This window comes from Pristiophorus japonicus, chromosome 2 (genome assembly GCF_044704955.1).
Source record: "Pristiophorus japonicus isolate sPriJap1 chromosome 2, sPriJap1.hap1, whole genome shotgun sequence".
NCBI classification, from domain to species: domain Eukaryota; kingdom Metazoa; phylum Chordata; class Chondrichthyes; family Pristiophoridae; genus Pristiophorus; species Pristiophorus japonicus.
The window spans coordinates 90,229,281-90,284,179 of NC_091978.1; the positions used below are offsets into that span (position 1 = coordinate 90,229,281).

The window sequence follows — 54,899 nt, forward strand, 5'->3', positions numbered from 1 at the left end:
CCTGGGCCAAGACCACCCTAAGTGGAGGAAGTGCATCCGGGAGGGCGCTGAGCACCTCAAGTCTCGTCGCCGAGAGTGTGCAGAAATCAAGCGCAGGCAGCGGAAGGAGCGTGCAGCAAACTAGACTCCCCAGCCACCCTTTCCTTCACGACTATCTGATCCACCTGTGACAGAGACTATGGTTCTCGTATTGGACTGTACAGCCACCTAAGAACACATGCGAAGTCTTCCTCGATTCCGAGGGACTGCCCATGGTGATGATAAAGGCAAGTTCTTTTTACCATCCTATTGATGAGAGCCGCCAAAACAATAAAATCAGCGATGGAGTCATGGAGCAGCAGCAGCATGGTGGAAATCGCCTCGGTCTCCTTGGTAACCCTGCTATCCCCGCCCTTACCAACATGGAGGACACAAACGGCCATGTATGATCACGTGCTTGCCTCCGCAGCGGGCGGTTCTACTCGGTGAGGCGTGTGATTGGGCTAAATCTGGTGCCAGCGTCCCGCCCCTCGCTCTGTTCATCCGAAGGCTTTTTGATTGGTTAAGAGGGTCGTCAATCGCGGAGGGGCTGCGCGTTGCGGCGCGGGCTCAGTCGGCTGCTGCTGCTCACATGGAGAGCGCTTTTCCTTATTCGCTGTTTCCCAGCTTCTACAATCCCGGCCCCTCCGCTAGTAACCCTCGCGACCTCGGGGGCTGGGGCAAGTATGAACATGTCCAGCCGTTCTGTGTGGAGGCCCGGGAGCAGCAGGTGAGGGCGGAAGAGAATGATTTACATTGGTAACAACAGGAAAGGCTGAGGGAACGCTCGGCAGGGCGGGCAGCATCTGTGGAGAGGGGAAAGTAGGGCGAACGGTTGGTTTGAAATCCACCGCAAGTTCGGCATTACCGCTTGAGCCTGCGTGAAATCCGGAATTTGTGAGTTGACAGGCCATCTCATAGAATCATAGAAGTTTACAGCACGGATAGAGGCCATTTCGGCCCACCGTGTCCGTGCCGGCCAACAAGAGGCTATCCAGGCGAATCCCACTTTCCAACTCTAGGTCTGTAGCCCTGCAGGTTACGGCACTTCAGGTGCACACCCAAGTACTTTTTAAATATGATGAGAGTTTCTGCCTCTACCACCCTTTCAGGCAGTGAGTTCCAGACCCCCCCCCCCCCCCCCCCAACCCTCTGCATGAAGAAATTTCCCCTCAAATCCCTTCTGAACCTTCTACCAATTTATTTCAATTTATGCCCCCTCATTGTTGACCCTCTGCTATGGGAAATAGCACTATATCCACTATATCTCTAGGCCCCTCATAATTTTATACACCTCAATAAGGTCTTCCCTCAGCCTCCTCTGTTCCAATGAAAACCAACCCAGCCTATTCAATCTGTCCTCCATAGCTTAGATTCTCCACTCACCCCCGGCAACATCCTCGTAAATCTCCAGTGCAATCACGTCCTTCCTGTAATGCGGTGACCAGAACTGCACACAGTACTTCAGCTGTGGCCTAACCAGTGTTTTACACATTTCAAGCATAATCCCCTTACTCTTGTATTGTATGCCTTGGCTAATAAAGGCAAACATTCCGTATGCCTTCTTAACCACTTTATCTACCTGGCCTACTTTCAGGGATCTGTGGACATGCACTCCAAGGTCCCTTTGTTCCTCTACACTTCAGTATCCTACCATTTAATGTGTATTCCTTTTCCTTGTGAGCCCTTCCAAAATGCATTACCACTCACTTCTCTGGTTTGAATTCCATTTGCTCCTGACCAGTTGATTGATATCTTCCTGCAGTCCGCAGTTTTCTTCATTATCAACCATACAGCCGCTGAGCACGCAGAAGCAATTGCCGGTGAGACTGGCCAGCAATTGCGCACGGAAATGTTAGTTGTTGCAAACCAGCGCAGGGCCTGTTTGCATCAGTGTAAGAGGGTATCTAAGACATTCATTAAACATTTTCAGATTGTAAATTATATACATTCACTGTATTAAATGAGTTTCTGGAAATATTGCAAAAGCAAAATATTTTGGATGCTGGAATCTGAAATAATGTGAGTTTCTGCACATATTGGCCTGGGTTACAGTTTTAATGCCTAAAATTATCAAAAAATTAAATTGTTAGAGGTTGCTGGAATTAAGGTAATTACGAATAAAAATCTGTAAATTGTAATTTAGTTTAGATTTTGGGATTCCATTAAATCTGATTATGGGATTCCTTTTGGAAATGATTAAAATCTAATTCTGTTTTGTGATTGGAGGACCAGACCCACCTGATCCCAGGTATGCTTCCATATCGCCTGCATCCCTGGGATCTGAAGGCCATTATATTGCCTCGCAACTGCAGACCACAGGTTTTTGTAGCCTCGCCACCAGCAGGTAGGTTTGTAATTCATTCGTGAGTTGGAGGCGTTCTCCGGAGGTCCTGAATAGTCATATCGGAGGAGGTGAAGGGGCAAATGTTTCATCTCCTGTGCTTACATGGGAAGGTGCCAGGAAAGGAGAGCAAAAAGTGAACCAGGGTGTTGCAAACCAAAGATATATTTTTTTGGAATGCTCTGCAGAGAGAGGAAAAGGTGCTTTGTGGAGGGGATTGTGTTAAGAGATGGCGGAAGATGTCAAATGTGGGTGAGGTGGAAGGTGAGGATTGGGGGGAGTGCTATTATGATTCTGAGAGGGTAGATAGGGGTGAAGGCAAAAGTACTTGACATAGTACAGATACATAAGATATTTGTTTTGGATTAATTTAAAAAAAAAAATAACTAGCATCTCTCAAAATTAAGACCATATGCAGGCTAGGAGTTAACTGTTATGATAATGAGCTAGAACTTTGCTGTATCAATAACATTGCTGGTCAATCCTAAAGGATGCAACACAATTAATACTGATTTATCTTTAAATGTTTTTCTTAATTGTTACATTTCCTTGAGTCATGATGTCTGAATGGCTTGTTTACAAATGCACACAACTATTGTTGCAGGAAACAGAATTGAAATGGTCAGCCCTGAAAAGCCTGAAACAAGAGAATTGGGAACCATTGGAACCTGTTGCCGTTCCGTTACTTCCAGCCAAAACATGTAATGCAAAATTATTTTTTATAATAGCTAAGTTGTTAACATTGTGTGTGGATAGAAAATAAATGATACATCATGGGTGAAATATGTTACAGGTTGAGCATCCGAAATCCGGAGTTCCAAAATTCGGAATGATCCGGACACCGGGCCGATCCGTGGCGGGGTTGTCCGGAAACTGGAAAATGTTCTGAAATCCGGACCCCGCCCCAGTCCTCGGCGACCGTGACCTCCCCGCCTCGGCCCTGGCTCTTCCCCGCCCCCCCCCATCACCCCTCTCCCCCTTACCTTGATGGGCCAACCTCACCCCCTTACCTCGGCTGCCCGGCAAGGTCGGGCTGCTGAGGGCCGGACTGGGTGAGGTCGGGCCAAAGACGTTCCAAAATTCGGAAATATCCAGAACGGCCTTGGTCCTGAGGTTTCTGGATTTCGGACCGCTCAACCTGTGCTATGGAAAGCACTTTGCCATTTAGCTTGTCTTTTCATTGCCATTACCATTATTACTGCAGAAGTTAGCTTTGCAGTTTTCCACCTTTTGACATGTTATATTGGGAACTAAAGGGAAATAATGCAAATGCTGAAAATCTGAAATAAAAACGGAATGTTGGAAACACTCAGCAGGTCAGGCAGCATCTGTGGAGCAAGAAACAGAGTTAGGTCATCAACTGAAATGTTTTCATCAGAACTGGAAGATCAAAGGTCATTGATCTGAATTGTTAACCTTTATAAAAGAGGGATAGCTGTGTGCATGTGTGGATGTTGCATGAGAACAAGATCAGGTGTAGCTGTGAATAACATGGAATCATTGGTGCAAACATGTATGAAAAATGACCATTTAGCCATGATACTGGGGAATGCTGGATCCAATGAAACTGACATGACATGAATCATCATTTTGAGAAAGGGGAGAAAAATATGTGGCAAGAATTTATCAACCAAACTGTCCTTATGAGAAGCCCATGGTGATATCTATTGAGCCATTTGAAGCCAATGTTAGCACATTGGTAATTGATACCGAAGTTATTCATAATATGTGCACCATTAGTTAAAGAAAAAGTATTTAAGCTTGTTACTACTTCATTCCATTTTCTATTTAAAGCATTTTATAGATATATCTTTGTTTAGGCCTTTATTGGAGAGTCTAGTGCGTATGTGTATATTATAATTTTTCCTGCAATATCATTTGTTCCTAAACTTCAATAATTTTTTTCTCTTTCTGTTTAAGTCTGCAAGTTTCAACCAGTAAGCCTGGAAGAACTTACTTACAGTGGGAGGATAATGAGAACTGGAGAAAGGGGCGGAATGACAATGGGTGCACTTAACTTCACGGAGCAGGTATGTTATATGAAATATTTTAGTTTTAGCCTAAAACAAGAACTTACTACATGATTGCACATGATTTGAAGAGCATAATGATGTATAAATTCATTAGAAAGATTGTGATTCTCTAACCCTCCTCCAAATATGAGTCTTTCCACATAGTTAACAAGCAGTGCTAGCCTAGATTAAATGTTTGTGTTTTTTAGTAAAGGGTGTAAGGGTCCTTCTGAGCACGCTGGCTTTATTATTTTGATTATGATTTATGACTATTTTATAACCAAGCTTGATGTAATTTTGTTACTCGATTTTTATTAAAATCTTTTTGAACAGGAGCGCACAGAAATCAGTTTACTTGTATTTACTGGAATGTGGTCTGCTAGTTGAAATAAATGCTAAATTATGGAATTAGTGACGTGCAGGTCAGCATGTTGCTAATGTGATTGCCACATGTAGGCTGAGCTCTAGCCTGCAACCTGCACTTCCAGCTGTGATATTTTACTTCTTAAATTGTTCTGTTGGAAACTGCATATGATATTGTAAAAATAATCTGATAAACTAGTTGATGACCATAAGGGGTATGACAATTTGCTGTGCTTCTATTTTCACCATTGCCTTTTTTATAATTTTGAAGATGGCTAACTTCTTTCTTGATCACCGTAATGATGCTTTCAGTTCAATGGGCAAACTTCTTGAGGAGAACTTTTATTTTGGAGAACCTGTTCTCAGGGTAAGGATTGTTTTTATTTTATAATTATAAAATTGTAACAACTAAATGACATGATGAGCTGTATGATCTGTTCTTGTTCCTACATTGTGTTCTTATAGGTGGCTGTACTTGAACATTATATAGATAGGCTGAGAAAAGGCAGTTGGATTTTAACGTAGATAAATGTAATAATATATTGCACAAAAGGTTTATCCACAAGGCTGTCTTATAAGTGGCATTCAGATTTTTTGCATTTCTGGAAACTTCCTCCAATTGGTTCTGTGGTTGTAACATTTAAAGTACAGCAATGTTTAAGTTGTGAATAATCAGACAAATAGACTAAAACCAAACTAACTTGCCCTGCAATTTAACCTGAAGCAAAATGATGCGCAAGTTTAATTTACAACCAGTTGGATTAGAGAGGAAAAACTTCAGGGTTCCTGTGCTTAATTGCCTTTCAGTGACCCTCTCTGAAAATGTGTGTTTGGATGTTGGGTGAGGACAGAATTAGGCTCACCTGTACTACCCTCTGCATGAAATGCTGTTACTGTCTAGACTTGACGTGAAGAAAGATTACTTGGGCGGTGTACCATAGCGGGCAACCAGTGCCTGTTGTGAGAAATGGTGGGGGAGGGAGAAGGAATAACATTGACAGACATTGTAGGAAGAACTTTTTTTTTGTCCCTGGGGGAAAAAGATTACCTTGCATCTGGCCTACCAGCCACACGTACATTGATGCCTCTGTTGTCCTGCTCAGCACATGCCTGGTCTTTATTTTCAACACCATTGATCTCACCAAATCTTTACTGTCCCCGTCCCCACTGTTCCCCATTACAACCTATGTCAGTGCTTACACATCAGAACCCATATTGTACATGACCAGCCTGACTTAGCCAGCTCTAGCATTTCTGTCTCTCCACAGCCAAATTCTCCTACTCTTCTAGGGTTAATCCGAGGTCCAAGACCACTCCAAATTCACACTAACTCAGTTTGTTAGTCCTTTGATGTTTAATATTGTAAATGTATAAACCTTTTAGGACCCAAAGGTTTCATCGCTGCGCCTGTGCCAGTATGGAAGAATAGTTTAAAATAAATTTTAATCTGTTAAAATATTCTTTCTTCAAGGGAAAAGCAAGACAGACAGCAATAAATGTAAGCCATCTGAGAGCATTCACAGAGCGAGTAAAACAGAGAGAGTAAGTGACACCAGAATTTACATCTTGTGAAGGATGCATATTGTAATGTTGCTCCAAAAAGAGAGCCCTCACAGATGTTTTGAATGATTTCTCCAGGTCACATTTCCCTGATGTCATCACTATTTATTTAAACAAAAATATTCATTAATTGTACATTAGCTCTAAGTGACAACCATTGCGTTTTACAATATTTTCCACATTAAGTACTACAATCTGAATTGCATTCACTGGGTTGCAAGGTTGTATTTAGTAAGTATTAAACACCATCTTCAGAGTTGCCTTTGATCCATGTGCTGTGGAGAATTTTCCAAGGTTACTGTCTGAAGAACGTGTTTATTAGCCAGTATTGTTATGCCAAGAAATTTGTGATACTGCATTACATGGCCTACCATCCTGCATGTAATTTTGTTAAGACTGACAGAAGTATGCAAATGAATGTCCACTTAGCATTTTTTCTGATGTATGCTCTTCATTAATTTTATAGATGCCCACTTTCTAGTGGGAGTAAGCGAGCAAGACTTTTAAATCTGTTATTGAGGGAGTCTGTTTTTGACATTCCACCAAATTTGCTGGCGGAAAATATTCATGAAGAAATGAAGATTCAAAGAAACAAACTTCTGTTTGATCACTCTGCCACGGGAGGTGCTCTGGTGTACTGTCCTTTTTCCAAAAGAGCCCGTTGTGAAAAAGGATGTCTGATCTATCCTGGCAGCGAGTCCATGAACTCACTCAGTATCCTTTGGGTAGACATTCCTCATTTATAAAAAATCGATTGTTAATGATTGCATCAAATCTATTCCACAAAATGAAGCCGCTTGGTTGTAAAGTACCCTGTCTTCTCTTTCCCCACCCCCTCTCTTCCCTCCTAAAACTAGGTAATGAAAGAATGTTGGTAACATTTTTGTAATGGAGGAGATGAATTTTAATTGTTCACTTCCTCACGTGTGAGGCCTGCCATTTTTAGTCTCCACACTTAACTAGAAACTGTCCACTTAACATTGGAAAACAGTTGTTGGAAATGCTGTAGATTGGAATCTGGGCAGTCTTTAATGCTCACCAGGAGGGCTTCTTAATAATGTAATTCCTTGTGCCAGTACTCCTCCTTTTTAAGAGAGAACTTTCTTTTATGTAGCACTGTTACATTGCAGATTTTTTTGGACATATTCTACAGAAAGGATTTACAAAAAAGCATCACATCTTAAAACATTGTGTGATTGTGCTTTGTTTTAATACCTAAGTTTATAACTTTTAAGTCAGTGACTGAGATGACAGGCAGTTAAAATGCGAATAAAATAAGCATTGATGTTTCCCCATAGGGTAAATAATAAGCATTTTATTAGTCCATCTCAGTTGATAAACACCCATGGTGTTGGGAAGTCTCTGGTCCCTTCTGATTGTGAGCACAGGATGATTTAAAAAAAGAGATGCAGGTAGTCCATCAGATCCTGCAAAGACAGTCAGACAACAATAACTTGTATTTGTATAGCACCTTTAACATAGTAAAACATACCAAGGTGCTTCACAGTAGCGTTATCAAACAAAATTTCACTCCGTGCTACATGAGATGTTAGGATAGATGAGGCAGGTTTTAAGGAGCATCTTGAAGGAGGAAAGAGGTAGAGAGGCAGAAAAGTTTAGGGAGGGAATTCCAGAGCTTACGGTCGTTAATGGTGGAGCGATTAAAATTGGGGATTCTTAGGAGGCCAGAATTGGTGGAACGGAGATATCTCTGAGAATTGGGCTGGAGGAAATTAGAGATTTTTTTGTTTAAAATAAACTAAACTAAACCTTTTATTCAGAGTTTTCACTCCTTTATTGTGAAGCTTTAATGGCTTAAATTTGCAATGGAGGTTTGTACTTGTCCAGAACTAGGGGGCATAGTCTCATGATAAGGCGTCGGCCATTTAAGATAACGATGAGGAATTTCTTCACTCGGTTGTGAATCTTTGGAATTCTCCGCCCAAAAGGGGTGTGGATGCTTGGTCATTGTGTATATTCAAGGCTTAAATCGATAGATTTTTGTACTTGGTGAATCGAGGGATATGTGGATCGGGTGGAAAGTGGAGTTTAGGTCGAAGATCAGCCACAATCTTATTGAATGGCCTACTCCTGCTCCTACTTCTTGTGTTCTCATGTACTAAGTAATTTATAATATATTAATGGAACATGGATGTTATTCCTCAGTTGAAATAATTTTGTATCTATTTACTGGGAATGTAAATAATTTCAGGACTGAGATACTAAACTCATCACTGCTGAAGTTTTAATTTTTAATAAAATTGAAGTGAGGACCTAAGTTCATTAGTGCAAGACACCACCAAAGTTGCAAAGAGTAACTCTTGAGTTTTGAGGAAATATAGTTCAGGGAGAAAAAAAACCTAAGTTTGCCATCTCTATTCCAATATGCTGTGTCTTTAGTGATCAATAATACACAAATGCAAAGTATGGAACTTTTAAAAACCCTACATTTTATCAATATTTTTGTAAAAGTTCCTTAATACATCGATATCAGACTTTCGCAAAATCACATTAGGTCATGATGATGAAAAAATGCCACAATTAAGTGTGAAGTTTAAACCAGTGAAGTTTAAATTGAATGGTAGAATCCATCAAATCGATTCCAGTACTGTGGAAGAAGAAGGTAACTGCTGATGTAAACTACTGAAATCTGCAGCATTGCTTATCATTTAAAATTTGTTTTAAATGGAAAGAAACAAACTTGCATTTATGCAGCAGCTTTCACAACTTCAGGACATCCCAAAGTATTTCACATTGAAGTAGTCACTGTCATAATGTAGGGATCGCGGCAGCCAATTTGAACACCGCAAAGTCCCACAAACAGCAATGAAATTAATAACTAGATAATCTGTCTTTTTTTAGGGATGTTGGTTGAGGGATAAATATTGGCCAAAACACTGGGAGAGCAGCCCTGCTTTTCTTTGGTGCTATGGAATCATTTAGGTCCATCTGTGAGGGCAGGTGTGGCCTGGGTAAAAATCTCATTTGAAAGATGACACCCTGGGCAATGCAACACTACTTTGGTACTACATTTGAAGTATCACCCTTTATTATATGTTCAAGTCTCTGGGTGGGGCCTGCCATAGTAAGTAGGCAATGAAAGGTAATTTAACAGGATTCCACTTTTATTGGTTTATTTCCACCCTTTTGGGTGTTCTGGTTCTGTGCAATCTGCTTCTGGGCCATGCCACTGAAAGTAGCCCGTGTCTGTGTGCAAGCTCATCTTTAATTTTTGTTCATATGCAAATTTTGAAGTGATTTTTTTTTTAGCCATTTCATTGTTGCTCACACAGTTATAACTGGGTAAAGCCGCTCTGCCTCCGTTCTGTAGGCTCGAGTGGCTGAATGGCCTACTTCTGTTCCTCTATTCCGGTGTTATTAAATATAGTGGATGATGAAGGATATTTGTGCACACCAGTGACAGTTGCTTTCCTTTTTCACTTTTTAAACTTTGTTGTTTAATTCCTTTTCATGGTCTGCTAATAACACATACTTGCCTGTTCTCCAATCTTTTCCGAATGACAGTTTTTGTAGGGGTTCGGTCTGACTATCATTGTGGTGTATGGAAACTCTCCCAGGAAGTGAATCCATCTGCTCTACAGGTAGTTCAAGTGGAGAAAATGGCTACCTGCATTAACGTGAGGTAAGGATTGAGTTCTGAATGCTCTATTTACTCGTCTCAGTATCCCAGACTTTCAAAATATATATATACTGTGGTTATCCAGGTTTTTGCTATGACATCGTAATGTAAATTCAGAAATCCTACACTCAGAAGGGAGTTTGGGTTAAAACTCAGGTTACAGCATTGTAACCCAAATTCTTTGACCTCTATCCTTTTTGAGTGTTGCTTTCTGATGGGAGAGTGGGAGTGCTAAATTTATGCCTGTCTTCACCCAGCTAGTCCCACTCTTTGGAATTTCTTCAAACCACTCTGCCTCTCCTTAAAATTTGCTTCTGACCAAACTTTTAGTCTCTCATTCTAATCTCCATTTTTGATTTGGTGTCTGTTTTATATACCCCAGTGAATTACCTTGGGATCTTTTTCTATGTTAAAGGTATGTACAAGTTGTGTATTTCTTAACTACATTATTACATTTTTTGATCAACATTGCTCCTGTTACTTAGAATGGTAGCACTTGAATTTATATCTCAAACATAGAACTTGTAATTTAGAGCTGTTGTGTAAAACAAAGCAGTTTTCCTGTTCTCGGGTGATATTGCAGTACATGTGATTAGAACTATTTGCTTGCGTGCAGGACAAATACTAACATGGGTTGGTTGGGCTAAATGGCTTATTTTGTAACTTCTATATGTATTTTCTGTGCATTTTTATGTACATGAATTTTGCCTTCATGAAAAATCTCCAGTGCTGATTCAAAGAACCAAGAGACTAATCACTAGTATTTAAGGTCTGAATTGTGAGATAAGGCCTGGGGTTGATCAGCCTTGAAAAGAGGGAAATAAGTTGTGGTGTTGTAGGAAAAGGTAAATCCAGAATATTATTTCCCACTAACTGATAGTAGCTTGAACGTATCCTTGTCCTACTAACAGGCAAATAATAATCAGCACATGGAATGGTCTTCCAGGTAGGGTACTGGAGGTGAACAGCCTGGAATCATTTAAGATACAGTTGGATACTATAATTGGGTTGCTTCAGGGTCTTCCTGGATAGATGACTAAGTTAGGCTAAATTGCTTCACTCATCTGTATCTATTTTGTGAAGTTAGAGAAAATTTCCCCATGTTATAATTTTGATTCAGGTCTTTAAATGTTGAGATGTAGATTTAAGCAGCCTATTTTACTTGCATTGTGAGCACAGAACTAGAGGAAAACCTAGAGCCTCAAGTATAATTAGAGGTTGCAATTTTCCCCTCACAACTTGTGCTTGGCCCTGTAATTCATTATGATGTTTTGGGAAAATCATAATCATGTCTCCAATGCGAGGAGCATTCGTAATAAGGTGGATGAATTAACTGTGCAGATAGCTGTTAACAGATATGATGTAATTGGAATTACGGAGACGTGCTCCAGGGTGACCAAGGCTGGGAACTAATCCAGGGGTATTCAATATTCAGGAAGGATAGACAGAAAGGAAAGTAGCTGGGATAGCATTGCTGATTAAAGAGGAGATTAACGCAATAGTAAGGAAGGACTTTAGCTTGGATGATGTCGAATCTGTATGGCTAGAGCTGCGGAACACCAAAGGGCAGAAAACGCTAGTGGGAGTTGTGTACAGACCAGCAAACAGTGGTAGTGAGGTTGGGGATGGCATCAAACAGGAAATTAGGGATGCGTGTAATAAAGGTACAGCAGTTATTATGGGGACTATAATCTACATATAGATTGGGCTAACCAAACTAGTAGAAACACAGTGGAGGAGGATTTCCTGGAGTGTATAAGGGATGGTTTTCTAGACCAAGATGTTGAGGAACCAACTAGAGAGCAGGCCATCCAAACCTGGGTCTTGCGTAATGAGAGAGGACTAATTAGCAATCTTGCGAGGCCCCTTGGGGAAGAGTGACCATAATATCGTAGAATTCTTCATTTAAGATGGAGAGTGACACAGTTAATTCAGAGACGAGGGTCCTGAACTTAAAGAAAAGTAACTTGGATGGTATGAGACGTGAATTGGCTAGGATAGACTGGCGAATGATACTTAAAGGGTTGACGGTGGATAGGCAATGGCAGACATTTAAAGATCACATGGATGAACTTCAACAATTGGTACATCCCTGTCTGGCGTAAAAATAAAACTGGGAAGGTGGCTCAACCGTGGCTAACAAGGGAAATTAGGGATACTGTTAAATCCAAGGAAGAGGCATATAAATTGGCCAGAAAAAGCAGCAAACATAGTAACATAGAAAATAGTTGCAGGAGCAGGCTATTTGGCCCTTCAAGCCTATACCACCATTCAACAAGATCATGGCTGATAATTCACCTCAGTACCCCTTTCCTGCTTTCTCTCCATACCCCTTGATCCCTTTAGCCGTAAGGGCCACATCTAACTACTTCTTGAATATATCCAACGCACTGGCATCAACAACACTCTGCGGTAGAGAATTCCACAAGTTAACAACTGAGTGAAGAAGTTTCTCATCTCAGTCTAAGGATAAGGGGTAAGCCATTTAGGACTATGTCCCCTGGTTCTGCACCTCCCCAACACCGGGAACATTATTCCTGCATCTAACCTGTCCAGTCCTGTCAGAATTTTATGTTTCTATGAGATCCCCTCTCATCCTTCTAAACTCCAGTGAATATAGGCCCAGTCGATCCATTCTCTTCTCATATGTCAGTCCTGCCATCCCGGGAATCAGTCTGGTGAATCTTCGCTGCACTCCCTCAATAGCAAAAACGTCCTTCCTCAGATTAGGAGACCAAAACTGAACACAATATTCCAGGTGAGGCCTCACACAAGGCCCTGTACAACTGCTGTAAGACCTCCCTGCTCCTATACTCAAATCCCGTAGCTTTGAAGGCCAACATACCATTTGCTGCCTTCACCGCCTGCTGTACCTGCATGCCAGCTTTCAATGACTAATGTACCATGACATCCAGGTCTCGTTGCACCTCCCCTTTTCCTAATCTGTCACCATTCAGCTAATATTCTGCCTTCGTGTTTTTGCCACCAAAGTGGATAACCTGACATTTATCCACATTATACTGCACCTGCCATGCGTTTGCCCACTCACCTAACCTGTCCAGGTCACCCTGCAGCCTCTTGGCGTCGTCCTCACAGTTCACACCGCCACCCAGCTTAGTGTCGTCTGCAAACTTGGAGATATTACACTCAATTCCTTCATCCAAACCATTAATGTATATTGTAAATAGCTGGGGTCCCAGCACTGAGCCCTGCGGCACCCCACTAGTTATTGCCTGCTTGCCATTCTGAAAGGGACCCGTTCATCCCGACTCTCTGTTTCCTGTCTGCCAACCAGTTCTCTATCCACATCAGTACATTACCCCCCAAACCTGAGGACTGGGAGAAATTTAGAATTCAGCAGAGGAGGACAAAGGGTTAATTAGGAGGGGGAAAATAGAGTATGAGAGTAAGCTTGCAGGGAACATTTAAAAACTGACCTCAAAAGCTTCTATAGATATGTGAAAAGAAAACGATTAGTGAAGACAAATGTAGGTCCCTTGCAGTCAGAATCAGGTGAATTTATAATGGGGAACAAAGACATGGCAGACCAATTGAACAAATACTTTGGTTCTGTCTTCACTAAGGAAGACACAAATAACCTTCTGGAAATACTGAAAAACTGAGGGTCTAGCGAGAAGGAGGAACTGAAGGAAATCCTTATTAGTCAGGAAATTGTGTTTGGGAAATTGATGGGATTGAAAGCCAATAAATCCCCAGGACCTGATAGTCTGTATCCCAGAGTACTCAAGGAAGTGGCCCTAGAAATAGTGGACGCATTGGTAGTCATTTTCCAATATTCTATAGACTCTGGATCAGTTCCTATGGATTGGAGGGTAGCTAATGTCACCCCACTTTTGAAAAAGAGGAGGAAGAGAGAAAACAGGGAATTATAGACTAGTTAGCCTGACATCGGTAATGGGGAAAATGTTGGAATCAATTATTAAAGACGTTATAGCAGCGCATTTGGAAAGCAGTGACAGGATCAGTCCAAATCGGCATGGATTTATGAAGGGGCTTGACAGATCTTCTAGAATTTTTTGAGGATGTAACTAGTAGAGTGGACAAGGGAGAACCAATGGATGTGGTGTATTTGGACTTTCAAAAGGCTTTTGACAAGGTCCCACACACGAGATTCGTGTGCAAAATTAAAGCACATGGTATTCGGGGTAATGTATTGACGTGGATAGAGAACTGATTGGCAGATGGGAAACCAAGAGTAGGAATAAATGGGTCCTTTTCAGAATGGCAGGCAGTGATGTACTGCAAGGTTGAGTGCTGGGCCCCCAACTATTTACAATATACATTTAATGATTTGGATGAAGGTATTGAATGTAATGTCTCCAAGTTTGCAGATGACACTAAGCTGGGTGGCAGTGTGAGCTGTGAGGAGGATGCCAAGAGGCTGCAGGGTGACTTGGACAGGTTAGGTGAGTGGGCAAATGCAGTATAATGTGTATAAATGTGAGGTTATCCACTTTGGTGGCAAAAACAGGGAGGCAGAATATTATCTGAATAGTGACAGATTAGGAAAAGGGGAGGTGCAACGTGACCTGGGTGTCAATGGTACATCAGTCATTGAAAGTTGGCATGCAGGTACAGTAGGCGGTAAAGAAGGCATGCTGGCCTTCACAGCGAGAGGATTTGAGTATAGGAGCAGGGAGGTCTTGCTGCAGTTGTACAGGGCCTTGGTGAGGCCACACCTTGACTATTGTGTACAGTTTTGGTCTCCTAATCTGAGGAAGGACATTCTTGCTATTGAGGGAGTGCAGCGAAGGTTCACCAGACTGATTCTCGAGCTGGCAGGACTGACATATGAAGAAAGACTGGATCGACTAGGATATAGTCACTGGAATTTAGAAGAATGAGGGGGGATCTCATAGAAACATATAAATACTGATGGAACTGGACAGGTTCAATGCAGAAAGAATGTTCCCGATGTTGGGGAAGTCCAGAACCAGGGGTCACAATCGAAGATAAGTGGTAAGCTATTTAGGACTGATGAGGAAAAACTTCTTCACTCAGAGTTGTGAACCTGTGGAATTCTCTACCACAAAGTTGTTGAGGCCAGTTCATTAGATATATTCAAAAGGGAGTTAGATGTGGCCCTCATGGTTAAAGGAATCAAGGGATATGGATAGAAGACAGGAGTGGGTTACTGAAGTTGCATGATCAGCCATGATATTGAATGGTGGTGCAGGCTCGAAGGACCGTATGGCCTACTCCTGCACCTATTTTCTATGTTTCTATAAGCAATCTTGATGATTCTCTTTTACAATTGAAGTTAGATTCCTTAGACAAGTATATTTTTGGGGGGAGAGGCTGTTCTATATGCAGTGGATTCCTCTTGTTACTAATTGTCTTATCTCTGTTGTACGTGTAACTGTTATGGGAAGTGGAAATATCACATTGGTACAGAATGGGATTCGTTTAAAGTGGAACACAGGGCTATTTACTCTAAATCTTGTCACGGCATAACCAACTTGGAACTACTTCATGCCACTTATTTTTAAATAAAGGACAAAAATGTTAACATTCCCCCCCCCCCCCACCCCCCCAAATGCTTTTGTGGCCTTTCACTGCTAGATTCTTGTAGATGTTATGGATTTATGAAGGGGAAGTCATGTTTGACAAATTTGCTGGAATTCCTTTGAGGGTGTAACAAGCAGGGTGGATAAAGGGGAACCAGTGGATCTGGTGTATTTGGACTTCCAGAAGACATTTGACAAGGTGCCACATAAAAGGCTACTGCACAAGATAAAAGTTCATGGGATTGAGGGTAATATATTAGCATGGATAGAGGATTGGCTAACTGAAAACAGAGAGTCGGGATAAATGGTTCATTCTCGGGTTGGCAATTAGTAACTAGTGGGATGCCGCAGGGATCAGTGCTGGGACCCCAACCAATTACAATCTATAATAACGACTTGGAAGAAGGAACCGAGTGTAACGTAGCCAAGTTTGCTGACGATACAAAGATGGGAGAAAAAGCAATGTGTGAGGAGGATACAAAATCTGCAAAAGGACATAGACAGTCTAAGTGAGTGGGCAAAAATTTGGCAGATGGAGTATAATGTTGGAAATTGTGAGGTCATGTGCTTTGGCAGAAAAAATCAAAGAGCAAGTTATTATTTAAATGGAGAAAGATTGCAAAGTGCTGCAGTAAAGCAGGACCTGGGGGTACTTGTGTGTGAAACACAAAAGGCTAGTATGCAGTTACAGCTAGTGATCAGGAAGGCCAATGGTATCTTGCCCTTTATTGCAAAAAGGATGGAGTATACAAGCAGGGAAGTCTTGCTACAATTGTACAGGGTATTGGTGAAGCCACACCTAGAATACAGCGTGCAGTTTTGGTTTCCATATTTACAAAAGGATATACTTGCTTTGGAGGCAGTTCAGAGAAGGTTCACTAGGTTGATTCTGGAGATGAGGGGGTTGACCTATGAGGAAAGGTTGAGTAGGTTAGGCCTCTACTCATTGGAATTCAGAAGAATGAGAGGTGATCTTATCGAAACATATAAGATCGAGGGGGCTTGACAAGGTGGATGCAGAGAGTATGTTTCCACTGATGGGGACTAGAACTAGGGGGCATAATCTTCGAATAAGGGGCCGCCCATTTAAAACTGATGAGAAATTTCTCTTCTCCGAGGGTTGTAAATCTGTGGAATTCGCTCCCTCAGGGAGCTATGGAAGCTGGGACACTGAATAAATTTAAGACTGAGATAGACAGTTTCTTAACCGGTAAGGGGATATGGGGAGCGGGTAGGGAAATGGACCTGAGTCCATGATCGGATCAGCCAAGATCGTATTAAATGGCGGAGCAGGCTCGGGGGCGGGGGGGGGGGGGCTGTATGGCCTACCCCTGCTCCTATTTCTTATGTTCTTATGTTATGTGACTAAAAGAAAGAACTGGTTGTAAGTAATACAGGTTGAACTTCCAAAATCCGGAGTTCTGGAATCAGGACTCCGGACCGATTGGTGGCCAGGTCGTCCAGAATCTGGTAAAAAAGTTCCGGAATCCGGACATGCCGAACCTGCCAACCTCGAGGTCCTGCTGCTGCCCAACCTCGGGCCTCGTCTCACCGCTGCCTGACCTCGGGCCTCGCCTCACCACCACTGCCCTTACATCGAGGCCTCCTCGCCGGCCCACCCGAACATCACCTCCGCGATGGGGCCGCCCGACCATCTCTTCGGCGGGCTTCGCCCGAACTCTTGTCTGGCGGTGGGCCCCGCATAAACTTCCCCGTCGGCGGGCCCCACCTGAACTCTTCCATGGTGGCTGGGCCCCTCCCGACGACCTCATCGCCCAGTGAGCACCACCCCCGACAACCTCATTGCCCGGCAAGCAACCCCCAAACCCCCCCACCACCGACGCTCCGAAAACCGGAAATACCCGAACCTGGGCTCGGGTGTTTCTAGATTTGTGACATCAGAAAGGTGTTCCAAAATACAAAATCTGGAACAGCCTCGGTTACAGGCTTTTTTAAAAAAAAAAAGTACAGCACTAAAATAGTTTAGCTATAACCTGTCCTTTTTACCTCAGCCCTCATGTTCCTGGAGAGCTCGTGATTGCCAGTGAGTGTGGAGCTGCCTACCTCTGGATCCTGGACAAAGGGTAAATTGCAACTGTGCTCTCACAATTCCTGCATGGGTGAAGATAAAATTACTCTAATGTGCTTGATTAAGAAACAGGAGACAAAATAAACTTTTCTGCTATTGAGTTGCAGTTACAGTCTCCTTTCGTACCTTGCTTATCCATCTAGTGGTTAAATCAAGTCAAACCTTTACTAACCCAAGACATGTTTTAGTAGTAAACAGCAAGGAGTTGTAAATTTAAAATGATTGTAATGGTTAGGAGTGAAGGGTAATGTTAGTTACTGATGGGCTGCACAGAAGTGATTATTGAAAAGTTTTTTTAAAACTTTGGAAGAAACTTTTAAAACATCCCTCAAACTCCAGCAGACAACTGACCTTCCTAATGCCTGCCCCCAACCAAGTCTCGAGCCTCCTACCATCAAGAGCGCTACTCGGCGCCGAGCCTGCGGCCAACATCTCGCCGTAGGCAATTAGGCTCACACAGCAGTGCCTGGTCTCCAGTCGTCTTGGACCCCCTTGCCACTGGATCAAGACCTTGTTCAGCTAAGCCTGTGTGGTTGCTGGTGTGCAATGGCCACCCCACGTTGAAAGAACTCGTGCGCAGGCATCTTCCACTTTGTTAACATGAAGTTCGGGACCTGGAACGTCAGGACCCTCGGACAACTCCAACAGCGTCAGGCCGGAATGCCACACTGCCATAGTTGCCCAGGAACTTAGACGCTTTGACATTGACATCGCTACCCTAAGCAAGACCCTGTGGGCAGGGGAAGGCCAGCTCAAGGAACAAGGTGGAGGTTACACCTTTTTCTGCAAAGGAAAACCAGAGGAAGAACACCGACTTCACGGAGTCGGCTTCGCCATCAAAAATGAGCTGGTCGACCGCCTCAAAGGCTCCTCCTGCGGGGTTAACGAATGCCTCATGATTCTTCGACTCACCCTATCCCGGAACCAATGCACCAGTCATCAGTGCGTACGCCCCCACACTTGATGCAATGGATGAGGATAAAGAGGGTTTTTATTCCAACCTCTTAACATCCCTGTCCCGCGACCCTGCAGGCAACAAATTATAATCCTCCTAGGTGACTTCAATGCCAGGGTCAGCAAAGACACAGACCTCTGGGAAGGTGTGATTGGCAGAGAGGGGGTAGGGAAATCCAAATCCAGCAGTACCCTATTCCTGACAAAATGTCTAGAACATGAACTCCTCATCATCAACACCCTGTTCCGCCAGAGGGAAAAATCCAAGGCACCGAGGCAAAACCCTTGCTCCAAACACTCATCCATCATCATGGGCAGTCCCTCGGAATCGAGGAAGACTTGAGTCCACTCCTAAAGGGAGTTCTTTGGTGGCTGAACAGTCCAATATGAAAGCCAGAGACCCTGTCGCAGGTGAGACAGACATTCGTCAGGGGAAGGGGGGTGGGGCTGGGACTGATTTGCTGCACGCTCCTTCCGCTGCATGCGCCTGACCTCTTCACACTCGTGGCTTTGAGATTCGAAGAGCTCAACACCCTCCTGGATGCACATTCTCCACCTAGAGCGGTCTTCGGCCAGGGACTCCCAGGTGTCAGTGGTGATGTTGCACTTTACCAGGGAGGCTTTGAGGGTGTCCTTGTAACGTTTCTGCTGCCCACCTTTGGCTTGTTTGCTGTGAAGGAGCTCCGCATAGAGCACTTGCTTAGGGAGTCTCCTATCTCGCATGCGAACTATGTGGCCTATCCAGCGAAGCTGATTAAGTGTGGTCAGTGCTTCAATGCTGGGGATGTTGGCCTGGACGAGGACATTGATTTTGGTGCACCTGTCCTCCCAGGGAATTTGCAGAGTCTTGCGAAGACATCGTTGGTGAGATATATCCAGTGACTTGAGGTGATTTCTGTACATCATCCATGTCTCTGATCCACTAGGGACGGCGGGTATTACTACAGCCCTATAGACCATGAGCTTGGTGGTGGATTTGACGGCCTGGTCTTCGAACACACTCTTTTCCTCGGGTGGCCGAAGACTGCACTGGTGCACTGGAGGCGATGTTGAATCTCCGCATCAAAGTCTGCCTTTGTTGATAAGAGGCCTACGAGGTATGGGAAATGGTCCACGTTGTCGAGGGCTGCGCTGTGAATCTTGATGACTGGGGGGCAGTGCTGTGCGGCGAAGGCAAGCTGGTGGAGGACCTTTGTCTTATGGATGTTAAGCGTAAGGCCCATGCTTTCATATTCCTCGATGAATACATTGACTATATCCTGGAGTTCAGCCTCAGAATGTGCGCAGACGCAGGCGTCGTCAGCGTGCTGCAGCTCAACATGAGGTTGGGATGGTCTTGGACCTGGCCTCGAGGCGGCGTAGGTTAAACAGCTTCCCACTGGTTCTGTAGTTTAGTTCCACTCCAGCTGGGAACTTGTTGGCTTGTTGACTGTGAGGTGGAGCATGGCAGCGAGGAACATTGAGAAGAGGGTTGGAGCAATGACTCAATCCTGTTTGACCCCGGTTCGGATGTGGACTGCGTCGTAATGGATCCGCTGGTAAGGATCACGGCCTGCATGTCGTTGTAGAGCAGGCGAAGGATGTTGACAAACTTTTGGGGACATCCAAAATGGAGGAGGACACTCCATAAACCCTCACGGTTGACAGCGTCAAAGGCCTTTGTAAGATTGAAAAAGGCCATGTATAAGGTGGCGCTGCTTCCTGCATTTTTCCTGCAGCTGTTGCGCTGCAAAGATCATGTCCGTTGTGCCCTGTAGGGGACGAAATCCGCACTGTGATTCCAGGAGGAGCTTCTCGGCCACAGCGAGAAGACGGTTGAGGAGAACTCTAGCGACAACTTTCCCAGTGGCTGGTAGCAGGGAGATTCCTCTGTAGTTGCCGCAGTTGGACTTGTCCCCCTTTTTAAAGATGGTCACGATCATTGCATCTCTAAAATCTCCCAGCATGCTCTTCTCCCTCCAAATGAGAGATGAGGTCATGTATCCACGCTAACAGCGCCTCTCCACCATACTTTAGCCTCAGCAGGAATTCCATCCGCACCCGGAGCCTTGTTATTCTTGAGCTGTTTTATGGCTTTGCCTACCTCGTGTAGCATTGGGGTTTCACTGAGGTGGTGGCAGATCGCATGCTGAGGGATGGAGTTGAGAACTCTCGAGTCAAAGGCTGAGTCTCGATTTGAGGAGATCTTCAAAGTGCTCCTTCCAGCGGGCCCTGACAGCCTCGGTGTCCTTGATGAGTGTTTCCCCGTTCTTGGCCAAGAGTGAGGTGGGGCCTTGGGAGTTTGGACCGTAGGTGGCCTTGCCTGCAGTGAAGAATCCTCGCATATTGTGACTGTCAGCCAGTTGTTGTGTACATCGTGCTTTCTCCATCCACCACCTGTTCTTTAGGTCCCGGGTTTTTTGTTGGACCTCAGCCTTGAGCCGTCTGTGACGTTGCCTTGCTGCTCCAGAGTTGGATTGTTGCTTGAGGCTCAGAAATGCTCTGCGCTTACGATCTATTAGTTCTTGGATCTCCTGATCATTTCATCAAACCAGTTCTGGTGTTTTCTGGATGATTGACCAAGTGTCTCTTCACAGGCACTGGTTATGGAGGCCTGGAGGGCAGACCAAACGCTGTGGGCATTCAGCATCTCTGGGTTATCAAGGCACTCCAGATTAGCTGTGAGGCGCTGACTGTATAGGGCTCTCTTAGCTGGGTCCTTAAGTGCCCCGGCATTAACTTCTTTGCAGCACTGCTTCTGCTGTCGCTTCTGCCTTGGGGCTGTGTTAATATAGATGATGGATCGGATTAGGCGATAGTCCGTCCAGCAGTCGTCTGCTCCTGTCATGGCGCGGGTGATGCACACATCCTTGCGATCCCTGGCTCGGACGATGACGTAGTCAAGCAGGTGCCAGTGTTTGGAGCGAGAGTGTTGCCACGATGTCTTGTATTTGTCCCTCTGGCGGAACAGGGTATTGGTGATGAGTTTGTGTTTTAGACATTTTGTCAGGAGTACCGCTGGAGTTGGCTTTCCCTACTCCCTCTCTGCCAATTACGCCTCCCCAAAGGGCTGTGTCTTTGCTGACCCTGGCATTGAAGCCTCATCCGTTGCATCGAGTGTTGGGGTGTACGCACTGATGACTATGGCGGGTTTGTTCCGGGATAGGGTAAGGCGAAGAGTCATGAGGCATTTATTAACCCTGCAGGGGGGGGTCTTTGAGGCAGTCAACCAGTTCATTTTTGACAGCAAAGCCGACTCCATGAAGGCAGTGTTTTTCCTCTGGTTTTCCTTTCCAGAAAAAGGTGTAACCTCCACCATGTTCCTTGAGCTGGCCTTCCCCTGCCCGCCGGGCCTCGCTTAGGGCAGCGATGTCGATGTCAAAATGTCTAAGTTCCTGGGCAACTATGGCAGTGCATCGTTCCGGCCTGTTGCTGTTGGAATTGTCCATGAGGATCCTGACGTTCCAGGTCCCGAACTTCATATTAACGAAGTGGAAGATGCCTGTGCGTGAGATCTTTTAACATGAGGTGGCCGCTGCACACTGGCAACCTCACAGGCTTAGCTGAGCAAGGTTTTGGTCCAGTGGCAAGGGGGTCCAAGACGACTGGAGACCAGACACTGCTGTATAAGCCTAATTGCCTACGGCGAGGTGTTGGCCGCAAGCTCTGCGCTGAGTAGCGCCATTGATGGTAAATGGCCCGAGGCTTGGTTGGGGGGCAGGCATTAGGAAGGTCAGCTGTCCGCTGGGGTTCCGAGGGATGTTTTGGAGAGTTTCTTCCAAGGTTAAAAATTTCCCCAAAGGTTTCTAAGTTGTTTTAAAAGTTTGAGTCCAAACACTGGCACCTGCTTGACTATGTCATAGTCCGAGCCGGGATCGCAAGGATGTGCGCATCACCCGCGCCATGACAGGAACTGACGACTGCTGGACGGACCACCGCCTAATCCGATCCATCATCGACATTAACATAGCTCCAAAGCAGAGGGGACAGCAGAAGCAGTGCCGCAAAAAAGACAATGCCGGAGCACTTAAAGACCCAGCTAAGAGAGCCCTATACAGCCAGCGCCTCACAGCTAACCTGGTGTGCCTTGATGACCCAGCGCTTGGTCTGCCCTCCAGGCCTCTACAACCCATGCCTGCGAAGAGACACTTGGCCACTCAACCAGAAAACACCAGGACTAGTTTGATGAAAATGATCAGGAGATCCAAGAATTAATAGATTGCAAGCGCAAAGCATTTCTGAGCCTCAAGCAACAACCCAAGTAGGGAGCAGCAAAACAACATTACAGGCAGCTCAAGGCTGAGGTCCAACAAAAAACCCGGGACCTAAAGAACAGGTGGTGGATGGAGAAAGCACAGGAGATACAACAACTGGCTGACAGCCATGATATGTGAGGATTTTTCACTGCAGTCAAGGCCAAACTCCCAAGGCCCCACCCCACTGCTGGCCAAGAACGGGGAAACACTCGATGTCTTCAATTGAGACTCTGCCTTTGACTCGAGTGTTCTCAACTCCATCCTTCAGCATGCGACCTGCCACCACCTCAGTGAAACCCCAACGTTGCACGAGGTAGGGAAAGCCATAAAACAACTCTAGAACAACAAGGCTACAGGAGCCGATGGAATCCCTGCTGAGGCGCTAAAGTATGGTGGAGAGGCGCTGTTGGCACGGATACATGACCTTATCTCTCTCATCTGGAGGGAGGAGAGCATGCCGGGAGATCTCAGAGATGCAATGATCATGACCATCTTTTAAAAAAGGGGACAAGTTCGACTGCGGCAACTACAGGGGAATCTCTCTGCTATCGGTCACTGGGAAGGTTGTCACTAGAGTTCTCCTCAACTGTCTTCTCTCTGTGGCTGAGGAGCCCCTCCCGGAGTCACTGCGGATTTCGTCCCCTACGGGGCACAACTGACATGATCTTTGCAGCGCGACAGCGGCAGGAAAAATCCAGGGAGCAGCATCAGCCATGAAACGTGGCCTTTTTCAACCTTACAAAGGCCTTTGACACTCAACCGCGAGGGTCTATGGAGCGTTCTCCTCCGTTTCGGATGCCCCCAAAAGTTTGTCAACGTCTGTCTCCTGCTCCACGACTGCATGCAGGCTGTGATCCTTACCAACGGACCCAATTCACGTCCGGACCGGGGTCAAACAGGGCTACGTCATCGCCATAACCCTCTTCTCAATCTTCCTCGCTGCCATACTCCACAGTCGTCAAGCTCCCCGCTGGAGTGGAACTAAACTACAGAACCAGTGGGAACCTGTTCAACCTTCGCCGTCTCCAGGCCAGGTTCAAGACCACCCCAACCTCTGTCGTTGAGCTACAGTACGCGGACGACGCCTACATCTGCGCACATTCTGAGGCTGAACTCCAGGATATATTTACTGAGGCAGACAAAAGCATAGGCCTTACGCTAAACATTCGTAAGACAAAGGTCCTCCACCAATCTGCCCTCGCCGCACAGCACTGCCCCCCCCAGTCATCAAGATCCATGGCATGGCCCTCGACAACGTGGACCATTTCCCATATCTCGGGAGCCTCTTATCAACAAAACCAGACGTTGATGCGGAGATGTAACACCGCTTCCAGTGCACCAGTGCCACCTTCGGCCGCCTGAAGAAGAGATTGTTCGAAGACCAAGCCCTCAAATCTACCACCAAGCTCATGGTCTATAGGGCTGTAGTAATACCCACCCTCCTTTATGGCTGAGGCATGGACGATGTACAGAAGACACCAAGTTGCTGGAAATATATCACTAACGATGTCTCTGCAAGATCCCACAAATCCCTGGGAGGACAGGCCCACCAACATCAGTGTCCTTGTCCAGGCTAACAATCCCCAGCATTGAAGCACTGACCACACTTGATCAGCTTCGCTGGGCAGGCCACATAGTTCACATGCCAGACACTAGACTCCAAAAGCAAGTGATCTATGCGGAGCTCCCTCACTGCAAATGAGCCAAAGGTGGGCAGCGGAAACGTTACAAGGACCACCCTCAAAGCCTCCCTGAAAAGGACGACATCACCACTGACACCTGGGAGTCCCTGGCCAATGACCGCCCGAAGTGGAGAAAGTGGAACATTTCAAGTCTCAACGCCGAGAGCGTGCAGAAATCAAGCGCAGACAGCGGAAAGAGCGTGCGGCAAACCTTCCCTCAACGACTATCTGTCCCACCTGTGACAGTCTGTGGCTCTCATTGGACTGTTCAGCCACCAAAGAACTCACATCGGGAGTGGAAGCAAGTCTTCCTCGATTCTGAGGAACTGCCTATGATGATGATGATGATGATGACGATTGAAAAGCAAGATTTGGTTGTGTTTGGTTTATAATCTGGCAGCCAATGCTACATTTTTTGGGTCTTTTTTTTTTAAAAAGATTGCACCGTCTGCTCTGATAGCTAGCATAACTGCTAGAAGCGTAAAATGTATTTACCAATTCACAATTTAAAAATAAGTAAAGATGAAAAATATAATGTTTATGACATACTGAAAAATCTTTGCATTATAATAGTTGTATTGGGGTGGGTGTGCGATGTGTGTGCACTAGGTCCGTGCAGCAGAGCAGGTCTCCAGTCGTCTTGGATAACCCTTGCCACTGGATAAAGGCTGAGCTCTGTCGAGCCCGTGTGGTGGCTGGTGTGCAACGGTCACCACGCATTTTTTTTTTTAAAATCCACGCACGGGCATCTTCCACCCTTCAGGATGTAGTTCAAGGCCTGGAATATTGTGTCCTTCATTGAAACACCTGTGAACTCATCCCTTTTTGGTGTGGAACTAAGTCATCCTCGTTTTGAGGGACTGCCTATGATGATGATGAACATCTAGAAATATTTAATTTTACCTGGCCTTGAAGGAGAGCTCAATAATTTTGCCCACCTCCATCATCATCATAGGCAGTCTCTGAATCGAGGAAGATTTGCTTCCACTCAGTGAGTTCTCAGGTGGCTGTACAGTCTCTAATGCGGGAATTACAGTCTCCTAACAGGTGGGGCAGACAGTAGATGAAGGAAAGGGTGGGGGCAGCCTGGTTTGCCACACGCTCCTTCCGCTATATGCGCTTGTTTTCTGCATGCTCTCGCCGACGAGACTCTAGGTGTTCCGTGCCCTCCCGGATGCTCTTCCTCCACTTTGGGCAGTCTTGGATCAGGGATTCCCAGGTGCTGGTGGGGATGTTGCACTTTATCTCCTCACATGCTGGTGGTACCTCATCTTCTGGTGTAGCATTTTAAAAAGTGCTGTGGTGGGGGAGGCAAGTTATTTTTATTTCCTTCCCTTCCTTTGGTCAGGCTGGGCTTCCATATTGACAATCAAGAGGAGGCATATTAGCCATTCGAAGGATATGTAGACTAAGATGAATTAACGGGCTTGAACCTGAGTTTGTGGAACCTTGATTGGCTTATAAAATTTAATATGTGAAGATATTAAATGAGACATGTTATAAGATTTATTGTTTGGTAGACTAATTTTATTTGAATTGATATATTATTAAAATATTATATCATTCGAAGGGTTCCTTTACCTATTTATCATTGTTTTCTAAATTTCTTTCTTTGTTAAAATGATATCTTAGCCTTCAGAAAATTAGAAAGGAAACTGACAACCTCTACTTCAACGCCCAGTTGCCTTGGAGATGGTGCGATTTCACAGCTCACCCACGGGTCTACATGTATGCTGACAGAACTGGGCTTGATTTAACTGATGTGAGGGTAAAAATGCCAAGACTTTTTTTACAGTTTTAGAACTCATAGGACTTGGGTTCAGGAATATTCTAATCATTGGAAAATTATGATTATTTTGTTTGCTCTATCCCCATATAAATGGTGAGAAGTGTACCTGCTGGCATTCGAATGTGTTATATAATGGAAGGTTTTACTGCCCACAACAAATCCCTTTGTGGTGTATTATATGCACAGCTCTGAGCAGAAATAATTCAAACTTTAACTAGAACTAAAGCCATTGCAGATAGTCATGTAAATGTAACGGTAGATGTGGGCAACTGATAATACACATTCTACAAAAAATTGTAAATCTGTGGTACAATTATGAATTTGGGTCTGCTGTAGATGCTTTCTCAGGTTGAATGGCATTAGTCACTCCAGTAAATAGTCTGAGTGTCTTTTCTTTTATGGGAGTTGATTCATCCATGCCTCATACCTACTCGTACGATAACAAAACTCAGGGGCATAACTGGATATTCATGTCTTTCACGTATGCTGCTTCGGTCTCTGCAAAGACGAGGCCAGATGCAAATCCTTAAACTGCTTCATTTCACAGCGAGTGAACATACAGACAGTTATGATCAGATTCACTAAATTCATTCAGTTTATTAGACATTGTGTAATACAAAATAATGAACAAGCTACACTAGGTGCCCTTTTTTAACTTGAATACACTACTTTAAAAACCCAATATTAAACATTTAAAAAAAAAATCTTTACTGTGGAAAATGTTTTTATAAAAGCAAAATATGACCGCCATGCACAGTGTTACTTTTTATAACCGCAGTATTGTTACTATCTCAGTGGTGGAGAAGCACAAGTCTCTGAATATGATTTTCTGATTCTAAACTTTTTTTTAAATATGCATTTTTAGGCTGGTGAGACCTGTAACCAAACCTTATTCAAGATAGGAGCGGTTGCTAACTGCCAAAAAGGGGAACGTGTGATTCTTCCCAAACATCTGCGAGATGTAAATCCGTACCATCACCTTATTACCACCCAGGTGTGTGCCCTTTAATCCTTTGTGTTTGAAATGACCTGATTTGGTTTGCTTGTTCGGCAGTTCATTTAGTAAGAATGAATGAGAGAACAAATCAGTCCACCAGGACATGAGCATGTTCTCTTCAATGCATTACTGAGGCAGTGTTGCATTGTCTGAGGTGCTGTTTTTTGGATGAGACTTTAAACCAAAGCCCTATCTGACTGCATGGTTAAATTCAAAAAAAGAGAAATGAGTTCTGGTGTCATAACATAATAGGATCAGGAGTAGGCGAGTAGGCCATATGGCCCCTCGAGCCTGCCATGCCATTCAATAAGATCATGGCTGATCTGATCATGGACTCAGCTCCACTTCCCCGCCCACTCCCCATAACCCCTTAACGTTTAAGAAACTGTCTATTTCTGTCTTAAATTTATTAAATATCCCAGCTTCCACAGCTCTGAGGCAGCGAACTCCACAGATTTACAACCCTCTGAGAGAAGAAATTTATCCTCATCTCTGTTTTAAATGGGCGGCCCCTTATTCTCAGATCATGCCCTCTAGTTCTAGTCCCCCCATCAGTGGAAATATTCTCTCTGCATCCACCTTGTCAAGCCCCCTCATAATTTTATACGTAGTTGCTCTGAATTCCAATGAGTAGAGGCCCAACCTACTCAACCTTTCCTCGTAAGTTAACCCTCTCATCCCCAGAATCAATCTAGTGAACCTTCTCGGAACTGCCTCCAAAGCAAGTATATCCTTTCGTAAATATGGAAACCAAAACTGCACGCAGTATTCCAGGTGTGGCCTCACCAATACCCCATATAGCCGCAGCAAGACCTCCCCGTTTTTACACTCCATCTCACTTGCAATAAAGGCTAAGATACCATTGGCCTTCCTGATCACTTGCTGTACCTGCATACTATCCTTTTGTGTTTCATGCACAAGTACCCCCAGGTCCCGCTGTACTTCGGCACTTTACAATCTCCATTTAAATAATAACTTGCTCTTTGCTCTTTGATCTTTTTTCTGCCAAAGTGCATGACCTCACACTTTCCAGCATTGTACTCCATCTGCCAAATTTTTGCCCATTCACCCAGCCTGTCCACGTCCCCTTGCAGATTTTTTGTGTCCTCCTCACACATTGCTTTTCCTCCCATCTTTGCATTGTCAACAAACCTGGCTACGTTACACTCTGTCCCTTCGCCAATATAGATTGTAAATATTTGGGGTCCCAGCACTGATCCCTGCAGCACCTCACTAGCCACTGGTTGTCAACCAGAGAATGAACCATCCATCCCGACTCTCTGCTCTCTGTTAGCCAGCCAATCCTCTATCCATCCCAATACACCACCCCCAACCCCGCGAACTTTCATCCTGTGCAGTAACCTTTTATGTGGCACCTTGTCAAATGCCTTCTGGAAGTCCAAATACACCACATCCACTGGTTCCCCTTCATCCACCCTGTTCGTTACATCCTCAAAGAACTCCACCAAATATGTCAACCATGACTTCCCCTTCATCAATCCATGCTGACTCTGCCTGACGAATTTTGCTTTTCCAAATGTCCTGCTACTGCTTCTTTAATAATGGACTCCAACATTTTCCCAACCACAGATGTTAGGCTAACTGGTCTATAGTTTCCTGCTTTTTGTCTGCCTCCTTTTTTAAATAGGGGTGTTAAATTTGCAGTTTTCCAATCTGCTGGGACCTCCCCAGAATCGAGGGAATTTTGGTAACTTACAACCAATGCATCCACTTCTCAATGCCGCTACTTCTCAAGACCTTAGGATGCAAGCCATCAGGTCCAGGGGATATATCTGCCTTTAGTTTCATTATCTTACTGAGTACCACTTTCTTAGTGATTTGTGATAAGTTCCTCCCCCCCCCCCCCCCCCCCATAGCCCCTTGACTATCCACTGTCATGATCAACATTCCTCCCTCACCACCAAAAATGGATTTACTGGCTATTTATCTAATTTGCTGTTAGAGCTTTTCTGTGTGCAAATTGGAAGCTTTGTTTGCCTACAAATGAGTAACAGTACATTAAAATTAATCATTGGTTGTGAATCGCTTTCAAATATTCTGAGGCCGTCATAAGACACTATATACATTTTCTTTTCTTCTTTCCAATCAGTTAGCTTCTTTAGACCCCCTCCTCTCTCAAACACATTTTAATTTCCTTTTGCTATCTGTACTTTGGAGCTAAGGAATGTTGCAGAAATTTCTTCAAGTTGGGGGAGGAAAAACTGAACAATTTATTGAGTGTCGTAGGTTCAGGTCCAATTATTGGTTCTGAGTGTACATTGCATTTCAACTGCAGTTCATTTCTGAACTTGAGCCAGTTCTTTTTTTGCTTAAACATTTAATTCAAATTTTATATAGTTCTTTCAACTAAAAAAAACTAGGCTTCCCTGTTGGCATGTTGGTAAATACACCCATATGGAATGGTGTAGAGCAGGCAGACACCATATTTGATTCCCTGGTCTGTGAGGTAGCTGATGGTGCAGACAGTATAATTTGGTTTCTGTATCCCAAGACTAGAAAAGAGTAAAAATGAGCTGGAGTTCCCACACGTAACTGCTACCAAGTGATGCCTGCTAAAAATGTGATTGTGTCTGTCAGGTGGGAACAAGATAAGGTTCATCTGCATTGCACTCCACAAGTGAATAACCTGCTAACATTACCCATGAAAATAGTCACTTTGTCAGTATACCCAGAGTCGGTGATGCCAGTAGAAATTTATGAATATTAGGTCCCTCATGAAACATCTGCATTCATCCCTTTTTGGCGTGGAAGCAAGTCATCCTCGATATGAGGGACTGCCTATGATGATGACTCCAAGATGGGTCAGTGGCTTTAGTGGAGATGGGAAGTAAATGAGTGCCACATAGTCCCAAAAAAATGTATCTGTGATCGTTTCAGGTCTTCGATCTGCCATTTATGAAGTCCTGATCTAAACTTTTTAATACCTTGTACCTCATTGTGAAATCTTTTGAAAGGTTTGAAATTAATGTTCAATAATAATTGGTACTTGTGGTTGCTTGAATACTAAAGTATTTTATTTTTCAAATATAGTATTCTGCCTACATTGTAGATGAACGATTCCCTACTGTACCTGTTCTAAAGTGGGTCCATATGCTGGAGTCACCACCAATGTTTGCACAAGTTGCATGTGGGGCAGCAAGGAACAAAACAAACAAGATTGTCCTGGGGACTCAACGTACTCAGGAAGTGTTACTTCTGCAATATTCAGGTGACTGGTAACTTCCAACTAATGATGGCAGTTAGTGAGCTTGTGTGTTTGTTTACTCTATAATAATGGGGTAATAATGTTCTAGCATGTTTTGGGGTGGGGGGGATGCAGGCTGGTGGGGAGAGAGGAAATTTTAAACGGGGGGACCCCCCCCAGAATTCTGTAGCATGGCCATGATAATTTGTGTCAACCCCAACCAAATTTTGCACAATAACTAATGTATATTATATGACCGGTCTGACCAGATTTTGGAGAACATTTCAATCTCGAATATTTTAGATATTGCATATAAAGGAACTGTTAACTGATTTTAAAGAATAGAACTTGGGAAGTGGAGGGATTGAAAGGTGGTGAAAAGGTAGACCTGAATATCATCAGCATACATATGGAAGCTGACCCAATATTACCAAGGGACCCCATGTAGATGACGAAGAGGAGGGAACCAAAGATGGATCCTTGGTGGACCCCCAATAAATCAGTGAAGGGGTGGGAAGAGAAGCCATTGCAGAGATGCTTTGGCTACAATGTGATAGGCAAGAGTGGAATCAAATAAGGGCAGTCCCTTCAAGCTTGACAATGGAGAAGTGTTGGAGGATAGTGTGGTCAGCTGTATGAAAGGCTAGAGAGAGAGAATGATGAGCAATAATGCATCATGGTCACAGTCCCAGAAAATGTAATTTAGAAACATAAAAACATAGAAACATAGAAAATAGGTGCAGGAGTAGGCCATTCAGCCCTTCGAGCCTGCACCGCCATTCAATAAGATCATGGCTGATCATTCCTTCAGTATCCCTTTCCTGCTTTCTCTCCATACCCCTTGATCCCCTTAACCGTAAGGGCCATATCTAACTCCCTCTTGAATATATCCAATGAACTGGCATCAACAACTATCTGCAGCAGGGAATTCCACAGGTTAACAACTCTGAGTGAAGAAGTTTCTCATCTCAGTCCTAAATGGCCTACCCCTTATCCTAAGACTATGTCCCCTGGTTCTGGACTCCCCCCAACATCGGGAACATTCTTCCCGCCTCTAACCTGTCCATAAACATAGAAATTTACAGAACAGAAGGAGGCCATTTTGGCCCATTGTGTCCGCACCGACCGACAAAGAGCCACACAGCCCTCTGTCAGCAGCCCTGAAGGTTACATATAAACCTAAGAACAGTGGCGGACAGGTATAGAGCATCCAGCCCAACCAGTCTGCCTCACAAAACTGCGATACTCCATGTATTGCAACATTTTACACTCCACCCCACCCAGAGCCATATGATCTCCTGGGAGAGGCAAAAAAACCCAGGCCAATTCGGGGGAGCAATCTGGGAAAATTCCTCTCCGACCATTCCAGGCGATCAGAACTAGTCCAGGAGATCGCTCTGGCTGTATTAGATTCCCTGAAGTACTTACCTTCGTATCTGCGCCAGCCAACAAAAGGTTATCCAGTCTAATCCCGCTTACCAGCTCTAGGTCCATAACCCTGCAGGGTACAGCACCTCAAGTGCCCATCCAAGCACCTTTTAAATGTGATGAGGGTTTCTGCCTCTACCACCTTTCCAGGCAGTGAGTTCCAGACCTCCACAACCCTCTGCGTGAAGAAACCTCCCCTCAAATCCCCTTTTAAACCTTCCATCAACCACCTTAAACCTATGCCCCCTTGTAATTGACCCTTCCATCAAGGGAAATGGGCCCTTGCTATCCACTATATCTAGACCCCTCAAAATTTTATACACCTCAATTAGGTCTCCTCTTAGCCTCCTCTGTTCCAAGGAGAACAAACCCAGCCTATCCAATCTGTCCTCATAGCTAAGATTCTCCATTCCACGCAGCATTCTCGTAAATCTCCTCTGCACCCTCTGCAGTGCAATCACGTCCTTCCTATAATACGGCGACCAGAACTGCATGCAGTATTCTAGCTGTGGCCTAACCAGTGTATTATACAATTTAAGCATAACCTCCCTGCTCTTGCATTCTATGCCTCGGCCAATAAAGGCAAGCATTCCGTGTGCTTTCTTAACTACCTGGCCTCCTACTTTCAGGGATCTGTAGACAAGCACTCCAAGGTCCATCTACACTCAAGTGGCCTACCGTTTAATGTGTATACACTTTCCTTATTAGCCCTCGCCAAGTGCATTACCTCACACTTCTCCGAATTACATTCCATTTGCCATTGCTCTGCCCACCCGACCAGTCGAATGATATCCTCCTGTAGTCCATGACTTTCCTCTTCATTATCAACCACAAAGCCAATTTTAGTGTAATCTGTAACCTCCTTAATCATACCCCCTATATTCAAATCTAGATCATTGATGTATACCACAAAAAGCAAGGGACCCGGTACTGAGCCATGTGGAACCGCACCGGAAACATCCTTCCAGTCACAAAAACATCCATCAACCATTACCGTTTGCTACCTACCTCGAAGCCAATTTTGGATCCAACTTGCCACTTTGCCCTCGATCCCATGGGCTTTTACCTTTGTGACCAGTCTGCCGTGTGGGACCTCATCAAAAGCTTTGCTAAAGTCTGTATGCACTACCCTCATCGACCCTCCTGGTTACCTCCTCAAAATTCAATTAAGTTAGTCAAACACGATCTTCCCTTAACAAATATGTGTGAAGTTATCCACTTTGGTAGGAAAAACAAAAGGACAAAGTATTATTTAAATGGTGATGGCTTGGGAAGTGTTGATGTACAGAGAAACCTGGGTGTCCTTGTACACCAGTCATTGAAAGTAAACATGCAGGTGCAGCAAGCAGTTAGGAAGGCAAATGGTATGTTGGCCTTCATTGCAAGAGGATTTGAATACAGAAGCAAGAATGTCTTAATACAGTTATACAGGATCTTGGTGAGACCGCACCTGGAGTGCAGTTTTGGTCTCCTTACCTAAGAAAGGATATACTTGCCATAGAGGGAGTGCAATGAAGGTTCACCAGACTGATTCCTGGGATGGCAGGACTATCGTATGAGGAGAGATTAGATCAACTAGGCCTGTGTCACTAGGAGTTTAGAAGAATGAGAGGGGATCTCATTGAAACGTATAAAATTCTGACTCGGTTGGGTAGACTGGATGTGGGGAGGATGTTTCCCCTGGCTGGGACGTTTAGAACAAGGGATCACAGTCTCAGGATATGGGGTAGGAAATTTAGGACTGAGACGAGGCGAATTTTTTTACTGAGGGTGGTGAACCTGTGGAATTCTCTACCACAGAAGGATGTGGAGGCCAAGTCATTGAATATATTTAAGAGGGAGATAGATAGATTTCTAGAAACAAAAGGCATCAAGGGGTATGGAGAAAAAGTGGAAATATGATTTTGAGATAGAGGATCAGCCATGATCATATTGAATGACGGTGCAGACTCAAAGGGCCGAATGGCTGCCTACTGCTCCTATTTTCTATGTTTCTATGTGCTGACTCTCCCTGATTAACCCTTGCCTTTCTAAATGTAAATTTATCCTGTCCTTCAGGATTTTTTTCAATAATTTTCCCACCACTGAGGTTAGGCTGACAGGCCTGTAATTACTCAGCCTATCCCTTTCTCCCTTCTTAAAAAAGCGTATCACATTAGCAGTCCTCCGGCACCATGCCTGTATCCAAAGAGGACTGAAAAATGATGGTCAATGCCTCTGCTATTTCCTCTTTTGCTTTGTTCAACAGCCTGGGATGCATTTCATCTGGGCCTGGGGACATCCACTTTCAAAGCCGCTAAACCCTTTAATACCTCCTCTCTCTCCATATGGTTATTTCATCCAGAATTTCACACTCCTCCTCGATAGCAGTATCTGCAATGCCCATTTCCTTTGTGAAGACAGATGCAAAGTATTCATTAAGAACCATACCAACTTCTTCTGCCTCCACACACACATTACCCTCATGGTCTCTAATAGACCCTACCCTTTATTTTGTTATCCTCTTGCTCTAAATATATTTATAGAACATCTTTGGGTTTTCCTTGATTTTGCTTGCCCAGAATTTTTCATACTCTTTCTTAGCATTCCTAATATCCTTTTTAATTTAACCTCTGAACTTTCTATATTCCTCCAGTGATTCTACAGTATTTAGCCGTTGGTATATGACATAGAAACATAGAACATAGAAATTTACAGCGCAGAAAGAGGCCATTTCGGCCCATTGTGTCCGCGCCGGCCGACAAAGGGCCGCATGGCCCTCGATCAGCAGCCTTGAAGGTTACATATAAACCTATGAACAATGGCAGAAAGGTAAAGAGCACCTAGCCCAACCAGTCCGCCCCACACAACTGCGACACCCCTTACACTGAAACATTCTGCACTCCACCCCAACCGGAGCCATGTGATCTCCTGGGAGAGGCAAAAACCAGATTAAAACCCAGGCCAATTTAGGGGAAAGAATTATGGGAAAATTCTTCTCCGACCCATCCAGGCGATCAAAACTAGTCCAGAAGATCACCCTGGCCGTATTCGAGTCCCTGCAGTACTTTCCACCATATCTGCGCCGGCCAACAAGAGGTTATCCAGTCTAATCCCAATTACCAGCTCTAGGTCCATAACCCTGCAGGTTATGGTATTTTAAGTGCCCATCCAACCATCTCTTAAGTGGTGAGGATTTTTGCATCCATCACACTTCCAGGCAGTGAGTTCCAGATCCCACAACCCTTTGTGTAAAGAAGCCTCCATTCAAATCCCCTCTAAACCTTCCACCAACTGCCTTAGAACTATGCCCCCTCGTAATAGACCCCTCCACCAATGGAAATAGGCCCTTACTATCCATTATGTCCAGGCCCCTCAATATTTTGTACACCTCAATGAGCTCTCCTCTCCACCTCCTCTGTTCCAATGAGAACAAATCCAGCATATCCAATCTGTCCTCATAACTAAGATACTCCATTCCAGGCAGCATCCTAGTAAATCTCCTTTGCACCCTCTAGTGCAATCGCATCCTTCCTATAATACAGTGACCAGAACTGCACACAGTACTCCAGCTATGGCCTAACCAAAGTATTAAACAATTTAAGCATAAACTCCCTGCTCTTTTATATTCTATGTCTCAGCCAATAAAGACAAGCATTCTGTATACATTCTTAACTACCTTATCCACCTGGCCTGCTACTTTCAGGGATCTGTGGACAAACACTCTCAAGGTTCCTTTGTTCATCTACACTATTAAGTGGCTTACTGCTTAATGTGTATACCCTTTCCTTATTGGCCTTCCCAAAGTGCATTACATCACACTTCTCCGAATTAAATTCCATTTGCCACTGCTCTGCCCACCTGACCAGTAGATTGATATCCTCCTGCAGCCCGTGACTTTCCTCTTCATTAACAACCACACAGCCAATTTTAGTGGTGTCTACAAACTTCTTAATCATACTTCCTATATTCAAATCTAAATTTGTTGATGTATACCACAAAAAGCAAGGGACCCAGTACTGAGCTCTGCTGAACCCCACTGGAAAGCTCCTTCCAGTCACAAAAACATCCATCAACCATTACCCTTTGCTTTCTACCTCTAAGCCAATTTTGGATCCAACTTGCCACTTTGTCCTGGATCCCACGGGCTTTAACCTTCGTGACCAGTCTACCATGTGGGACTTTATCAAAAGCTTTGCTAATGTCCAGATACACGACATTGTATGCACTATCCTCATCGACCCTCTTGGTTACTGCCTCAAAAAATTCAATCAGGTTAGTCAAACACGATCTCCCCTTAACAAATCCGTGCTGACTGTCCCTAATTAATCCTTGCCTTTCCAAATGTAGATTTATCTTGTCTTTCAAGACTTTTTTCCAATAATTTTCCCACCACTGAGGTTAGGCTGACAGGCCTGTAATTACTTGGCCTTCCCTTTTTTTCTTTATCCTCCCCTGTAAGACCCTAGACATCCAGGGGGCTCTAGAATTGTTATTTCCACCCTTTTTCTTTAAGGGCGTATGTTTGGTCTGTGCCCTCCGGATGATCTCCTTGAATGTGTCCCACTGATTTCGACACTGATTTACCTTCAAGTAGCTGTTTCTCGCCCACTGGCCAAAATCACTTCTCAACTTAGCAAAATTAGCTTTTCCCCAATTCAGGACGTTTATTCCAAGCCTATCCTTGTCCTTATCCATACCCAATTTGAATCTGACTGCATTATGGTCACTGGCACCCAAGTGCTCTCTCTCTAATACCCCTTCAACCTGCCCAGCTTCATTCCCCAAACCTAAATCCAGAACCACCCCCTCCCGTGTTGGGCTTGTTACATACTGACTAAAAAAGTTCTCTTGAATGCATTTAGGAATTCTTCACCCTCTGTACCCTTCACACTATTTGTCCCAATCAATGAGGTTAGTTGAAATCGCCTACTATTACTGCCCTATGGTTTTAGAACTTCACAGAAATTTGCCTTCATATTTGCTCTTCTATTTTCCTCCCACTGTTTTGTGGTCTATAATACATGCCCAGCAGTATGATTGCCTCTTTTTTTTTATTTTTCAGTTCAACCCATATAGCCTCATTTAATGATCCCTCTAACATATCATCCCTCCTCACAGCTGTAAGTTATTTTAATCAATACTGTGACCCCACCCCTTTTTACCCCCCTCTCTGTCCTGCCTAAAAATCCTGTAGCCAGGAATATTGAGCTACCAAACCTGCCTCTCTTTCAGCCATGTCTCTGTAATGGCTATAATGTCATACTCCCAAGTGTCTACCTGTGCACTCATCGCATCCGCCTTATTCGCTATACTCCTTGTGTTAAAGTACATACCATTTAGCCCTGAAAGACCTCCTTGATTGCTACTTACTAACTCTTGTTTCCTCTGTCTTACAAATTCACTTTCTGCATTCTTGCTTTCAAATTTCAGTTTTACTTCCTTCCCTATTGAATTTGTTCTGCCAAGCTAGTTTAAACTCTCCCCAAAAGCACTTGCAAAGCTCCCCGCGAGGATATTGGTCCCGATGCTGTTGAGGTGCAACCCGTCCGGTTTGTACAGGTCCCATCTTCCCCCAAAAGCAGTCCCAATGCCTCAGGAATTTAAAGCCTTCCCTCCTACACCAACTCTCCAGCCACGCGTTCATCCTCCCTATCCTTCTATTCTTGTACTCATTAGCACGTGGCACTGGTAGTAACCCGGAGATTACTACCTTTTGAGGTCCTAACCTTTAATTTTTCTCCAAGCTCCCTAAATTCTGTCTGCAGGACCTCATCTCTCTTTCTACCCATGTCATTTGTCCCAATATTTAATTTGTGACTTTAGCTAAAGCTGTTTCAATGCTGTAGGTGGGGTAGAAACTGAGATATTCAAATGGTGTTGCAGGAGAGCTGGGCACAAATCTGGAACGTGACAGTTAAGGACTTTGGTAAAGAAAAGGAAGGTTGGAGATGGGGTGGTAGTTTAAAAGGACCGGGATTAATGGTGAATTTTTTGAAGAGGGGGTTGATGGCAGTTTTGAAAGGGAGGGGACTGTGCTGGAGGAGAGGGAATCATTTACAATAACAGCTAGCATAAAGGCCAGGAAGGGAAGTTGGCTGGTCAGCATTTTTGTGGGAATTGGGTCGAGGGAGCAACGTGTGGAGCTCGGATGAGATAATCTCATCAAAGGCAGAGACACGAGAGAGAGAGAGAGAGAGAGAGAGAGAGAGATGGGCGCGGGTGGCAGAACTAGGATGGCCTCGGGGGATGTTTGGCTTGGTGAACAAGGGAAGTGGGGGATGCTGAACTGATGGTTTCTATCTTGGTGACACAGATCTCTAGAATGCACTAGATTCCCAGTTGAGTCTTCCATCAACAAAAAGCAGCAAGGAGGAATGTTGCATTTCTGTCAGAAATAACCTGTAGGTTTTCTTCTATACACCAGTGAAAAACTGTTAAGAAAATTATAGAAACAAATTGCTTCATTTTCCCCATGAGGCCTAATGTGAAACTCAATTATATTGTAAAGCAGGGATGTGATTTATTTTAGAATTGTTGAATTTAACCAAAACCATTATAACTTTTGTTAGGTGGGACACAGCTTCCTTGTCAGTCATTTGGTCCACCACAGAAACTCTCCAGCATTTACGATATGATGCAGCACCTACCGGTCAGGTTACCCCAGCGGCATACGATGGTTGCTGAGCGACTCCACTCTGCTGGAGCAGGTGAGATCTGTTTTTTAAAGATATCACTGAACTAGTCTAACTGATATCTAGCATAGCTGCTACAAGTGTAAACTGTATTTACCAGTTTACAATTACAGGTTCATATAATTTAAAAATAAGTATAAAGATGGAAAATATAATGTTTATGAAAGACTGAAAAATCTTTGCATTATAATAGTTGTATTGGGATGAGATATGTGTGCGCACTAGGTCCGTGCAGCAGAGCAGATCTCCAGTCGTCTTGGATAACCCTTGCCACTGGATAAAGGCCAAGCTCTATCAAGACCGTGTGGTGGCTGGTGTGCAACGGTCACCACACTTTTTTTAAAAAAATCCACGCACAAGCATCTTCCACCCTTTGGGATGTAGTTCAAGACTTGGAATATTAGGTCCTTTTATTGAAACACCTGTGAACTCCTTTTTGGTGTGGAAGCAAGTCATCCTCGTTTCGAGGGACTGCCTATGATGATGGGATGGCAGAAAGGTAGGTTACACTTTTCTGTACCACTGGCTGAGTCTTGGAAAACCATGTTGTTTTTCTTATGGCAAGATGCTGTGTCACCAGTGAGGCACTTCAACATCCATAAACAGCAATTAGCATCCATGATTAAAGGTGTCCATGCAATTTGAGACTATTTACATAGTTTGTGGGGGATGGGTCTAATTTAAATTTACAGTTTGGTGCATGTGTTTCACAGTGAATTTGAAAGGAGAAAAAAAACCTTGTTTTTGTTCTACAGGACTCGCAACACTTTACCATTGTCGTGGCAAAAAGACCCTGTCTGTGTTTCAGCTCTCTGCAATGGGAGACCTATTTTACCAGATGCTGGTTCATAAGAACTCGTCTGCCAATGGAAAAAGCATGTCAAGAGCTAAGGTTGGGAGTGATCATGAACCAAATAACTCAATTTTGAGTGAAGGGGTACAATCAGTAAATAATTCTGCAGAACTTAGGCATGAAGGAGCAGAAAATTTGGCACAAGAAGGTGGAAGACGGGAAGAAAACTCTTCACTGAGTGGAGTAGACCGACAAAAATTCCAGTCATTGATCAAGATGAGTACTAATAAACATTTGACACCCAGTTGTGCTGTTCTTGCCATGTGCCGAAGGTGGATGAACTCCTTTTTAAAAAAACAGAAGAAATTTAAAAGTGGCTCTGATATGCTCCACAAACATTCTGTCTTCAGTACAAAGCGTCTGTTTTCCTGTAAAAGGTTTAAGAAGGGCAAAGAATCAAATGATACATGCAGAGAAGTATGGGATAAAATGAAAGCAGTTATGGAGAAGAAGCAAGTGCTTTGTCACAGTACTTTTCCAATACTGGATCCTGTTAGTGTCCCAGATCTTGTGGATCCCTCAATATGGAGAGATGAGCTAAGTCAAAGACTTACAGCGGCATGGGAGGGGAAGTGGAGTGAGTGGTGGGCAGAGAAACTAGGTGTGAACCGGGACAAGAAAGTCCAAGCACTGCGCGCAAAACGAAGACGTGAAAAATTAGCTCGAGCAGGGCAGCGAAGTGGGCTGTCGGGCAGCTTCACATCCTCAGTGTCTGACTTGTCTGATTTCAGTGATTTTTCAGGTTGGAGTAGATCCTCTGTGGTAGATTCAGAACACAGTGATTATTTGTCTGGTACAGAAAGTAATGTGTGCAATAAGTCAACTGAAGTAAAACAATCAATTGGGACAGTTACTGAAGAGTCTAGACAAGAAAGGGAAGTTCAGTCCAATGTGTCTGTAGTAGAACAAAGCCAGACACCAGCACCAATTTTTTCACAAGAAATGCAGTTTGTTCGTATTCCCAGGGAACGAAAAAGAATTCTTCAAAATTACTTGGCTGCACTGGAAGACCATCCACCCCAACCTTCTCAAGGGGATGATGAAATACCATTGGCTTCCTCCACACACATGTCATTTGCTGAACCTTCACAAGTGGCATCTACTTGTGAAATGTCTTGGCTAACACCCTCTCGGAGTCAGCTTGGACCATCTCAGCCAAAAAAGAAAAGAACCAGAATCGGTTTTTAAGAATTTGATGCCAAAAATGTTGAATCATTGTTTTGGAAAGAATTACCGTCCATATATCTGGATCAAACACTGACCTAGACCAACTGGGCAGTATTTGCAGGATAATTGTTAATTCCTGTATGAAAATTTCCAGTACAAAATTGATCTAATTTTAATCTGGAGCTGAATGGTCCGTCTTTCTATGTGTTACATTTACTCAAAAAACATATTTATTAAAAAGAAACAATTTTTTTTTAAAATTAGTGTTGCTCCAGGCTTTTCTTATAGAACTTGGTTGTATGGTTGGCATGTCCTCTCAATGTTCTTTTGGGTCATGATAAAAGGAAAACTAATTTGGAAGATGAGATGTTAGTGATTTTATGAAATGTGAAACAGAATTTTAAAAAATTCATTCACAATGTGGGCGTCACTGACCAGGCCAACATTTATTACCCATCCCAAATTGCCCTTGAGAAGGTGGTGGTGAGCCATCTTGAACTGCTGCAGTCTGTTTGCTGAAGATATGCCCAGTGCTGTTGGGGAGGGAGTTCCAGGATTTTGACCCAGTGACAGTGAAGGAACGGTGATAGATTTCCAAATTCAGATGGTTGTGTTCTCATGCGCCTGTTGCCCTTGGTCCTAGGTGGGTTTGGGAGGTGCTGTTGACGAAGCTTTGGTGAGTTGCTGCAGTGCATCTTGTACACACTGCAGCCACGGTACACCAGCGGTGGAGGGAGTGAATGTTTCAGGTGGTGGATGTAGTGCCATCAAGCGAGCTGCTTTGTCCTGGATGGTGTCGAGCTTCTTGAATGTTGGCGCGGCAGTCATCCAGGCAAGTGGAGAGTATTCTGTCACATTCCTGACTTGTGACTTGTAGATGGTGGAAAGGCTTTGGAGAGTTGGGAGCAATGCAGGCACAGTTGTCGAAAGCTTCTGCGCAGGCCGCTCGCCAGTTTCTGAACCGCATGTGCGCGGAAGTTTGAATAGACAGTGCAGCACACCCCAAGAAATTACAGGGAATATTGGTCAGGAGGTGAGTCACTCGTCTCAGAATCCCCAGCCTCTGACCTGCTCTTATAGCCACAGTATTGTGGCTGGTCCAGTGAAGTTTCTGGTCCTTGCTGTGGCCCCTCAGGATGTTGATGATGGACGATTTGACGATAGTAATGCCACTGACTGTCATGGAGAAGTGGTTAGACTTTTTCTTGTTGGAGATGGTCATTGTTTGGCACGAATGTTGCTTTCCACCTATCCGCCCAAGCCTGAATGTTATCCAGACCCGGGGCAGGCGGGGGGAGGGAGTGGCTGTCCTCTGTATGTATGGAAGTGCAAACTGATTTCACCTGTTATGTTCACCAATTGTCTCCTTATTTGCAGTAAAAAAACTCACTGTTAAATCAAAGATGTGACAATTTATTAAAGTTTGGTTTTTATTTTTGATATATGCAGGTTGTGTTCTGTGTAAGTGAATACAATTCCTAATCATCCAAATTAAATTCAAACTATCTGCCACATTATTAAAGATGTATAGGTTGCTGATGTGTAGTACAGGGCTTGCAGTGTTATTTCTAGATTTCTAACCAGGAACTATTGAATTTATGTATCACCTTATTACATGTCTCAAACATTCCAAAGCATTTGGCATACAATGATTTGTTATGTTTTCAAATGCAGCATTTGGCTAGGAACAAAAAGTCATCCAATCTTCAAACAGTGCTATGGAAATTTTAAACATTCACCTGAACCACTTGAACAGATGTCAGGGCACTGCTGACAGTGCAGCACACTCTCTGAAGTCAAGCTGGATTTTTATGCTGAAGTCCTGCAGTGAGGCTTGAATCCACAGCCACCTGACTCTTAACCATGCTGCTATTCAAATGCCAGCTATGCTCCAGTTTTTTATTTTATTCGTTCTTGGGATGTGGGCATTGCCGGCAAGGCCACCACTTATTGTCCATCCCTAATTGACCTGGAGAAGGTGGGGTGAATTGCTGCCTTGAATACAACTGAGTGGTTTGCTAGGCCAATTCAGAAGGCAGTTAAGAGTCAACAACATTGCTGTGGGTCTGGAGTCACACGTAGGCCAGACTGGGCAAGGATGATGGATTTCCTTCCCTAAAGGACATTAATGAACCAGATGGGTTTTTACAACAATTCGGTAGTTTCATGGTTACCATTATTGTTACTAGCTTTTTATTCCAGATTTATGTAATTGAATTTAATTTCCACCGCTGCTGTGTGGGATTTGTTCCTGGAGTCCAGGAAGAAAAACTCTGATGGATTCCATGACAAATCCTATTGGATTGCAGTTATACTCCGCTTAACACCAAGCTAAAACCATATGATACGAACTTCTGTAGGAGTTCTTGCACAACTTGGGGTCCTTGTATTCCAGAATCAGATTGGGACCTCGTTCAGAATTATGCCGATACTTTTGCATTACTGCCACCGTAAATCCATTTTGTACGAACATAAAATTGCACCCTACAAATCAAGGTCCTGGAGTTAAAAATGCAGGGAGTAAGAGTTTGAGATGCAAGTTTTCTAAATCCAGCTCCCTTAATTGATCTGCTGGCTAAGGTATGGAGTAGCTAAGCCATACAGACCAGGGTGGCCTCAAAGTTTGATTTCCCACCTGTCAAGTCAGCTGATCTCAGGCAGGGTAGCAGAAACATAGAAAATAGGTGCAGGAGTAGGCCATTCAGCCCTTCGAGCCTGCACTGCCATTCAAGAAGATCATGGCTGATCATTCCTTTAGTACCCCTTTCCTGCTTTCTCTTCATACCCCTTGATCCCCTTAACCTGAAGGGCCATATCTAACTCCCTCTTGAATATATCCAGTGAACTGGCATCAACAACTCTACGGCAGGGAATTCCACAGATTAACAACTCTGAGTGAAGAAGTTTCTCCTCATCTCAGTCCTAAATAGCCCACACCTTATCCCAAGACTCTGTCCCCAGGTTCTGGACTTCCAACATCGGGAACATTCTTCCCGCATCTATCCTGTCCAGTCCCGTCAGAATCTCTTATGTTTCTATGAGATCCCCTCTCATCCTTCTAAACTCCAGTGAATAAAGGCCCAGTTGATCCAGTCTCTCCTCATATATGACAGCCCAGCCATCTCTGGAATCAGTCTGGTGAACCTTCACTGCACTCCCTCAATAGCAAGAACATCCTTCCTCAGACTAGGAGACCAAAACTGAACACAATATTCCAGGTGAGGCCTCACTAAGGCCCTGTACAGCTGCATTAAGACCTCCCTGCTTCTATATTCAAATCCCCTAGCTATGAAGGCCAACATACCATTTGCCGCCTTTACCGCCTATTGTACCTGCGTGCCTACTTTCAGTGACTGATGAACCATGACACCCACGTCTCGTTGCACCTCCCCTTTTCCTAATCTGCCGCCATTCAGATAATCTGCCTTCGTGTTTTTGGCCCCAAAATGGATAACCTCACATTTATCCACATTATACTGCATCTGCTATGTATTTGCCCACTCATCTAACCTGTCCAAGTCACCCTGCAGCCTCTTGGCGTCCTCTTCGCAGCTCTCACCGCCACCCAGTTTAGTGTCATCCGCAAACTTGGAGATATTACACTCTATTCCTTCATCTAAATCGTTAATGTACATGGTAAAAAGCTGGGGTCCCAGCACTGAGCCCAGCGGCACTCCACCAGTCACTGCCTGCCATTCTGAAAAGGACCCGTTTATCCCGACTCTCTGCTTCCTGTCTGCCAACCAGTTCTCTATCCACGTCAGTATATTACCCCCAATACCATGTGCTTTGATTTTGCACACCAATCTCTTGTGTGGGACCTTGTCGAAAGTCCAAATACACCACATCCTCTGGTTCTCCCTTATCCATTCTGCTAATTACATCCTCAAAAAATTCCAGAAGATTTGTCGAGCATGATTTCCCTTTCATAAATCCATACTGACTTGGACCGATCCTGTCACTGCTTTCCAAATGCGCTGCTATTCATCCTTAATGATTGATTCCAACATTTTCCCCACTACTGATGTCAGGCTAACTGGTCTATAATTACCCGTTTTCTCTCCCTCCTTTTTTTAAAAAAAAAAAGTGGTGTTACATTAGCTACCCTCCAGTCCATAGGAACTGATCTCAAGTCGATAGACTGTTGGAAAATGATCACCAATGCATCCACTATTTCTAGGGTCACTTTCTTGAGTACTCTGGGATGCAGACTATCAGGCCCCAGGGATTTATCGGTCTTCAATCCCATCAATTTCCCTAACAATTTCCTGCCTAATAAGGATATCCTTCAGTTCCTCCTCACTAGACCCACTGTCCCCTAGTACCTTCGGAAGGTTATTTGTATCTTCCTTCATGAAGACAGAACCGAAGTATTGGTTCAGTTGGTCTGCCATTTCTTTGTTCCCCATTATAAATTCATCTGAATCCGACTGCAAGGGACCTACATTTGTCTTTACTAATCTTTCTCTTCACATATTTATAGAAGCTTTTGCAGTCAGTTTTTATATTCCTGGCAAGCTTCCTCTCGTACTCTATTTTCCCCCTCCTAATTAAACCCTTCAGTCCTCCTCTGTTGAATTCTAAATTTCTCCCAGTACACTGGTTTGTTGCTTTTTCTAGCCAATTTATATGCCTCTTCCTTGGCTTTAACACTATCCTTAATTTCCTTTGTTAGCCATGGTTGAGCCACCTTCCCAGTTTTATTTTTACTCTAGACAGGGATGAACAATTGCTGAAGTTCATCCATGTGATCTTTAAATGTTTGCCATTGCTTATCCACCGTCAACCCTTTGAGTATCCTTTGCCAGTCTATTCTAGCCAATTCACACCTCATACCGTCGAAGTTACCTTTCCTCAAGTTCAGGACCCTAGTTTCCGAATTAACTTTGTCACTCTCCATCTTAACAAGGAATTCTACCATATTATAGTCACTTTTCCCCAAGAGGCCTCGCATAACAAGATTGTTAATTAGTCCCTTCTCATTACACATCACCTAGTCTAGATGGCCAGCTCCCTGGTTGGTTCCTCGACATAATTGGTCTAGAAAACCATGCCTAATACACTCCAGGAAATCCTCCACCACTGCATTGCTACCAGTTAGGTTAGCCCAATCAATATTTAGATTAAAGTCGCCCATGATTACTGCTGTACCTTTCTTGCACACATCCCTTATTTCTGGTTTGATGCTGTCCCCAAGCTCACTAGTACTGTTTGGTGGTCTGTATACAACTCCCACTAGCATTTTCTGTCCTTTGGAATTCCACAGCTCCACCCATTCCGATTCCACATCATCCAGGTTAATGTCCTTCCTTACAATTGCATTGATTTTTTCTTTAACCAGCAATGCCACCCCCCTCCTTTTCCTTTCTCCCTATCCTTCCTAAATGCTGAATACCCTTGGATGTTGAGTTCCCAGCCTTGGTCACCCTGGAGCCATGTCTCCGTGATGCCAATCACATCGTATCCGTTAACTGCTATCTGCGCAGTTAATTCATCCACCTTATTCCAAATACTCCTTGCATTGAGGCACCGGGCCTTCAGGCTTGTTTTTTTTCAAGCACACTTTGCCCCTTTAGAATTTTGCTCTCATGGTGGCCCTTTGTTTTTTTGCCTTGGGTTTCTCTGCCTTCCACTTTTACTATTCTCCTTTCCATCTTTTGCTTCTGACTCCATTTTGTTTCCCTCTGTCTCCCTGCCTAGGTTCCCATCCCCTTGCCATATTAGTTTAACTCCTCCCCAACAGCACTAGCAAACACTCTCCCTAGGACATTGGTTTCGATCCTGGTTTGTACTGGTCACTGGTCCCACCTCCCCCAGAACCGGTTCCAATGTCCCAGGAATTTGAATCCTTCCCTTCTGCACCACTCCTCAAGCCACGTATTCATCTGAGCTATCCTGCGATTCCTACTCTGACTAGCACGTGGCACTGGTAGCAGTCCTGAGATTACTACTTTTGAGGTCCTACTTTTTAAATTTAACTCCTAGCTCCCTAAATTCGTCTCGTAGTACCTCATCCCATTTTTTACCTAGTCATTGGTACCTATGGTCCTACAGTTGGCATTGGTGCCTCTAGACTTGGGAGAGGGTGAGGGTTCTTGCTCCTGATTGCTATCTGGTGGTTCTTCTGGAAGGGCATATATACAAATGTTAAATGAGGACAGGATTGGTTCAGCTGTATTGTTTCCTGAAGTCGAGAATCATCCTGATCCTCACTGTCTAGACTTGCACATGAATACTGGCAAAGTACTGGAAGGAGCCTGGTACCCAGGCAACTACACTTCAAGTAGTCAACACCTTCACCACAGGGTGAAGGGAAACAAAAAAAAAAAATCCCCAAAAGATTTATTTATTATAATTTAAATTCTTGCAGATTGTTTTGATTCGCACAAGGCAAGTGCAGATTTTGTTCGGATGTCAGCAGCGTACTCCTTAGCTACGCCGCTGACTGCAAATTCATGTATTATCAAACTTCATGCCATTGTGAATTGCTTTGTCTGCTGTCAGGGTTATGGGAAGCGGGCAGGGAAGTGGAGCTGAGTCCATGATCAGGTTAGCCATGATCTTATTAAATGGCAGAGCAGGCTCGAGGGGCCAGGTGGCCGACTCCTGCTCCGATTTCTTATGTTCTTAAGATGGACTCAAAACACTGATGTCATATTGGATATCTCAGTTTGGTTTCCACTAGTTTTCATTATGGCAAGATTATAATCTCTTACACATAACCCTGATTAATTAGGCCAAATATAAAGGCTGGAAAGAACCTAAAATTGCTGGTGCATTTCAGGAGCAGAATTCTTAATTGCACAAACTAAAGTCTCAATGTTTCTCGATTTGTGTGGAAATGTATCCTGTTTAATGAAATGTGGTTATTAGCATAAACTGTTTTATTTCCATTTAACTTTTGTTAACTTTCTTGAAATACTGTATAATACAGGTTCGACCTCCCAAATCGAGAGTTCCAAATTCTGTAATGTTCGGACATCGTGTGAATCCGTGGAGGGGTCGTCCAAAATCCGGACATTTTTAAAAAAAACGGCGATAGTGGTATTTTTTGCTAAAAATACCGCTAATCACTCCACTATTTTTAAAGGGTCAGCGGTAAAAAAAATCAGCGAAAACCCCAGGAAATTCCAAGGAGCAAAAGTGCAGATCCACCTAATTCCGGGGGTGCGACCCATTCATCACAAGGCAAGTACATGATGAGAGAAAGGGTTGAGATCAAGTTAGACCGGCTGCAAAGAGAGGGTATCATTTCAACGAGTGGGCCAGCCCAATTGTCCCAGTCCTCAAGGGAGACGGCACCATCCGAATCTGTGGCAATTACAAAGTAACTATCAATCGTTTCTCAGTGCAGGACCATACCCACGACCAAAGGCCGACGACCTCTTTGCAACGCTGGCGGGAGGAAAGACGTTCATGAAGCTGGACTTTACTTCAGTCTACATGACGCAGGAGCTGGAGGAATCCTTGAAGGGCCTCACCTGCATCAACACACACAAAGATCTCTTCATTTATAATAAATGCCTGTTTGGAATTCGATCAGCAGCGGTGATATTCCAGAGAAACATGGAAAGCTTACTGAAGTCGGTCCCGCGCACGGTGGTCTTCCAGGATGACATCTTGGTTACAGGTCGGGACACAGTCGAGCATCTGCAGAACCTGGAGGAGATTCTTAGTCGACTCAACCGTGTGGCGCTCAGGTTAAAACGCTCAGTGCATTTTCCTGGCATCTGAAGTGGAGTTCCTGGGGAGGGGGATCGCGGCAGACGGCATCAGGCGGAGGCAATGGAATGTGACGGAGCTGCGGTCGTTTCTAGGACTCCTGAACTACTTTGGTAACTTCTTACCAGATCTCAGCACACTGAACCACTACACGCCTTATTATGTAAAGGGGGCGAATGGGTTTGGGTCAAAAGCCAAGAAAATGCCTTTGTAAAAGCTAGAAAATTGTTATGCTAAAACAAATTGCTTATGTTGTATGATCCATGTAAGTGTTTGGTACTAGCATGTGATGTGTCGTCATATGCCGTCGGGTGTGTATTGCAACAAGCTAATGATTTTGGGAAATTGCAACCGGTTACTTATGCATCCAGGAGTCTGTCTAAGGCTGAGAGCCTACTGCATGATAGACACATGCTAATGCTTTTTCAATCGGGTAAAGAAAATGCATCAATATCTGTTTGGCCTAAATTTTGAATTGGGAACTGACCATAAGCTACTGATATCCCTGTTTTCCGAGTGTAAGGGGATAAACACTAATGCATCGGCCTGCAGCCAGAGATGGGTGCTTACGTGTCTGCCTACAACTACGCCATCTGCCACAGGCCAGGCACAGAAAACTGTGCCCATGCTCTCAGTAGGCTGCCATTGCATACCATGGGGGTGGAAATGGTGCACCCTGCAGATCTAGCCATGGTTATGGAAGCATGAGAGAGTAAGCAATCACCCGTCACTGCCTGATAGATTAAAACCTGGATGAGCCAGGACCCCTTACTGTCCCTAGTTAAAAACTGTGTGCTTCATGGGAGTTGGTCCAGTGGAAATGCAGGAAGAGATAAAGCCGTTCCAGCGGCACAAAGATGAAATGTCTATACCGGCAGACTGCCTTCTATGTGGCAATCGGATAGTGGTTCCCAAGAAGGGCAGAGAGACCTTCAACAGGGACCTCCACAGTACCCACCTACCCAGGCATTGTAATGATGAAAGCGATAGCTAGATCTCATGTGTAGTGGCCGGTATCAATGTGGACTTGGAGTCCTGCATTCACAGCTGTAATACATACTTGCAGTTAAGCAATGTACCCAGGGAGGTGCCACTAATCTTATGGTCTTGGCCCTCCAAACCGTGGTCTAGGGTACATGTCGACTATTCAGGCCTGTTCTTGGGCAAAATATTCCTTGTGGTTGTAGATGTGTACTCCAAATGGATTGAATGTGAGATAATGTCGGCAAGCCCGTTCCCTGCCACCACTGAAAGCCTGCGGGCCATATTTGCCACGCACGGCCTGCCCGATGTCCTTGAGAGTGACAACGGGCCATATTTTACCAGGGCCGAGTTCAAAGAATTCATGAGCCGCAACGGGATCAAACATGTTACATCGGCCCCGCTTAAACCAGCATCCAATGGTCAGGCACAGAGAGCAGTGCAAAGCATCAAACAGGGCTTGAAGAGGGTAACGGAAGGCTCACTACAGACTTGCCTATCCGGAGTCCTGCTTAGCTACCGCATGAGACCCCACTCACTCACTTGGATCCCACCTGCTGAACTACTCATGAAAAGGGCATTTAAGACAAAGCTCGCGTTAGTTCACCCTGATCTACAAGAAGAGGTAGAGAGCAGGCGCCTTCAACACAGTCAATATCATGATAGCGTAAATGTGTCACACGAGATTGAAATCAATGATCCTGTATTTGTATTGAATTGTGGACAAGGTCCCAAGTGGCTTCCCGGCACTGTTGTGGCCAAAGAGGGGAGCAGGGTGTTTTGGGTCAAACTGTCAAATGGACTCATTCACCGGAAACACTTAGTCCGTAAATCTGAGTTTGATTTGGTCCATCTTAAGCAACCCACTCTGGACCCTATTTTCTTTGACCCCCCCAACATACACACCAGTGGCAGCTGACACCACGGTTGGCCACGAAGCAGAACCCATCATCTACAGCAGCCCAGCAGAACTCACCACACCAGGCAGCCCAGCGAGGGCCCAACAGACAATCCATCAATAACAGCATTTGACCCACGGCGATCAACCAGGGCAAGGGCCCCAGATCGACTCACCTTGTAAATAGTTACACTGTTGACTTCTGGGAGGGGGAAAGAAGAGAGAAAGTGTGTTATATGTAAACTTGTATATACTCTGTACAACCACCAGAGGGCTCATGCGCTGGAGTCCCAAGGGATCCCATAATCCCTTGGGAGCACAGATATTTAAGGAGGCCTCACAGGTTGGAGAGGCACTCTGAAGACCTGCTATAAAGCACTAAAGGTCACACTTTAGTTTGAGCTCACAATATCCAGTCAGACTCTTTCTTGATTCATAACACTATCCACTTCGAATATGCATCCACCATAACAAAAAACATCTTACCCAGGAAAGGACCTGCAAAGTCGATGTGGATCCTCGACCATGGTTCGGATGGCCATGACCACAGACTCAGTGGAGATTCCGCTGGTACTTTGCTTAGCTGCATGCAAGTGTTGCACTGATGCACACATGATTCCAGATCAGAGTGACAGTTAATTCAGAGACTAGGGTCCTGAACTTAAAGATAACTTTGATGGTATGAGACATGAATGATACTTAAAGGGTTGACGGTGGATAGGCAATGGCAGACATTTAAAGGTTACATGGATGAACAATAATTGTACATCCATGTCTGGCATAAAAATGAAACTAGGAAGGTGGCTCAACCATGGCTAACAAGGTAAATTAGGGATAATGTTAAATCCAAGGAACAGGCATATAATTTGGCCAGAAAAAACAGCAAACCTGAGGACTGGGAGAAATTTTAAATTCAGCAGAGGAGGACTAAGGGTTTAATTAGGAGGGGGAAAATAGAGTATGAGTGTAAGCTTGCAGGGAACATAAAAACTGACTGCAAATGCTTCTACAGATATGTGAAGAGAAAAAGATTAGTGAAGACTAATGTCCCTTGCAGTCAGAATCAGGTGAATTCATAATGGGGAACAAGGAAATGGCAGACCAATTGAACAAATACTTTGTTTCTGTCTACACTAAGGAACCTCCCGAAAATACTAGGGGACCGAGGGTCTAGCGAGAAGGAGGAACTGAGGGAAATTCTTATTAGTCAGGAAATGGTGTTAGGGAAATTGATGGCCGATAAATCCCCAGGGCCTGAGTCTGCATCCCAGAGTACTTAAGGAAGTGGCCCTAGAAATAGTAGATGCATTGGTGGTCATTTTCCAACATTCCATGGACTCTGGATCAGTTCCTATGGATTGGAGGGTAGCTAATGTAACCCCACTTTTTTTTTTTTAAAAAGGAGAGAGAAAACAGGGTGTAATAGCAGCACACTTGGAAAGCAGTGACAGGATCGGTCCAAGTCAGCATGGATTTATGAAAGGGAAATCTTGCTTGACAAATCTAGAATTTTTTGAGGATGTAACTAGTTGAGTGGATAAGGGAGAACCAGTGGATGTGGTGTATTTGGACTTTCAAAAGGCTTTTGACAAGGTCCCATACAAGAGATTAGTGTGCAAAATTAAGGCACATGGGATTGGGGATAATGTATTGACGTGGGTAGAGAACTGGTTGGCAGACAGGAAGCAAAGAGTGGGAATAAACAGGTCCTTTTCAGAATGGCAGGCAGTGACTAGTGGGGTGCTGCAGGGCTCAGTGCTGGGACCCCAGCTATTTACAATATACATTAATGATTTAGACAAAGGAATTGAATGTAATATCTCCAAGTTTGCAGATGACACTAAGCTGGGTGGCAGATGCCAAGAGACTGCAGGGTGACTTGGACAGGTTAGGTGAGTGGGCAAATGCATGACAGATGCAGTATAATGTGGATAAGTGTGAGATTATCCACTTTGGTGGCAAAAACAAGGCGGCAGATTATCTGAATGGTGACAGATTAGTAAAAAGGGGAGGTGCAACATGACCTGGGTGTCATGGTACATCAGTCATTGAAAGTAGGCATGCAGGTACAGCAGGCAGTTAAGAAAGCAAATGGCATGCTGGCCTTCATAGCGAGAGGATTTGAGTATAGGAGCAGGGATGTCTTGCTCCAGTTGTACAGGGCCTTGGTGAGACCTCACCTTGAGTATTGTATGCAGTTTTGGTCTCCTAATCTGAGGAAGGACATTCTTGCTATTGAGGGAGTGCAGCGAAGGTTCACCAGACTGATTCCCGGAATGGTGGTGTAGGCTTGAAGGGCCGATTGACCTGCTCCTGCACCTATTTTGAGATTCAATTCCAGGCCACCATGTGAGACCTGGCGATGGATTTCATCATGACAATACCGGGATGAGTGCTGTGTAGATCACGTTCAAATTTCTCCCTGCCTTTCTTAGGCATAACAACACGATTACCCCACAGTTAGCAATCTGATTGAATGGATAGTTTGTCTTTGGGACGGTTGTAAAGTTTGGTCTCATCACACATTTCCATAGGTATAGCAGACCAATCACCACTAAGAACACAACGTTTTACAACGGATAACATCGGGTCCTGTCTGGCCCAGGTCCTAATTTGTTGAGCAGTGACCGGGTTCCTTCACTCTCAAAAGCATCCATTAGATCTGCAGATTGTGGTGCCTCCACCTCCGGTGTGAGCAAAGGCAGATGGCTCCGTGCATCAGCACAACTCGGTGCCAGATCTATGGCGAATGACAATCATAGGCAGATAATGTCAGCGCCTACCTCTGGATGCGGGACTATGCATTGGCATTGATATTTAATTGTTTTCGGAAAACAAAAAGGTGAGTGGCTTGTGATCCGTTGAGTTCAAAACGAAGACCAAACAGGTACTGATGCATCGTTTTAACCCCATACACGCAGGCTAAAGCTTATTTTTCTACTATGTTGTAGGCTCTTTCCATCTTTGACAAACATTTTGAAGCATATGCAACAGGTTGTAGTTTACCCGACTCATTAGCTTGTTGGAGCACACAACCAACTCCATATGATGAAGCATCACAGGCCAATACTAGATGCTTACACAGATCATAATGTACCAGCAACTTGTTAGAACAAAGCAGATTTGTAGCTTTCTCGAAAGTTCTATCTTAAGACACACCCCAAACCCAGTTGTCGCCTTTTCTGAGCAGCACATGCAGTGGCTCTAATAAAGTGCTCAATCTAGGTAAGAAATTATCTAAGTAGTTGCGTAGACCAAGGAACGAATGCAACTCCGTCACATTGAGGCCTGGGAGCATTTTTGTTGGCCTTGGTTTTCGAGTCCGTAGGCCTGATGCCATCAGCAGCAATCTTCCTCCCCAGAAATTTGACTTCCGGTGCCATGAAGACGCACTTTGAACGTTTCAGCCTGAGTCCCACTTTGTCCAGATGATGTAGAACCTCTTCAAGGTTGTTCAGGTGGTTTGAGCAACGAAGGAAACTTGTTTAAGACCTGGGCACACGAAGTATCGTCAGCAGGCGAGAGCGCTCGGATATCATTCCAGCGTATCTTCCCCAGCCAACTCCTGCTGAGCAGCATGGGACCATCGCCTGGTACCATCCAGAGTGGTAGCTTGTGCACTGCTCCATCATAGGAGATCTTTACAGTAGCACTGCCAATTATGGAATCAATTTCTTTGCATGTTCTTAGTTTCGTGCGAATTGGAGTTAAGACTGGCCTTGAGGCCTTGCTGCACCACAATCTTTCGAAAGTCTATTTGCTCATGATGGACTGGCTCGTGCCCATATCCCGCTCCATTGACACAGAGAGTCCATTTAGTTCAACATTATCAGGGGACACTTTGTGGTAAATGTGTGCATCCCATGTACCTCTGCCTCCTTGGTCTGAGGCTCTGGTTGTGATCCGCCGTGAATCTGTCCTCCTCTGCAACATGGTGGTTTACAGGATTAACAGGATTTGCAGCTTGCCTGCACATACGTTGGAGGTGTCCCATTGTTCCACAGCCCCTGCAACTGTACCCCTTGAAGCGGCATGAATGGAAACAATGATCACCCCCGCAGCGCCCACAAGGTGTTAATGGCCTTGCATTCATCACCCTTGATGGTGGACTCTGACATTTGCGGACGTGCTGCTGCAAGTATGTGGGGCCTGCCCTGTATGTTGCGATTTGAAAACATCATCACTTTGTTCACGGTACTTGTAGCAGCACTTGTGTGCTGAGAGATTTGCTTTGTATTGTAACTGGTGGCAATGAACACTTGGGCTATCGCTATGGCCTTACTCAAGGTTGGGGCCTCTACTGTCAAAAGTTTGCGAAGTATTGTTTCGTGGCCAATGCCAAGTATGAAAAAGTCTCTGAACATGTGCTCCAAATTTGCAATGTCCTGCAAGGCATCTTAGCTCGGCGACATAACTCACCACTTCCTAGCCTCCAGAGCTTTTGTAGGTGTAGAACCAGTACCTCGCCATCAGAATGCTTTCCTTCGGGTTCAAATGCTCCCAGACCCGTGTGCACAAATCATCGTACGATTTCTCTGTGGGTTTCGCTGGAGCAAGCAGATTTTTCATGAGGCCATACATTAGTGCCCCGCAGATGGTGAGGAGAATGTTTGGCAGTGTTCGCTTCTCCTTTCAGCTCATTGGCTACGAAGTATTGGTCGAATCGCTCCACAAAGGTTTCCCAATCGTCTCCCTCCGAGAATTTCTCAAAGATGTCCACTGTTCTCTGCATCGTTGGGTTCGCTATCTGTATCTCGTTG

The 54,899-nt window shown here is 44.5% G+C and overlaps 1 protein-coding gene across 1 annotated transcript; it reads left to right on the forward strand.

The window, feature by feature from the left end:
* Positions 1 to 566: 566 nt before the first annotated feature.
* Positions 567 to 41,976, forward strand: taf1c (TATA-box binding protein associated factor, RNA polymerase I subunit C). Its single transcript, XM_070868403.1, has 14 exons — positions 567 to 748; positions 2,967 to 3,063; positions 4,283 to 4,392; positions 5,009 to 5,104; positions 6,209 to 6,279; positions 6,764 to 7,011; positions 8,792 to 8,920; positions 9,823 to 9,940; positions 17,478 to 17,549; positions 26,058 to 26,193; positions 27,080 to 27,208; positions 30,263 to 30,440; positions 38,396 to 38,533; positions 39,274 to 41,976. Exons 1-14 carry the CDS (start codon positions 611 to 613, stop codon positions 40,557 to 40,559), a joined length of 2,946 nt encoding a protein of 981 aa, XP_070724504.1. The 5' UTR covers positions 567 to 610; the 3' UTR covers positions 40,560 to 41,976.
* The last annotated feature ends 12,923 nt before the right edge of the window (positions 41,977 to 54,899 follow it).

Excerpts from the sequence above, each read along its gene's own strand:
- taf1c (XM_070868403.1), top strand. The coding sequence starts at position 611 with ATGGAGAGCGCTTTTCCTTATTCGCTGTTTCCCAGCTTCTACAATCCC. Across the intron at positions 6,280-6,763 it reads GAGCGAGTAAAACAGAGAGA|ATGCCCACTTTCTAGTGGGA; the intron begins GTAAGTGACACC and ends TTAATTTTATAG. Across the intron at positions 9,941-17,477 it reads GCTACCTGCATTAACGTGAG|CCCTCATGTTCCTGGAGAGC; the intron begins GTAAGGATTGAG and ends TTTTTACCTCAG.